Here is a 69,886-nt window from a genome sequence, read left to right as displayed (position 1 = left end):
AGTGTGAGCTGAGGACTCAGACCGCCATGTCCACTCCTGGGAGGACTGTGCCCACATGGAGAAAGCACAAGTCTCTGCCTTGCCTTCGCGAGGCTGCCGCTGGATGTGCTGCCCTGCAGGCGGGAGGTGCGTCCCTCAAAAAAAAAAAAAAAAAAGCATTTTGTTTAGATAATAATTCAGAGAGTCAGGAGGCTGAGGGCAGGGCGGTCTTTGCTCTTTCAAGTCTGTGTCCATCCATTTACTTTACAAAATGATGCTCTCTCTGCCACACCTGCCTGGTATTTCGAATTCGCCCTCAGCCATCTGCAAGAAAGTGATCCTTCAGTCCTGCTGCTCTTGGCACAGGCTGTTTCTGGGAGATGCAGGACTAGTCCTCCCCAGGAACCCTGGCAGAGTCCCAGGACTCCCACCCACAGGGCGCCTTCATCAGACTCAGAAGAGGTGTGACCCTGGGCTGGAGAGTTAGAACACATGCGAAGGAAAAATTCCTTTTTTCATCCAACTTTTCACAGCAGTGTCCCTTGGGATGCAGCTGGCAGTCGGGTGAAGGTCTGTGTCCTAGACACAAATTAAAAGGCAAGAGGAGGCAGCACAGACAGAAAGAACCGAGCCAATAGCCTCTGCACCTTAAGACGCATTGAAACTCTGCTGGATTCCTAGGGGGAGCTCGTTCCTACATCAAAGAATGTAGGTTTATTAAGCCCTCCAGCCCCTACCCTGAGGCTGTATTCAAAGGCATGAGCTTCCTTCATCCTTGCCCAGCACTGGGAAGTAGATGACACCACTGCCCCCATTTTACAGATGGGGAAACTGAGGTCAGGGAAGTGTGACCACTCTTTTTTATCTTGAATTCGTAAGTGGCAGAGCTGGGTTTAAGCTCACCTCTGCTTGGCTTCAAAACCTGACCCCAGGGCAATGCTGAGCCACCTGCCTGTCCAGTAGAACACCTGGCAGCAGAAGCTCTCTTCTGCAGGAACATTCAGAATGCTCATACTCCAGATTTGAATCTTGGCCTCCCCCTTGGGGAAGTCCTTCCACCTCATTGAGCCTCAGTTTCCTTGTCTATAAAGTAGGGACCCTATTAGCCTTTTCCTCCAGGGTTTATGGTAAGAGTTGAAAGTAATTTGTGTAAAGCCGCAGAACAATGCCGACACATGAGAAATTTTCAATAAATGTTAGTAGTCATCGTCATCATTTGCTAACTAGGTGCTAGCTAATGGGAAATCACAACGTTTATTTATTTGTTCCTTCCATAAGTTTTGGAGTATACTCCTCTGGGTGTGAGGTAAGAAGGTTTCTTACCATCTTGGACCATTTTAGAGTGAACTCTTCAGTGGCACTTAGTTCATTCACAATGTTGTGCAGCTACCATCTCTATCCGATCCAAAATAAAACCCCATACCTGTCAGCATTCACTCCCTGTGGCCTCCACTGCAGCAGCCACTGAGCTACTTTCTGTCTCCATGGATTTCCCTCTGCCAGACACCTCACCTAACAGAATCCTATAGTATGTGGTCTTCTGTGTCTGGTTCTTTCAGTTGGCATGATGTCAAGGTTCATCCATTTTGTAATGTGTGTCAGTGTTTTATTCCTCTTTATGGCTGAGTAATATTCCACTGTCTGTATATGCTACAGTGTGTCCATCCATCCGTTGATGAAGGCTTGGTTCTTTGCTTCCTGCTGCCCATGGCTTCCTCCATGATAGTCAACCCTGCCAGTCATCCCTGGCACCCTTTCCACGCTGCTGGTCAGAGTACTTTTCCCTCCCCCTGGAAAAGGTTGAAGGTCACAATTAGCTGCAGTGTAACACTCACTTCTCCTTGACTTCTCCCTTCTGCTTTACTGCAACCAAGATACCCCAGTAACTGGACAGCAGCACCAAGTCCTGGGAAAAAGCCAGACCCTCTAGTTCGCTAATCCTGGGTCTGAATTCCAGCTCAGCCGCTGCTTATCTCTACCCTTGAATATGCCCCTTGGTTCTCTCTGGCTCTATTTCCTCGATTACAAATAACACCTACTCAGGGTGACAATAAGGACTGAAGGACAATAAGGACTGAACGACCCCCGATGAAATCCCACATCTATCATGTGCTGGCTCCGGAGCCACTATGTGTGGCTCACACCCACTATGCTGTTACCCACCCTTGGGACTGAACCCACACCCCTTCCACCTGCTCATTTCCTGTGCTCATCGGCCTTTCTTCCAGCTCCATCGAACCCAAATGGCAACAGCTAGATGACTCAGATGTCTTCTTTCCTTTCCAGTGGCTCTCATCATCCTTCACACCTTCACCCTTTCTGAGCATCTCCACCTTGCTGGGGATGCAGTGGGGCCAAGAAGAGGCACAAACCTGCAAATCCACCTCCTCTCCTTTCTTACCCCAACTTAGATACTGCTCCTGCCCCAAGGGTTTGCTGGGGGTCAGCAGCAGCAAGGGATGTTCCTCCCCGAACTGCACAGTGTAAAGTGCCCCAGGGGCTGCAGACCTGGATGGACCTCAAGGGCGCTGCCTCTCGCTTTTTCTTCCATCCTGCACTGTGGTGTCAGCATCTTGCTAAGGTGAAGGGCTGGTGAGGGAAGTCACAGAGAGATTTATTTTTTTGAAAAGGTGAAGCTATGGGGGACCCTTCGCTGGAACAATGTCTTCACGCAGATGAAGCTCATCTTAGCGGCTGCAATTTCCACCTCCACCTCCCTGCCTTTCATAAGCCTCATCCCAGAGTCAGCTTCCCTGCCCCCCCCATCCCTTTCTTGGATCACAAAGCAGCTCCGAGCAGGACTGCCGAGCTCTCAGTCACTTCTCTGTTCAGTGATATTTGGTAACAGCTCTAGGGAATTTTTCTTAATCTAGTTTTGGGTTTTGGGGTTTTTTCTCCAGCTGAGTCTCCCTATTTGCTTATCAAAAAGAACTGTTCCAAATTTCTTGGATCCCCACCTCATCTAACCATGAAGCTCATGCTTTCCTTCTGCCATTGTTGCTCCCCTCTTTTCATGCCCAGTGCCCTGTCCCCCATCTTCTTAGTTCCACAGTATCCCCCATTTTGGGGGGCAGGTGAGGGAGGACTGCAGCTTAAGGTGAGGGCACGTCAGGAGAGATGTAGAAGGGGCATGGGTGGTGGTGTGGAAGAGGTGGCAGAAGGAGAAGCCAGGAAGGAATGAGTCAGCAGACTGGAGGAAACAACCCAGCCGAGACCTGAAATCAGAGGTACAAATGGAGGAAGTCGCCAGGCGGCGGCTGGAGGCCCAGCCGCTGAAGGGACAGGTGGGGCCAGCACTGGGCTGGAGGAGAGAAGGGCTGCATTCCCCAGAGGGCACTGGCAGGCAATGCTAGGAAAGGCAGAAGGGTACCAGGCAAGCTCCAAGGTCAAGACTTTGGCCCTAATCCCCTCCCTGATGGAACTTCTAGAACCTGCCCGTGTGGCCATCTGCTGGGCAGCCTGGCCAGGTGGACCCCAGAGATAGGACTTCATCCTCTGTCTCCAGAGCCTCTTGTGCAGGTTTGCTCCAGAGCGCTGGGAAAGGGGCGGGGGATACTTGTGAGAACCCATCCGCCACCTCACCCGGACTGATCCTGCCACCTCAGATTCCCATCCTGGTCTTTTTTCAACTAAGATATAATCCACATTATAGTATTCACCCTTTTAAAGGTGCAATCACCAGGACCTGATTCCAGGATGTTTTTGTCACCCCCGACGAAATCCCACATCTACTATCCATTACTCTCCCTTCTCCCCAACCCAGCTACCCCAGGCAACCGTGTGGACTCTACCTCCAAGGACTCCCCTTTTCTGGCCATTTCATATAAATAGAACCATCCCAGAGCTGACCTGCGGTGTCTAGCTTCCTTCACAAAACATGAGGTCTTCAAAATTTCTCTAGGAAGCATGTGTTGATGCTTCATTCCTTTTTTATGGCTGAATAATATTCCATTGTGTAGACAGACCGCATTGTGTTTATTTGTTCATCAGTTGCTGAGTACTTTTTTTAGGTGGTTTCCATGTGTTATGGGTATTGCTGAACAAATTTTTGCATGGATGGATGTTTTTGCTTCCTTCTGGTATATTCCTAGGAGTGGAATTGCTGAGTCATGTAACAAATGTATGCTTAACTTTTTTGAGACACCACAACCTCTTTTCCACAGCAGCAATATTATATTTCCACTAGCAATGTTTGAGGGCTCTACTTTCCCCCATAATTTTTTTTTTTTTTTTGTCTTTGTATTCACAGCCACACTATTCTGCATGGAGAGGCTGTGACTTCCAATGCGGAGTTTTTTAAACTTTTCATGATGGAAAATTTCAGGCATTTACAGTGTAAACAGAATGATAGGATGAACCTCCAAGTATCCACTTTCCACATTGGTCACAATCTGCCATTCATGATCTCTCCCCCCACCCCCTCCTCATCCAATCACTTATTGTTAATATCATTAATTTTATTTTTATTTGACATCTTTATAGGTATATTTACATACCTCAAAAAGCACAAATCTTTGTGGTACAATTTAACCAGTGGCTGTACTTGTGTAACCCATACTCTTTTTAAGAATATTCTCTCCAGGCTAGAAATTTCTCCCATGTCCCTTCACAGTCAATCCTCTTCCCCAGGCAGAGGCAGCTACTGTTCTGCTGATTGTATCCAGTGTAGGTGAATGTTGCCTGTTCTTCAACTTCACGTAAATGAGAGCACATGTTGGGCATGTTTTGCCCCATGGCCCATCTGAAAGGCATCTGTGTCCCACTATCCACTCGGCCCACCTTCTAGGACCAGTCCATACATGTTCTTCTTCACTGCATGTGGGCACCACCAACAGGGCAACCCACTCTCCTTGTTTGCCCAGAACTGAGGGGCCTCTGGTGACCTGGGACTTTCTGTGCTCAAATGCAAAAAGCTCTAGGCAAACCAGAACTAATGGTTCACCTTCCCTACAAAATACAACCAGAAACTCCTCAGCAGGGAAAGAGCAACTTTTTTCTTTCCTTCCTTTCCCCTTTTATCTATTTTTCATCAAAGAATGACTGCCCTGGGGATTATATCCTCAACTCAAGCCCCGTGAATTCCCATCACCCCGCTGCCAGCCGCTATCCCACAAAGGGCGGTGGAGGCTGGGGAAGGATGCAGAGTGGAGCAGCAAGCAGGTGGGTGATGCTGCAAAGCCTGCTGCAGTGCAGAGAGGCGGCCGGTGAGGCGGGCTGTGGAGCAGTACATGCCTGGAATAGTCAAACGCCAGCAAGGAGGCACAGGGAGGACCCAGCTGCCTTCTTCGCCTGTTGAGTCACCTTCCCCAGCTATTGTGTCCCAGCTTTGCAAAGGTTATTTTCAGGCTACAAGAGTCTCCTTAGTCAAGGGGAACTTCCAGAATATTGTGACAAAAGAGGCGTTGTAGGGACAATCTGGTCCAGTGTCTGAAAAACTTCCAGGATCCTCCAAGTCAAGTGGGAGCTTGCAAAATGCAGATTCCTGGAATCCACCTTGAGGTTTGGACTTTGTGTTTGGGGCCCAGGAACCTGCATTCGTAACACTGGTTACCCTCAGCAATTCTTACACTGGAGGTTTCTGATTCAACTTTGAGGAAAAGGGATTCTGTTCCAACCTCTTCAGTGGAAACTGATACAGAGAGAGGAGTGACTGTGGCAAGTCTGGAGCAAGGTTGGCAAATTGGAATCCCAGACTCCTGAGCACTCCAGGATCCTGAAGCAAATCCCTGACAGGCATAGCAAAGACCTCTCAGCATGGGTGAGGTCCCACAGGAAAGTGGGACCTTCCTCAGCTTCCTGAAAAATCTAGTGATAGGAGCAGAGTATTGTGACCCTCATCCGGACCAAGCAGGCCTTGTCTGGGAGCCGTGAGTCAGCTCATAAAGGTGCTGTGAAGAATCTGGCACCCGCAGGAGTGCAGCCCGCTAGCTAGCGCGCACATCATGACCACTCGTGTTAACACGCACGTTACTTTTTATCTCTCCCGTTTATCACAGCTCTCCTAGAGTCGAGAACTGGACGTTAGAGGGGACAAATGCTCTGCCGGGTCAGTGATATTGAACCTGGTCACAATCACTCTGGCCCACACATACTCCATAGCACTCCCGCCACCTCCCACCCTGTGCCAAGCCAGACAGACGTCCAGGGAGGAAGGACCCAGACTTTATAGAGGTTGGGTTGGACCAGTCGACTTCTCCATCAGCAGCAGTCAGCCAGAAAGGACATTTCAGTTTAGTATTTTTGTGAGCCCAGCCACTGGAAATAATTTCTTTTTCCACTTCAGAGCATTTTAATCCAAAGAAAACTGCAGTTGCCAACGTCTTGCTTCTCAGGGAACTGGCTTTGGTCATTCATTGAATAACCCATCATATGTACAATCATCACATAAATATATACACACGCACATTTAGAAGCAGGTTCTCAACTCTGGCTCCATATTAGAATCATCTGTGGGGCTTCTGGAAAGTTCTGCTGTTCAGGCTAAAACCTAGAGCAATTAAATTAGAATCTCTTGTGTCTCAAGCAGGACTTCAAAATTTCCCTGAGCCCCCAGGTGAGTCTAATGTGCAGCCGAGGCTGAGAGGCACTATGCTTCACAAGAGCTGCTCAAACATTTTTGTGTGCATACCAGTGACTTAGAGATCTTGCTAAAATGTAGAGTCTGATTCTTCAGGGATGGGTGAGGCCCAAGATTCTGTGTTTCCTTCCAGGGGAGGCTGATGTTTTGGGTTTAAGGCCCACTTTTGGAGTAGTGAAGGGGCAGGGAGCGTGAAGGACAAAGTAGAGAATTCACAGGACTCCTGTACCCACCTCCTCCACATCGCTGGGCTCTCCTGAGGGAGACAGATCCTTTGTGAATAGTTGTGATCACACGTCACAGGGCTCTCTGGGTGGATGTGGGAGTCTTCTCAGCCCCACCAGTCTGCAAGCCCCCAGAAGTGACATCTGCTTTACCACCTAACCTGGTGCCAGGCACAAAGTATCTTCAATCTATCTTTGTGGGATGAAACAATGAGGGCTGGCGAGCAAAAAAAAAAAAAAAAAAAAAAAAAAGATTACAAAAGAGCACAGTGAAACTGAGAGAACTGGGCAGGGGTCTGGAGTTGGCCATCTACTATGTCTGAGAACTCAGGTACATCATCTCCTCTGGGAACCGCTGCTTCCTAAGCCATGAAATGATGTCGTGCTGCCTGTTCCAGTAACACGGGAATGTGGAAGTGATGGCAGGAAGGCAGTGCATGGAGCACAGAGGAGTTTGCATTAGGTAAGGTGAAAGCAGGCTGCTAAAACAGGCTCCAAGATGGAGTGGCTTTCAACAGAACAGAAGTCGATTTCTCTCATTAAAAGGAATCTCGGTGGAAAGGCAGTCCTCATTCTGAGACCCAGATTTTTTCCACCTTCAAACACACTGGTCTAGTCTATCAGTCCTAAGCTGAGCTGCAGGACTTCGATGTTGTAAGGGCCCACGGGAAGAGGAGGAAGAGTGTACAGGGACTCACGCTAGCACCTAAAATCCTAGAACTGGAGGTGGCACACTTCACTTCTGTGCCTGTTCTGTAGATGGGGACTTAGTCATATGGCTACACCTTATGACTAAGCAAGGGAAGCTGGAAAGGGTGGTCTCTGATGTGGCTGGCTGGTGTATGCTCAGCAGCAACTGAAGACCTATGTAGATAGAGGGTTTGGGTGGACAACTAAGTCTATGGCACAAGCTTAATGGATACAGGTGATAGACAGACAGGCAGACAGACAGATAGCTAGTTAGCTAGATAGATAGATAGCTAGATAGATAGATAGATGGATAGATAGATAGATAGACAGACAGATAGATGTGATAGAGAAAGAAAGAATAAAGGGAGAATACATCGTTTAGCATGTAGACAATATATAGATTCCTCTATGGTCAGGGAGCTCCACATGCAGCACTGTGTCCACTCTCCAGCCTGTGCTGTGTCGCTCTCCTCCCCCAGGGTGAATGCTCTCAGAAGTGCTACTACATTTTCATCGTGGAGACGGTCTGCGTCGCCTGGTTTTCCCTGGAGTTCTGTCTGCGGTTTGTGCAGGCCCAGAACAAGTGCCAGTTCTTCCAAGGACCCCTGAACATCATCGACATCCTGGCCATCTCCCCATACTACGTCTCCCTCGTGGTGTCAGACGAGCCCCAGGAGGACAGCCAACGGCCCGGCGGGGGCTCCTACCTGGAGAAGGTGGGGCTGGCCCTGCGCGTGCTGCGGGCGCTGCGCATCCTCTACGTGATGCGGCTGGCGCGCCACTCGCTGGGGCTGCAGACGCTGGGGCTGACCGTGCGCCGCTGCACGCGCGAGTTCGGCCTGCTCCTCCTCTTCCTCTGCGTGGCGGTCACCCTCTTCTCCCCTCTGGTCTACGTGGCCGAGAATGAGTCCGGGCGAGTCCTGGAGTTCACCAGCATCCCGGCCTCCTACTGGTGGGCCGTCATCTCCATGACGACGGTGGGCTATGGAGACATGGTCCCACGCAGCGTGCCGGGTCAGATGGTGGCCCTCAGCAGCATCCTGAGCGGCATCCTCATCATGGCCTTCCCGGCCACATCCATCTTCCACACCTTCTCGCACTCTTACCTGGAGCTCAAGAAGGAGCAGGAGCAGCTTCAGGCACGCCTCCGCCGCCTGCAAAACGCCAGCTCCCTCAGTGAACATGAACTCCTGGGTGATGTCAACGACGATCTGGAGGGGGCTGCCTCGCCCATCAAATATATGTAACTCAAAACCTTCGCAGAAATGCAGGGGTCCAGCCCACTGGCTGAGACTGAGAAGAAGGGCTCAGAGCACTAGGGCAGAGACTGACTGGTGTGTTATGTCCCTGGGGGAGTGTTCTAGAAGCCAGGAGGATCTGGAGGCCAAAACTATTAGATCCTTGTGATTCTTGATGCTTCTGGCCACTATGTCCCAGTCAACTTGCCTCTTCCTCTCCCTGCTCATTGCCGAGCAAATCCAATTTTGCTGGGTAGGTCAAATTCCCTTATTCTCGTTTCCTTCCGAGGTGTCTTTCACACCTCAAGCCCGGTTCCAGATGCCCTAAGAACCAAGCATCTAGAATTCCATTCCTCCCCTAAGGCCCTCTTTCCTGGACCACCCCCTGCCAGGAGCTGGAAGGCCCAGTCAGTGCAAGCCCTCTGATTAGCCCTCCCCTTCCAGCCTTCTCATGGGAACTAGCTGGGATGGTCCTCTTCTTTCTGCTCTCTACCATTAACGGCATTTTCTGGACAAAACTGCCTCCCCCACCCCAGCTCTGGAAGCTCTTAGCCAAGAAGCCATATAATCTTGATACAGCCCATGTTGGGGTCTGGTGTCCACAAACCTGTCCTAATCCTCCTGACACACTTGGACCTGGGCAGGAGTGGCACCTGCCAGCACTTGGCACATTGGGAGGGCGTTCTCCAACACCTGGCCTTGGTCTTGGCAGAGACAAACTCTTGCAAGGCTCCGCAAAGGACCCCTCCTGCTACCAGCTCCCCAGCAGTGTGGAGACCTTGACATTTCACCCTCAGCTAAGCTGCCACAGGCACAGCATAGCTTTAATGGGGGTTCCCTCCACCAGGCCCCCTGATGCAAGAGACTAAAGTCCCCAACTTACATTTCAATATATTCCTTGATTTAACCACCCATTCACTAACAGAGCTGGCTTATTGCTTCCAGCGTGGGAGGCAGCTGTAGGACCAAGTCATCGGAGAGAAAGCAGTGCGGTCTGAGGAGAAAGAGCAATGGCTCCTGAGCAGTTGTGAGAGGCTCCTAACGGGCATTGCAGAAACGCAGGAGGGGTTGAAGCAGAGGGAGACAGGCAGAAAGGGGGTTGGGCTGATAAGGTGGTGGGCCGTAGGTGCTGTGCGAAGAGCTGGGATATTTTGGTAGATGGAGAGGACATGTAGGAGACGCTAGAGCAAAGAGTGAGGTGAACGGGCCATGGTGTGGGTCACCACAGTCAGGGGTGCGCAGGGAGACCTGCTCGAACAAAGAACAGACGAGCAGTTCAGATGAGATACAAGCGTCTTCCTGTCAGAATGACTAATCATACGTGGTGGCACCAGATCCTGGCAGCAACTTTGTTCCCCAGCAGAACAAACCAGGGAGAGGGAGAGGTCTTGACGGCCCTCCCATGAATGACATGGCTGCACAGGACTGCTTGCCACGGGCTGTGAATCCACTGGAGAAAGTGTCCTGGGTACAGATGGGGAACACTGAGGCTGGCAGGCAGAGACCTGCAGATCCCAGAGTTTATGTGCAAGGGAGTTAGCGTTTTTTATCACAGGGGACTTGCAGTTCCTTCACGCTGCTGCTATTTCGCGGGGTGCGCTGTGTCTGGACAGCCCTCCCCCTGACCTCAGTGCACTCTGGGCTCCAGCCCAGCCAGGACTCCAAACCTGCATCTACCTTAAAATTGCCTTGGCTTCGTGGGGAGCCCTCCTTTCCTTGACTCCTCTGGATGCCCGCCCAGCTGATGGGGCCACGGGTTGCCATCCCCCGGAGATGCTCCAGAGTTCAGGGGAGTGCCCCCAGCCCTTCCCACAAGGACATTGCATGAGGCAAGCTCTTTGCACAGAGGCACAGTAGCCTTAACTCCCTTTCCCTCTGCCAGCTGGGGGTGTGGAGGGCTTGGGCTGATCTCTGAATTTCTGGCTGGGGTTCCAGGAGGCATTCTCAGGGCAGCCATGTGGGTGGAGAGTGCTCTATCCCAAGATGCAACATTTACACCTAACATTTTTTTAAAGAATGTGCAAAAATCTGGAAAGCCTCCCCACTTCCAGTCAGTGCCAGCCCACAGCCCCCGGAATGAAGGGGATGAGCTCACCAGGGAAGCAGAGTCCTGGGACCCACATCACTCCCCCCACCCCTCAACCCCATCCCCCTTCCCAGGGCTGCACAGTGGCATCTCCGTTTCACAAGCCAGGCTGAACAAAGGGGTGCCGGGACTAAAAGATAACTAGGGGAGTCCCTCACTAACTTCGCAGGTTCTGTGGTGTCTCACTACATGCCCAGTGGAAATTCTCTACTAAATGAGAAGTGGAAAATTGGAATTGATGGCTGGCATGTGGGGCTTAATTAAACGTCCTATTTTTTTTCTCCCTGATGAAGCCCCGGGGGGTGGGGTAGTCGAAGTTGTGTTAGTCTGGCCTTGCAGAGCTGCCTTTCCTGCGTGCCATCGGAAGAGGTGGGGATGATAAGCAGTTTGCAAGGCATTTTCTTCATCCCTATTGACTGAGCGCTGGCGTGTGAGTCCCAGGAGGGCTTATTTCTGAGGCTAATGGTGGTGTCTGTCGCCAAAAGGCAGCAAATGGCTCTTTACTTCAATTCATCTTCATGTGGCTTCATAGATGGGGCCCCAGAGGTGACTTTAAAATGGTGGATGAACATCCCTCTAGCCAGAGTTGAGCCCAGAAGTGACTTGGGGATGGCTGGGTTTGTTCTTCTTTTCTGTCCATCTTGTATAACCCCATAATTAGATCGAGGTTCTTGACCAGACTGCACTGGGGCTTGTTTGTGCCCCTCTCATGAAATCATATCTGGGGGTGATGTGCTCTTCATTAATAAGATATGAGCCCTCTATTTGGGAGGTGACCCCAGGAATCACTGAGAGGAGGGTAGAAAATGCAAAAGGGAAGAGAAGGAAAGCTGGAAAGTACTGACAAGGCCCCCAAAGGTATTCAAATACAAAACAGAATTAACCCTGATCCCACGTGCAGGCCAGATGGAACATGCTAGAAGGTGGGGCATGGGGGCATGAACAGGCCACTCAAACCACCTCTTTTTTTTTTTAAGATTTAAATTTAGGCATGCAAGAGCTGGGGTGTAGGACAGAGGTGGGGAGGGTGAGAGGATTCACCAGAGACAAAGTGGGGAACAGAACAGGCAGATCGATGGAAATGCACTGCTGAGGGGAGCAGCGGGCGCGACAGGAGAGGTCTGCTGCACCATGTGGGTAGCTCCCTGGCCAGGGATCGAACTCGAGCTGCAGTGGCTGGTGATAGCTTCCTAGGGCTGAGACTTAGTCCCTTGCGCCACCAGGGAGGCCCCCAAACCACCTTTTTGAGGAGGAGCAGTAATGTCCTTCTAGCAAATGAATTAGTTAGTCCATGAAGCTCAGAGCCAGTCCTCTCTCTCCACCTGTAAGAAGGAGGGGCATGTCCCATCCTTGTCAGCCCTGGTCAGCTCAAGAGGGCCTGCCGCACAGACAAGCACGAAAGGACTTTTACAGTTACTGAGGCCAACTAGCCCGTTTTCAGCTATGGGCTTGAAGGCCCAGGAGTGGACATAATGAGATGAGTCACACGGTCAACCACAGCAAAGCCAGGACAGCCAACTGGTGCCATCCACCCTGCACCCCCATCCTTGCTTGCCAATCCAGCATCGGACACCTAACCAAGAGTCCCTCCAGGAGGAACACTGTGGGAGCTAAAAATGAGATAGAACAAAGGCAACTGTTGTCCCTGTGGCCCTGTGGCACCTTGGTCTGCTCGGGATGATATATGGAGGATGAGCTGTGACCTTCAAAATTCACCTTTGCTATAAAAGGAACAAAGCTGGGGAATGCTGGACTCCACAGGCCATGGCTCAGAAGGAATTCGGGCGCCCTGAGCTAAAATTAGCCAATCTTGCTGATTCCAAAAGCCTCCAGTGTACTCAGCCAGCGACCAGCTTGGAATAGGATCCCTGGGAAGCTCAGCAATTTCCCCTTCCTAAGCTTTCAGGGCTCCCCACTCCCTGCAACTCCAAGAGAAACAATAAATGATAGTGAAAGTGATGTTGTGACTTCTGTGGTATTGGGGAGCTCCAGCCAGCGGGCTGAGGTTGGGGTTGTGTAAGAAGGTGGGAGAGTCCCCCAAGTAACAAAAGTCAGGGGTCACTCACTCCTGGCATCCAAATTAGATGTTGGGAGGTGTACTGGCTGGGTCTGGGAGCAGTATTTCTTAGTACTCACCAAGTACCAGCTGTTCTAGCATGGCAGAGATAGCAGTAAATAAGACAGATGCTGGGCCTCCCTGGTGGCGCAGCGGTTGAGCGCTGGGTTGCGAAGCTGCCCACAGCCTCTGCAGCACCGGTTCGATCCCCGGCTGCTCCCCGGCCACTGGAGGAGGGTCCCACATGGCGCGCAGACCTCTCCTGCCGCCCGCTGCTCCCCTCAGCAGTGTACTTCGGTCCTTCTGCCTGCTCTGCTCCCCGCTCTGGCTCTGGTGAATTCTCTCACCCTCCCGCGCTTCTGACTGTACCCAGTGCTTGTATAAACAAAAAAACAAACAAACAAACAAACAAATAAATAAAACATGCCTCTATTAAAAAAAAAAAAAAAAAGACAGATGCTGGCGTGGACATGGTGAAGGGGGGTGAGGTGAGGTCAGAAGGTAGATCACAGATAAGCCAAGAAGGAAACTAAACAAGACAAGCTCAACTCGTGATACATCCCAGGAAGGAAGAGGGCATCATGATGAGGCGAGTAACCACAAGGGGTCTGGGGTGTCAAATTTGGACAGGATTCTGAGGTCTATCTTGGTTCTCCCAGATCTTTGGCTCCCCCAGAAGCTGTTTATTTGGGAGACAACCCCAGCAAACACTGGTTGGGGAAAGAGAAGTGGAAAAGGGAAGGGAAGCAGTCAATCCGTGGTATAGTATCAAGCCTGTTGCCCCTGTGGGCCACCTGCAGCTTTGATGTGCCTGGGAAAATGCCAAAGGTTTATTGTACAAAAGTAAACTTTACCCTCACACTAGATCCCAGTTCCCACTTTTGAGGACAGACCCATAAATATCAGTTAGAAATGGTTTTAAGTACAAGAAACCCTAAACCATATGACCCAGCAATTCCACTCCTGGGGATCTACCCATAGAACACAAAAACATTGATTCAAAAGGAAACCTGCACCCCTATGTTTATTGCAGCACTATTTACAATAGGTAAAACCTGGAAACAACCAAATGCCCAAAAAATAGATGACTGGATCAAGAAGATATGGTATATTATTATTATTATGGAATATTATTTGGCAGTCAAAAAAGATAAATTCATGCCATTCGCAGCAACGTGGATGGAGCTAGAAGGAATTATGCTCAGGGAAATAAGCCAGACGGAAAAAGAAAAATATCAGATAGTTTCCCTTATAGCAGGAATATAGGGGAACCTAATAAGACATCAGTGCAAAAAATAATAACAGTACAAAACACAACAAAGCAAAAACGGACAATTATAAATCAGAGACATCCTGCAGGGGAGGAGGAGGGAGAGGGATCAGAGGGAGGGAGGGAGGGGAACAGGGGACTGAGGTGATGGTGCACGGGAGCATTGGGGAAGGAAATTCTATGGGGATACACCTGAGGGGGTGGGGGGAAGCAGATGTTGTTTAAAAATGAACAATGTAAAAAAATAAAAAATAATAATAATAAAGGGGAAAAACGAAACTCTAATCAGATTTCATTTAACAAACAGAAGGAGACTTACTGGCTCTTATATGGAAAATCCAGATGGAGTTCAGGTATGGTTTAATCTAGGTGTTCAATAAACATCAAAACAAAAAAATTCAGATTCTCTGCACCTTCCCTCTGCCTCCCCCAAACTCTCATGGCCACAAGATGGCTGCACAAGCTCCAAGTATCACACCCTCATTCCAGCAAGTCCAAAGAGGAGAGAAACCTTTAGGTCCCCAGAACCTCAAGCATGTGTAAAATTGGGTCATCTGGCTCTGAGTGAGTTGTGTGCACACACCAAACAATGTGGCTACACTGATTTACATGAGTTGGGCACACCCTGGAAGAGAAGATAGAATCCATTCCACTCAAGGCACATGGCTAGGAATGGGGAGGGCAGAACTCCAGAACAGGGCACTATTCAATAAGAGATGGAACTAGGTCCCACGCAGCAACACTATCTGTTCAGACAACCACAGCATCTCTCTGGTGTTGGCTACATGCCAGTTCCTGCCCCATCACTTCATCAGCATCCCTGGATCTTCACAGCTACCTTCTGAGGAAGGTACTATTATACCCATCTTACAGATGAAGAAACAGGGAAGTTAGTTGAATAACCCAAGGTCAGCTGGTGTTGGTGATGGAGTCAGGATTCAAACCCAGTTGGTGTGGCTCCAGATTCTATGTTCTTAACCACTACTATTCATTCTTATTTCCAGAAAGCCCTGTATTATATATATGAAATATATATATATGCATATGGCCAATGGGTTATTTGTGGTTCTTTCTTTCCCCTACAGAATGATGCTAAGATCTAATTCACTCTCTAAGAGCTACAATATTTGTTTTTTGGAAAGATGTCAAATATCCATCAATTGATGAATGCATAAACAATGTGGTCTATGCCTGCAATGGAATATTATTAAGCCATAAAAAGGAATGAAGTATTGATAAGGCTGTATGATGAATAAACCTTGAAATAGTAAGCTCACTAAAGCAGCCAGGCCCAAAGTCATATATTATCTGATTCCCTTATAGGAAATGTCCAGAATTGGCAAAATCACAGAGACAGAAATTAGCTTAGTTACTCAGTCTGAGAGGAGGGGGGAAATGGGGAGCAGCTACTAATGGGTGCAGCAGAATGACACATCTGTTGCAGAATTTGTTGGTGGCAATGGCTGTACAATATACTAAAAACAATGGATTGTGCACTTTTAAGAGGTGGATTGCATGGCTGATTCAAAGGGTGATTTCTCAAAAATAGTAAGAGGAGGAGAAAGTGGGGATATCACAGCATCTGCAGTGGGAGCCTGTGGCCCTAGGAAGGGGGAGCAGAGCTGCACAGCCCCCATCAGTTCCACCTGTTCCTCCCATGAGGGTCAGGCCAGGTCACAGTCCCAGGAAGGATGGCCCTGGAAGAGGCTTTTCTGCTTTCTGGATGGAATCCTTTGAAGCACAAAGGTGTTTAATTTTGATGAAGCCCCAAGTTATCTCTTTATTCTTTTGTCCTTGTGCTTTTGGTGCCCTATCTAAGAAGGCTTTGCCTAACTCAAGGTCATGAAGTGTAACTCTTACATTTTCAATAAGCTTTATCATTTTAACACTTACCTTTGGGTCTGTGATTTGTTGTGAATTCATTTTTGGGTGTGGTCTAGAAGAAAGGGGTCCTCATGGTGTGTATTTGGGAGCCTGGGGCACCTGGGAGAGGGTTGCGTTTTCCATCTTCACCCTCTTCTTACTAGGTGAGGTGCTATCAGTCATGTTCCTGCCTCCCACGTTCTCCCCTCCCCATCTTCTGATTTTGGGGGCTTGGTGGGTCATCTGCCTTTGTCAGAAGTTTCCTCACCCCACTAGACCCACTGGTCTGACCAAGACAGGGTTGGGGGGATCTAATGGGGAGTGTGGGAGTGGGGGTGACATAAAAGACCTCAATAGCAATCCCCTTATTCTCCATTTTTCTTTTCCTAGTTCAGGATAGACTGAAGGGTGAATATTTTCCATTCTGTTTTCAGACCTCAGATCATCCCGCAATCTCTCCCCTCACCTTCCCAAGAGCTTGCCCCGTCCTCTTCACCCATGTCCCATAAATGGAGTTGGGGCTCAGAGTGAAGGAGACAGACTCTGATATGGTTGCTGGTGTGGCTGGATGCAGTGGTCTCCAGGGCGTCCCCCCATTATCTCGAAGTTTAGAAACTGCTGCTACTGCATTGCTTTGTCTACAGGGGGCGCTGTGTCTGAGGTCCTGATTCTGTGGTTTCTGCCAAGCCATGGCTTCTCTGTGGGCTCCTGAGTGTATTGGCTGCACCTGAGCTCCGAGACAGCCACTCAGAACCTTTCTGCTAAAGGCAGGGCCCAGGTACCCTGCAGCATGGCTGAGGGAACCCCTTCCCAGAAAGGCTGTCCCAAACTCCACCGCAGGGGCCAGGCTTCGTGCCATCTTTGTCTACAACAGGTAGATCAGCACACACCCCCCACACACACACACTCCACCCCAGTTATGAAATCTTAAAGAAATTCCAGGGGTTTCTCCCTAGTGCCAGTGCCTTCATGACATGGTACTTGGGGTGCAGTGGGTGGGTGAGGTCTGCCACTCTCCAGGCCTTTATGTGTATGTGTGTGTCTGTGTTTGGCGACTGGGGTACAGGGGGTGGGGTGGGCGTTCCTGGAGCTTCTGTTTCATTTTAAAATGTATTCATTCATTCCCCTGACCCACAGATGGTTCATTCTACACTTTTTGTTTCCATCTCTGTTTCCTCAGATTTTTTTGCTCCTGCTCCTGTTGCCTCACCCCCCTGAACTCATCCGCTGCTGTTGCCTCTCTCCTGGTTTCTTTCCTACTGAGGATTCCCCCACCTTTGCGGTTGGGGAGGATTGTGCCTCTCCTCCTCCCTCTCAGTCCCTCCCTTCTTAGATTCCAGTCCCAAATAGGTTTTCTTCATTTCAGGCCCAACATTTCTTTATTTGGGGGGCTTCGGGGGCCAATGGGACTGAGCCTTGGAGCTTGCCTTGGTGCTGTTCAAAATCTGGCCAGCAGGGAGCAGTAAATGACCTTGGCCTTCCCTGGCCCTTGGCAGGGTGGTCTCGCCTGAAAGTTCTTTTGAGATTGGGGGTTTCATTCCATTTCTGACCACTCCTCCCTTGACTCTCGTCTGCTAAGTTTAAGTTTAAGCTTTCTTTTGTTCCAGACTTTCTTCTCTCTGGCGATTTCTCCTCTTTCCCCCAAACTTTATTTCTGGCATCCAAGCGATGACTGCAGTTCTCAACTGGCTTTTCTTTTCTTTTTTCTCCTCTGGAATACACACAGTATGTGTTTAATAACTCACCATCTCTCTGCTTGCTCAAAATGTGGAAAATGCAAAGGCTGTGACCCTGGATGGAAATTAAATTTGGTTTGTGGGGAAAAAAAATGTGCATGTTGATGCCCAAGAAAATGGAATTTCTTAAGCCATGATTTTGAAGCTGTTGTTTCACGCTGGACCATGGAGCATGGTGACGATTTCCCGCGCAGAGATCCCCTTCCCCGCAGCCCATTAAGTTCTGTCCAAGTCCATTGACTGCTTTTCTGGGCCAGAGAGAAATGTCTTCAAAACTGTATTTTAGAACAGAGCTTCAGCCCTGTCCCTCTACTGATTCCTGTTAAGAGGAGCTCCTATGAATCACTTATTTTCGATTCAAGGCATGTTTGTTCGGTACCTTCTATGTGGGAGACTGCAGGATGGAGAGAATGGGGGTAGAGAGGAGAGAACAGTGGGGCCGCCTCAGGCTACTGAGAGCAGACAGGCCAGCGACAGCCCAGAGTGGGAGCCAGGGACAGTGCTGGCCCACTTCCCATCCATCGTCCGTCTCACTGGATCCCGAGGGCCGTGCATTTGTCGCTTGGTGGCTCCTTCTCATTGGCCAGAGTGGGAAACTGAGGCTGGGAAAGGCTAATGGCCCCTTGGCTTCCCAGGTCCACACCCATGGAGGGGCAGCCTGATACAGGGGGTGCCCAGGGTCCCTGGAGCAGAAGCTGCAAGGGAGGATGGAGTGATGGGAAGGCTTCCTGGAGGAAGTGACTGTGAACTGAGTCCGGGTAATGAGGTCACCTCTCCATTTAAATGTGCCGTTGTTGGCAAAACTTCACTAGGAGGGGACTAGGCCAAGAAAACGTTAACAGACTCCATTTCAAAAGCTGAGTTTGTCATCACCCTGCAATAATAAATAAAATGAATCAGAGGAGCTGAGCGAATATTGTATAAGGACTGTCTTGGGAGGAAAGGACAGACAGGTGGATTTATGCAAATGTTACTCTTTGGGGAACACAGCAGAGTTAATGTCATTTTGAATGACTTGTTTACCCAGTGATTATGGAATTCATGAATATCAGAAGACTTATTGCATAAAACTGCAGTTTGGGATGACTGGCACATTTTGGGAAGTCACTGCGGCAGTACAAAAAGTAAATAAACTTAAATGATCTCCTGGGGAAAACAATGCAATAAATGGGCTGATTGATAGACTGAGGTATTTTAGAAATCCTTCCCATCCCTAAAAAATAAATCGCTGGGAGAAGTAATTATTTCAAAGTTGGCCCTAGAAGTTTTCTTTTTTGAAAATATTTAATGGTAAATAACCTGTTTTCCAAATAAAGCAAAGACACACACACACACACACACACAAATCCATGTTGACTTGGTTTTGGGAGCCCCTCCCCTGCACATGCGCATTCCTGCACACAGCTCCCAGCTTCCTACCTCACCCCCTCCCTGCCTCCCACCAGCCACTCCTTCTGTCCCCAGCTCCACAGCCTGCCTCTCCCACTTCCTGTGACTATTAAGACAAAGCAGAGATGAGGGCAAAGCGCAGAGGGGACTTTGAGGTGATACAGTCCAGGTCTCATTCTGTAAAAGAGGTTTGGTGTCTTGTCCAAGCAAGGTTGGTGGGGGGATGCATCCAGCAGGAGCTGGGCGGTGACCAGGACTGAGGGGCAGGTTGTTGAGCTGCCTGCAGGTGAAGCACAGCTCCAGCCTGACTCCACCCTCTCTCCAACTTCACCTTGTGAGTTGCCTTGCCTGAGAGCTGGGAAAAAGGAGCGTCTGTTGTGTAGCTGGCGGGAGACCAAAACACAGCAGTTTGTGTGAAGACCTTTGTGCAGGCCCTACTGGAGTCTGCAGCCCTTCAGCTACTCTCTTCACTGCCAGGGCCCTGGGATTTCCACCTGGGCAGGGGTGTTGCGTGAAAAGGAGACAGCGCCATGGACAAGTAGGGCAAAAGCCTGGGTCTGCAGATGGGCATGCTGGGCAAAGTCATTTGCACAGGTTCTAGGTGGAGGTGAATTGGCAGGACACTTCACCCCATTATACCCACGAGCCCAATGGGAAGAACACCGGGTCTTACCCACTCACTGCAGCAGAGACCCACAGGACCTTCTCCCAACCTGGGACTGCTGATGCCCAAACCTAGTGCTCCCTTCAGCTCTGGGCAGGGTATGGGGTAGACTGAAGACTCTGCCCATTGGGACCCTAAGGCAGTGGCACCTTCTACCACTCCTCCCAGGTCTAGGGAGCCCTGGGGAGGAAGGGATGCTAGGCAGCAACCAGGCCAGCAAGAGCAGAAAGCCTCCCTCTGAGCTAAGGGCCGAAAAGAGAGGTGGGGGAGATTCTGTGAGGAAGTGTAACAGGGTGGCCCAACTATTTTACCTACTCTTTACTTCTCTTTATTGCACACTAATTGTATTAAAGTTCTTTTCCATTAAAGGTCTTACACACTATGGTATGTTTTGTCTTGGTGCAGTGGATGGCAGAACATTTACAGCAGGCAGGTTTGGGGATCCTGAGATACCCCTCACCCTATGCTGTAACAGAAGGATCCTGCACCCCAGGTCTTCTCTCTTCATGAACCAAACGCCTCCAGACTACCCTTCCCCCAAAGTCACTGACAAGCACTAGAGGCACCAGAAACAGCTTCTTTATTCAAACTCAGCCATGGACCAGGGTAGGCCCCTCCTTCCAATCCCCATACACCCTGTGTACCCACAGTGCTCTACACCCCCCACCCCACCCCAGAAAGGACTCATGTCCCGTGGGCCTCAGAAGGTCAGCTTTAGTTTCTGAACTTGCCCACCAATGACTTGGAAGGCCAAGCTCCCAGGCCCTGCTGGTCCAGGAGGAGAGACAGCTGCTGGCGGGCATCCTGGTAGGGCCCAGCCTAGGGAGAGAGTACAGGGTGAGCCAGGTGCTGGCAGCGGTGGAGAGAGGGCTGAGGTGGGGAGGGGCTCACCTTGGCCGCCTCATAGGTGCTCAGGGCCAGGAGGTGGGGCTTCCCAAGAGCCTGGGCAGCCTGGCGGAAGGCCCGAAGAAAGGCTGCTTTGCAGAGGCGGGAGGGTGGCCCAAGGGCCACACTGGAGATGAAGAGGCAAGGACAGCAGATCAGAGATGGGGAGGCAGGCCTGAAAGACAGGCCACTCCCCCACCTCCCTCACGCCACGACCACCCGAGAGGTTACCACACAGAGGCTGATGGGGCCACTGGCCAGACACGGAGCTGCCAGTGGGCTGAGCTGTGGTGAGAATGCAAGCCCAGACCAGGGGCAGGGAGATGGGGACCCATCACCCTCCAACCCCCTCCTCAGCCGGTCCCGGGACCCTCCTCACTCTTCCTTCACACGCCCAGTGACCACGTCCACAACCTCGACATCAGAGTCCCCCAGGCTCCAGTTGAGGCTCAGGCCTTGGCAGGTGCTGGGGATGGGGTCAGAGGGGGCCACGAGGGGCCCCGCAAACAGGTGCAATGTGGTGCGACTGTAGGGAAGTGGCAGGCCTGGCCCTGACACCCTGTCTAGGGTGGGCCGAGTGTGGATGGCCCTTTTCAGAGTGGGGGGATCGTGGCAGGGGTCCGCTGTGGGGCAGAAGGCAAAGGACACAGTCTGAGTTGCTTCCACCCTCTTCTACATCCCACCCGGAGCCCACCTCCCACCGCCCCGGCCCTCAGGCCCTAACCCAGGACCAGGCTGGTGGCGTAGAGGGGAGGCAGGAAGTGGGCCAGCAGGGCACCGCCGAGCCCCAGCACAGCCCAGCGTGCCAGCTTGTCACTGGCCGACAGGCAGCCCACGTGGGTGTGAAGCAGTGCAGGGGCCAGGTAGCACACGGGCTTCAGCTCCCCAAGCACATGGGCCTGCAGGCGCAAGGCAGGGCTTTGCTGGACGCTGTCTTCCACGGACAAGGATTGTGGGAGGCTGCAGGGGAGGAGCAGGGGCATGAGAGTCAGGGCCACTTCTCTGACAACCCCCACCCTGACACTGCCCTTTGCCATCTAGGGAAGCCAACGTCGCCGTGGGGGGCTTGTCACATACCAGATGTCGTGGGCAGCTCCCTTGGGGGTGTTGCTGATGTAGAGGTGCAGGAAGATCCGAGGCTTGAGGGCAAAGGGGGGCCCGGGCCCGGGCTGGGGGGCCAGCACGGACCGCTCCTTGCCCTTAGGGCCACCCTGCGTGGCCAGCAGGAGCTGCCTGAACAAGAACCTGGGAGGGGCGGTGGATGAGCAGTTGGGGGCTGCCACAACCTTAGGGTGCTATGGCAGAGCACCCACCAGCCTACCGCTCACCTCAGCAGGGCCCGCCGGGCCACCACCAGGGCGTGACAGTCATGGAGCTTCCGGCCTGAGAATGCCAGTCGGCCGGGACAGCTGCTGCTGCCTGTGCCCAATGCCACCAGCTCATAGATCTCCTTGGCATGGCCCTTGGCGCCGGGGACCTCTGTGAGGGAAGGGGCAGAGAGGGCCTAGACTGAGGCATAGGGCCCCTGTGGCCTTCCGAGCAGGGTCAGGGCAACCCCTACCTCTCTCCAGGATGACAGCGGCCACGGTCCCCTTACAGGCCCGGTACGGTGAGCTCTCTTCCACCAGGCGGTCAAAGCCGGTGCTGACCACGGCTGCGCAGCGCTGCTCGTGGGTCAGGATGTTCTCTGTTTGTGGGGGAGAGGGCAGCAGTTGGGGCCCCACTGGCTATGCTCTTCCTCTCACCATGGGGTCAGAGAGGGGTTACCTACCTACACTCTGGGAGGTGAGTGGAGGCTTGCTGGGGGTCTTCAGAGGCTCTGGAAGAGAGACAAGGGGTGGACAGGTGACCAGGGGTGCTTGGGGAAGCCAAGTTCCACTGGGAGGGTGAAGAGAACATTTTCATCCCCGAGAAACCCAAAGCCCCTATGCCCAGGTGGTGTCCTTCAAAGCCCACCAGGACAGAGTTCGCCTCACGTCCCCCACCCCAGCCCCCTGCAGGCCAGTCCTGATGTCCAGATGGTCTCTGCCGCACCAGGCTTCAGTTGTGGCTCAGTTGGGGCACCTGACCCCTCTTACCTGGGCTCTCTAGCTGGCTCCTGACATAGCAGAGGGCAGAGAGAGCAGCCTTCTGTTTGGCTTCCGTCTTGCTGTTGGCAGTGCCCGTGGAGCAGACGACCCCATCCAGCTCCGCATACACCGAGAAAGGGAAGGCAGGATCTGGGAAGGAGAGGGCCGGGAAGTAGCTCCCTGCACTTTATCCCCATCTTGTGCCTTTGATACAGTAACAGACAACCTAGAGTGCATTCCCACAGCTGTCAGACACCATGCCAACATTCCCTGTGTCCTAAGTCACCCCGCGGTCACGTACAGCGAGGAACTACCCCTAGAAGCCAGAGCCCACCAAAACCATTCATACTTGCCAATGCTAAACTTACTCAGCACGCCAACCTGCCCTTGCCTAGTCCCTGCCAGGAAAACCTCAATCAAGGTTCTGGCCTCTGCTCTCCCCTCCCTTCTGTCTGCACCCTCCCCGGTCCTTCCCCAGTGGCCCTGGGTGGTAGGCCCTGCCTCCTGTCTCTAGGGATCTGCGGGTATAGACTACTTTCCTTCTTGACAATCACTTCCACATCTGCTGTTTTACCAGACCTGACTGAAACAGATCCTGGGGATATTTTTAATACCTTCTCTCTTTTTGAACCATCCCTTCAGGGTACTCTTAGGTAATTTTACACAGGCTTCCACTTCCACCAGCTTGGGAAATGATTCTCTTGCCGTCTCCATGGAGGCTATGACTGGTCTGGCTTAAGGCTGGGAACTCAAATTTAGATTCTGGTGTATTGCTGGGTGAGTGAGGGGATGCACTGAGAGGACACAGTCAAGACAAAGATCTATGTAATGTAACATCATCAAATTGTTAGGAAACATCTGCGCCAAGGGCTGGCCCTTGCTGGGTTATCTCCAACAGGCATGCCGCCATAATTGCATGTAATTGACCATCAAAAAGAGCAAGCTGATGAAAGTCAGGTTCAGAAAGGTCGGTTGACCTGTTCCAAGGGGCGAAAGCAAAGTTAAAACAAGGTCAGTGTTCCCGACTGCTATACAGAAAGACCTTGCAGATATAAATGGTAATCATTTCCCATGCCCTTTTAGGTACTGTAAAGAAGAGGAATGACACTTTGTAGAGAAGAACACAGGGGCTGCAGAAGGAGGGTATCTAACAAAGGCAGAGAAACAACCAACTTTCTGCAAGTTGCGGGGGTCTCCATCCCTTTGGAGGGACCCATGATCCTGGAGGAAGGAGGGCCCTTTTCTAACAGAGCAGGTCTATTTTGCAATTGCTTGATCTGCAAATGGAAACGTTCCAACTCACACCAAAGGGATTCTGGTTCTAAGGATCCAAGGGGGTGCGGGTGGAGGTTATACTTGAAGGCTGGGTAGCCTGGAGCATGTCTTTTAAGGGCCTCTGGCTTCAGGTGGGGCCGGCTTTCACCTTGCCATGACCTGCTACAGTTGGCTGTTGTAGCTGACGCTCCAGCACCAGCCTGCTCACCACAGGGGTGGTCCTCAAACCCCACAGTCAGGTCCAGACACAGTCCCCTTGCTTGGTCTGGGGTCAGCCCCAGGAGCCCAGGCCGCCTGGCCTCACCTGTCATCTGGTCCTCGCGGAAGATGAGAGAGACGCCCAGACTGGCAGCGTACTGCACCAGCAAGGCTTCTGCCTGGCCTGGGGGCGGGTCTCTGAGTTGCAGGCTCTGCCCTCCGGCTTCCTCCGCCCGCTCGTCCTTCTCCTGGTCCTCCTCCTTACCCCTCTCCTCGGGGAAGTCTCCCAACGGCCCTACAGGTGGGACAGAGACCGTGAGGGGCCTCCCCATCCCTATGCCTGCCTTCCCGTCCCCAGGCCGTTCCCAGGCCGCCCCCAGTGCCGGATGCAGATCCCCACCCCAGGCCCACCATCCCCCGCCGCCAAGGCCTGAGGCTGCCTGTCCCCGCTGTGGTCCTCCGCTCTCGGGGTGGACACCGGCTCCCAGGGGTCTTGGCCCAAGCTGGCCGAGGGCTTCCAGGGAATGGGTCCGGGGCTGATCTGTAGCGAGGCTGCCAGGCGGGGCTTCCTACGGCAGTTATCCTCTGTGCTTGGGGCTGTGCTGACCGGAGAAGCCATGGCCACACGTGAGGACCCCGAGACGGCGGGTCAGATCTCGCGGGACTGGTGCCCTTTTACCGTGGGCTACTCCCGCGTGGGAAGCACGTGGCACGGGCTCTAGTGCGTAGCGAGCTCCACCCCTACCTCGCTCTTGGCCAATCAGAGCCCACAAAGCTGTGACCGACATCACGCCCAGCCAATTGAAAGACTAGAAAGGCAAGTTCCGCCCCTCCCCTCCCTCCATGGACCCCCCCACCCCCCTCACCCCCCCACCCCTCCCCACTTCCCCACTCCTCCCCACCCCCCCACTCCTCCCCACCCCCCCACTCCCAGTCACCCCGCGGCAGCCTGGTGTGGAGTTTTGGGATGAGTGGCTGCAGGGCTAACACTGCATTTCTGGGGCCGAGACTTCGGATCTGGTGTCCGGGTAGGAGGAAATGGAGGTGCTTCTGGGATCCTCTTTACCTTCAAGTGGCCTGGGTCTTGGGGACACGATGACCAGGGAAAGGGGCCTGGGACCCAAATTCATGCCACACACTGGCTCCTGCCCTCGGAAGCCCCCCAAGTTCTCCATCTCACCCACCTACCCACCCTCCCCCTGCCACTTAACTGAGCCTGGGGGTCCTAAGCGCATAAATGGAGGTGTTGTCTGTTGTAGCAGTCCTCCCTAATCTGTTCCCCTCTCCCAGGCCAACCTGAAGGTGCTTTAAAGCCAAAAATGAGCCATTTGGCCCCCTAGCTTTTTTCTTTTTCTAGAAAGAATTTTGAGTTGGTTTAAAATCGGGGCTGCTCCATAACAGTACCACAACACAGAAATTCTTTAAGATGAAAGGCTAGTGGTGAAAAAGAAATAAAATTAAGACAAAGTGAGGGCCTCCCTAGTGGCACAAGGGGTTAAGTCTCAGCCCTGTCAAGCTATCAGCAGCCACAGAAGCATAAGTTCAATCCCCAGCCAGGGAGCTAACCCACATGGCGCAGCAGACCTCAACTGTCTCCCCAGCTTTTCCCCTCAGCAGTGTATTTCAGTAGATTCACCTGTTCTGCTCCCCACTCTGTCTCTGGTGGATCCTCTCACCCCTGCACGTCTGGCATACACCCCAGTTCTTGTATGCATAAATAAATGAAAATAAATCATAAAAAAAAGACAAAGTTGGAGATGAGGACAAGTTACCTAGGGCCAGCTGTGATGCAACGCGTAACTCCTTGAAGTGGCCTGCAAATTAAGGCTCAATTAACTCAATCTCACAGGAGCCGAGAGCTGGAAAACATGCCATTTCTCTCCACTGTGCTTGTAGACGCAGCTGCTGCTGCTGCCCATATTTGGGTCTGACTGTGCCAGCCAGGAGGGTAGCAGTGTGGACACTGGGGCATGGGAGGAGCAGCAGCAGATTCAGCCTCCCTCCCCAAGGTTTCAAATATTGGCATCAAGAAAAGTGATTCTGGTGTTTTCGTGTGTAGCCCAGCAGCAAATGAGACTCCTGGGATAGAAAGGACAGCATGGGTGTCCACAAATGGAATGAGGGCTGCACATATCCACAGGCTTGGACGAGTCGCCCAACACAGAAACACTCCCTCATCAGGAAACTGCGTAAATGAATGGTGACATGTTCATGCGATGACCTCTAACTCAGTCATTAAAAACAGAAGCAAACTGCTGTTTCACACCAACACAGCCACATCTCATGACTGAATACTGGCATCCCAGGTGATGCTGACACTGGGTAGAATTTAAGAACCACTGCCTAAAACTACAGGTGCCTGACCACTGGGAGAACTGCATGCACTAGTAGGGGTACTTGCACCCCTATTTATAAAACATGGGCATAGGACATAAAGACAATCAGTAACGCAACAGTGCTGTGAGATAGGAAGTTACTTAAGCAGACTTGAGGTTCGCATCTTGTTAAACTGGCACTCACTCTTGGAACTTGATGGGCTTTGCTTCTAGGAATACTAATGACGGCTTTTCTTCCACCGCTATTCCCCCTCCTCCCGGGAGGTGGCGCTGTAGAACACCCGTACGGCCAAGCGGGGAGGCGGAACTTCCGGTCTGCGTGAGCGCGCTTCCGGCCCTGCCCGGAAGACGGTTAATAGCTGCGTCCACGCGCGGAGCTCAGGTGGAACTTTCAGGCTCCTTCGTGGCGCGAGGGTCAGGCGAGCGTCACGCCGAGGTCAGTTGCCCAGAGGAACACGTCGAGGCCCGCGTCACGTAAGTGAGGACGGAAAAGAGAAGGGGCTCCCTGCGCGTGGGCCCGCTGTGTGGCTGTGACTGGCGTCCTGTTATAGGGCAGCCCCGATACAAAACGGGGTGCCTGACTGTGGTCCTAGCTCAGAACATCCTTTCCCCCTAACAGTCCCGCCGCTGAGAAGGCGGCCTTGAGCAGCCCCTCCTACGGTGTGGTGAGGCGCCCGCAGATGCAAGGCACCGTGTGCCACACCGTGCTGGATGGGAGACCTGCGGGGGACGGCGTGAAAGTTGGTGGGGAGGACGTGGCCCGGTGGCCGGATGGAGGGGGGACTCTTCCATCCCTTCTCCCATCCTCTGCGACGCGCTCGCTTTTGCTGTTCCCGGCCTGGCCTGGCTGCAGACCCCGCGGATTTGTTCATCCTTGGAGCCTAAGGGGCCTGGAGAGCCTACAGCGAGGACGCTTATTCCACCACCACCCTCCCCCCGGCCCCCCGGCCCCCCGGCTGCTTTTTAAGACCATTTCTCAGGTCTTGGGTTCCTCCAGTGCCCCCAGCCTGCGGGGTTGGTTTGGAGCTGTATGGTTCCTTTCTCCTCTCATTCATTTGCTCAGTCCTAGATTTGTTGTTTCACTTTACGTGTATGTATTGTTAGGGTGGATAACCACCAAGGCTCTGGGGATAATGAAGGGCCTATTCTTATGAGGACTGTTGATTAGAGAAGTTCTTAGTCAAACAGCTTAAATTTAAAATTTAAAATGTCATTAGTTGTATTGCATGCTTTGAAAGATGCAGATATTGTGGGAGGGTACAGTCAGGGGAACTGGGAGAGGCTTCCCTGGCTGGGAACCTGAAGGATGAGCTGGATTTTTCTTGTGTTTGGGGAGCAATTGGCCCTCATCCTAAGCAGAGAGATGTGCAAAGCCCCTGTGGTGAAAGAAGCATGATGAGAAAGAACCCAAGGGAAATGAGTGTGATCGGAGCCTAGACACAGAGGTGAGCTGTGTGCGTGAGCGGGAACAGGCACCTCTGGGAAGTTGGGGTGCTGCTAACTGATTGAGTACCATCAGTTCTGTGGAAGAGCATTTTTCACAAGGATTTGCTGAGCACCCTGATCCCTGCCTCTGTTCTCCCCTGTTATGGAAAAGAGAATAACCACAGCAGCCAGACACTGGAAACATGGGAATGGATTCTCAGTCCCTTGGAGAGTGCAGTCTAGTGGAAGAGGTGGAACTAAGAAACCATAGATGGAATGAGGTTGACTTGCCCTGAGATACACATAACCATTCGTTTGACAAGTATTGACTGGAATTTACCAGGTGGTGGGCCATTTGTATAGAGCTGAGGTTACAAGGATGTCCAGAGTTGAGGGATGGGGAGGCAGAGAATTAGCTGATAAAGTGCAGTGGGGTTCCAAGGGAAAAGGCACTGCTTATTCTGTGAATGCTTATTCTATGAAAGCAAATTCTGGTATTTGGGACACACACGAGATTAGTGGCTCAGAAATCAGATTTTGGATGGCATGGGAGATTACACTCTTGTCCATGAACAAGTCATTCTTTACTGACCTCTGTTTCCTGAACTCCAAAAGAGGGGAGAATAAAGCCTGTAGTTCTTGGTTTGCAGATGCTGGCTCTAAGTCAACATTGTTGCTGTGGCTAGTTGAAAAACAGAGGTGATGTGTGTACCTTTGGTATACATTTATTCATTTGGGGGATGGTACTGTACTTGACAGTGGGAAGCGAGGTGAGTAAGACTCAGCCCCATTTTAGGGGAACTTAAGTTTAATCTTAGGTGTGAAGCCCAGGGTATGAGGAGTATAGTGTAGATGTGACTATAATAAATGTAAAATCTGTGACAAAAGTTGACCCTTTACCACCTGTCAGATTTCACTCCCTACCCCCTTCTCCTCCTTGTTCATTCTGTGGTCTCCCAGTTGTTTCTCAAACACTTACTGCCCTAGGACTTGCTGTTCATTCTGCCTGGAGCCCTCCTCCCGGTTGTCTGCATAGTGCTCCCTCACTGGCTTCAAGCTGTGCCAAGTACCACCCTCTCAGCGAGGCTACCACCGGCCACCAATACTAGAACCACATCCTCAGTGCATCTCCATGGCCTCTGTCTTGGCTTGAATATAGCATTTATTAACTGGTATTGGGCTACACGTTTGTTTCTTAGTATCTACATCCCCAAAAGAAGTGTACCACTTAGGGTACTTTTCATTCTCCCCAGGAGCCCTGGATGCCACTGGCAGATTCAAGTCTTACTGGCAGAATGTGTGATGTGTGATTCTTGCTCTACACGATGGACTTCCCGAGTTGCCTCCACCCCACGTTGTTTGTGTCCGGCCCTCTTGGTCTGAGCAATGTTCCTGATTTGTCCTTTATGTGCAGCTGGAGAGACCAGCTCTCCCTGCCAGAGTCCCCGTCCCAGATCTCCGAGGTGAGAGTGAGAATGGGGAGAGTCCTGCCTGCTCCAGGGTGGCCCCTTATACTTGGCACCCCCCCTCCTTTTGTAGCATTCAAACTAACCAGTATTGGGGGGGGGGTGTTAACAGAAATCTATTAAAACACAGGCTGAGTGAAAATGTCTCCTTCTTGTAGTGGGGTTGGGAATTTGCCACAGCCCAACCCCAAACCCGCTCATTGTTCTGTTGTTGTCTTGGCTGTTTCTTCAGAGCAGAGCGCCACACTTGCCCAGGAACCTGCTGTGGGAGCCAGAGATGCCTGGGCCCCTTCCCTTGCTGCCACCTGGTCCTGGTAAGGGTTTTATTCCTTGCAAACTGCTCCCCCTGCTTTTCTCCCCACCTGAAGCCTCCCTTCTCCCTACTGATGCCCTGTCCCCCAGCGCCCAGTGTCCTTGGATAACTCATGTCAGCTGGAGCACCTGGTCCTACCTCTGGCCTCTCCTGGTCCCTGGGACAAACTCCATTCCTTCTCTTACTCTTCCCTCAGATCCCTGGGATCCAGGCATATCTGCCCGGGACCTGCTTTTCCGGGGAGGCCATCAGTACCGGCGGGAGCCCCGGGCTGTGCTGGATGTTACTGAGCAGGTAAGTGGCCCTCCAGCCATAGTGTCGTGGGGAGGGGCTGTGCTTAGTGACCCAGCCTCCTCTCCTTCCCAGCTCAGCAGCTTCCTGTGGGACCATGGGGACATAGCCTTTGCACCCCTGGGGAAGCTGATGCTGGAGAATTTCAAGTTGGAGGGAGCACGGGTGAGTGACCCCTGCCAGCCACGGGAGGGAACTTCCTACTTTGCATTGGGGGTGAGCCCTAGGTGAGCTTGACAAGGTCTTTCCATGCAGAGCCGCTCTAAGAAGAAGACAGTGGTCAGTGTGAAGAGGCTACTCCAGGACCTCGGTGGATACCAGCCATGGGGGCAAGTGCTAGTGAGAGAGGATGGGCAGGGCAGGCCTAACTGGTGGGGCACGAGGAAGGAACCAGACGTGGATCCCCACTTTGCATTCGCAAACCCTGCTTCCCTATACAAAATGACAAACTGCACTAGCCTAAGAGAGGAGGGACTTGCAGGGGCTCCAGGTATGACCGCATCCAAATATTCAAATAACCTTAGTATTATTTTTTCTTACCTGCCTCTATCTGGCATGATTCCTTGATAGAAATCTTGTTTCCAAGTCTGTTTTCCAAACCAGCAAGATGGCTTATGACTCCTGGGAAAGAGCCCAGCCCAGGTTCTTCCTGGGGTGCAGGAGAAGTCCCAGGAGGTGGTGGGCGTGCATGTCGTGGCTGTTACGCCCTCCTGTGGACTAGTCATTGTGGGGATTGATGGAACAAGGGGTTGCTCCCGGCCAGGGGTGGGTACCGCAGCTTCCCAAAGGAAGACATTCTAGGTAGATGATCACATTTGCTTTGCCTGCCTCCCATGGGATGGTGCTTGGACCGCCTTCCCACCACTGCCACTGCCTCACCTGCCTGCTGTTCCCTTGTCGTCAGGTGTCCCTGGGCTTTCCTGAGCCATCGACAGCGTAGGTTCTCAATCCTTGCGGGCCAGATCCTGGGCAGGTCAGTGACCACTCTCCTGGGAGAGCTGCTGCATGAGGAACTGGCCACGCGGTGGAAGCAGCTGCTGCTGGATGATGCTTTCACAGGGGGTGCGCTCGCCTGGCTACCTGGAAGGACACCCCATGTTGGGCAGCTGGTCTATCCTTCAGGTGGCGCCCTAGACAGATTGTGTATCCTTGGCCTGGGCTGCTCCCCGACTGGCTCCCTCTGGTGGAGGAGGGTGATTTTGTTTCAGGAACTTCCAGTGACCAGAGCTGACATGCTTATCCTTAACTAGATGCCAGCTTTCCAAGAGGTCCATCTGACCCAAGGAGGTGATACCCAGGTCCTTGGTGACCCTGGCCACATCCAGCTCCGAGGACCTGTGCGGCAGGTAGTGACCCGCACCGTGCAGGGAGAATGTAAGGCCTGTGGCACCTCCTTCCTCCCATGACAGACCTGCTGCCTGACCTTGACCCTAACACTCTACATCTCCTCTTCAGCTCTGCTAGCGGTTCGCTCTGACTACCACTGTGCCCTCTGGAAGGTCAGTAAGCAGGGGCAGCCGGCTCCTCTCCAGGTGCTGCAGGTCAAGAAGGGGGCCACGGGGATCAATCTGAGGTAAAGGAGGCTGAGTGGGCTCATCTGCAGGGAGATGGGTCGGGGAGAAGGACGCATGCCCAGTATAGACACACTTGTGCCCTGTAGCCCTCACCTGCCCGGGGAGCTGGCCGTCTGCAGCCGTTCGGGAGCCATCTGTCTGTGGACCCCCCAGGATGGGTAATGTCCCTTCTTCACCAAAAAACCCTCCACCAAACCAACATCCACCCCCACTGAACTACAGCCCCTGCTCCTGAAACATGTCCTGCACCCTAGACCAGGCTTCCCCATCTCTTGTTCCCCTCAACCTGTCTCCCCAAGGCTCCAGCAAGTCTACAAAGACCCTGAGACCCTTGTGTTCCGGGACCCGTCTCCCTGGCGTTGGGCAGACTTCACCGCCCACCCTCGGGTGCTGACTGTAGGCGACCGCACAGGAGTGAAAATCATTGACAGTCAGGTGAGGGGCAGGACTGTCATGGGCACGGCAGCAGGAAGGAGCAGGTCCTGGGGTAGGTGAGGTCGGAGCCCCGAGGGCCCCAAAAGCAGCCAAGCCAGTGAATCCTGGGCCTATAGGCAGACTTGAGCTTCAGGAGGGCTGACCCTGCTTCTTACCCAGGGCCCACCGGGCTGTGGCCTGCTGCTCTTCCGGGGCGGGGCAGAGGCATCGTGCCAGAAAGGGGAACGAGTGCTACTAAGCCAGTACCTGGGGGAGCCCAGCCCCGAGTCTCTGCACCCTACACTCCATCTCATCTGTACCCAGGTGAGTGATGCCTCATCCCCAGCCATCCCGTGCTGTCTTAGATGTTGCTAGAGACCGTCCCCAGGACAAAACTTTTGAGCCTGTGGCTGACTAGTCACCAAACTCCACCGTCCAGGCGCACTGGCGGGTGGGAATGACCTCGTGAGGATGTGACATCTGCATGGGGTGGACTCAGGGAGCGAGGAAAGGCTAAGCTGGGATCGCCGGTGCAAAGGTAGCCACTGTGTTTAGGAGAGGGGAGGAGGCCTGAGGACCTCCTCCTAGGACCCTGGGACATAAGGGGGTCTGTCTCACCTTGGTTCTGGGGCCAGGTGAGCGTGGGGATGGCTGGTGAGAGCCAGGTGGCTACTATGTGCGAGACCCCTCTTCGGCTTTCCCTGTGTGGCCATCAGGGCAGCTGAGGTGACCCATTGGACACGCCTCCTGTGCAGGGTTGCCCGGTGACGCTGGGAGAGGCAGTCACCACTTGGACTTTGACCTCTTTCTGAGAGCCAGCTGGGGCTCTGGAAGGGGCCATCCTCTGAGGCTTGTCCCATCAGTTACTGCCTAGCCAGTGCATCAGACCCCTTTCTCTTGCTTCTTCCTCGGCCCCAGTTCTCGCTCTACCTGGTGGACGAGCGCATGCCCTTGGTGCCGATGCTGAAGTGGAACCACAGCCTTCCCTCTGCTCCCCTGCTGGCCCAGATCCTGCCTGCACCCTGGCCCGGCTGCCCACGGCCGCTGCTCCTAGGCGGCCAGGGTGGGCAGCTGCAGCTGCTGCACATCACAGGTGAGTCTGGCTAGCTGGGCATGCAAGAAGATAGAGCGCCTGGCCTGGACAGGGCCTCAGCTAGCCGTTTTTCCCCCAGGAAACTGGGCCTCCACACCCCATCTGGCCGGGCCCCCCCAGTGTCTGCCTTCCCAGAGCGATTCCCTCTCCGCCTTTCCCCTGCTGGAAACCAAGAGTCATCGGCGACTGCAGGAGCGGCTGATGGCACCAACTATAGGTACGTGGAGCGGGAGAGCAGGTCTGGGTCATGGTATTCCTTCAGACCTGGGGGTCACTGTCGTTATCTTTTCCAGGTCTCACTGCCATCATCCCACCCTCTACATCCACTCCAGTCTTGTCACTGTTCCAACTCTCTGAGGCTGGAGATCTCTTCCACCAGCGCTTCCGCTTCCGGAATGACCCTGTCTCTCAGGGAGATCCGGAGCCCAGTGCCTCTGTGCCCCCGGTTTCCTGGAGCCCACAGGCTCTGGCCTCCTGCAGCCGGTGGTTGAAGGAGTTGCTGGAAGTACCCATGGCTCCCCCTGTGTGGGCTGCACCCACCTTTTCACACCGCCACCTGCTGAGCTGCAGGGAGCATCAGGAAGTTGAGGGGAAAGTGCCTGAGGGTCTCCGGGCCGCCATGACTACAGGTCGGATCCTGCAGCAGAGTGACCTGGGCTCTCTCCCTACCTCAGAGCCACCTCCTGCTCCTGACTCAGGTCCTGAGGATGAGCTCAGTGAGCGTCTGGAGGCAGCCTGGGAAGGCCGGGTGGCTGCCTGGTGGCAGAGGCAGCAGGGTGGGAGCTTGGGGCCTGGAAGACAGACCAAGCGGGCCAAGCGCCGGACCCAGCTGTCCAGCACCTTCTCCTCACTCAGTGGCCGTTTGGACCTTTCTGACGCTGTCAGCCCTCCTCACAGCCCAGACCAGACGCCCCTTGAAACCAGGCCTCAGCCCCCACTGACCCCACCCTCTCAGGAATTCACCCAGGAGCTGTGGGCCCGGGGTGTGCCATCAGAGCGGCAGCAGACCCTCCGGGACTATATGGCCAAGCTGCCCCTCCAAGGGGACATCCGGGGTGATGCCTGTACACCCTCCTCCCAAACCTCCAGTGTCCGGGGCCCTGCTAGGCATCAGACCCTCCAGGACTACACACCTCAACTGTCACTCCAAAGAAACACCCTGGAACGTGCTTCTGTGCCCTTCTCCCAGACCTCCAGTATCGGGGCCACCCGCTCTGGGCAGCAGACACCAGTCCCACCTGGCTCTCAGACACGCCGGAAGAAGGCCCGAATGGGCTTCTGAGAACCTGGGCCACCTCTGAGACGTGCTGTGCACTAGCCATGCCTGCTGCAGGCCTTTCTCCTCTGAAGGTCTCTCTGACTGTGGAAACATCTAAAACGCCAGGGTGAGGACTAGCTCAGGACAATAGGATGGTCATTTCTCCCTTAGTTTATCTTTTTACCTAAAGATGCTTCTGAGAGGCATGTTGGCAGGGCCCTAGCAGTCCTGAAGGTCAGTGTCAGGCTGTGCCTGAAAGTGGGGGCTTGAGTCAGGCTACGGGGTCACCACAGAGCCTTTGGGGTGTCATGGTGCCAGGGGCTTGCCAGCAGTAGCTGCTGCTGCTTAACTTGTGTTTAAGGAATTTCTACCAGGGTCTAATGTTTTGTATAGATGCTTTGAACTCACATTTAGGGATTAAATAAACTTGTCAGGTGCACATGGTTTTGGATCACCAAGTTCCAACTAGGGTGCCCTTAGCTAGCTAAAGCATGGCCTTCTCCAGGGTTCTGCAACTGCTCTCCGGGGAGGTGGGGTGTGATGCCCACTTGAAGGTGTCTGGGACCCCAAGATCTACTAGGTTTCTGAGGGTTGGTGTTTCTGAGGGTTGGTGACACGAGGTGGTCTTCTCGGGTAGCTGGTGGAAGGAAACCCCACGATGGTACGGATATTAAAGAGTCCCATAACATATTACTTACAAGGACTTGGGGTGTTTATAAAGCTCAGGGAGGCAGCCACCATCCTGCTTCCTACCACGGGGAAGGCGGTGGCTATGCTTGGAGCCCAAGCTTGGTGCTGCTGTCACTGCCTCTGGAGGTGCCTGGGCGTAGAGCTGTCGAGGGGGCCTGCGCCCAATGCTAGTTCCCCGTCTGTGTGAGTCCGAGGCTGGAGGCCCACCTTGGGGTTCAATCCAAGCCAAATTCAATGTCCTCCTGGTGCTCTCCTGCCTCCGGCTCTGTGAGCTCTTTGGGCTCCATCACGGGGCACACTCTGTCCCTCTCGCTGCTGTTTCCTGAAAGAGAGGGAAGGCAGTGTTTTGGGGGGTCACTCCCTTTCTCCCTGGATATGGGTCTTGAGTCAACCACCTGAGGTGACATTCAGAAAACCCTGGTGCCACCAGTGCTGGGCAGGAACAGGAGGGTTTGGGCCCCACAGTCCCCGCTTTGGGTGTGCGCAGGTGGCTGCTGGACAGATCCCAGCCAGCTCCTTCTCAGCACCAGGCAACTTGGCCCACATGGGCCTGTTAATGCCGGGTGGGGCCAGTGTGCCAGTTTGTCCACATTTCTCCACCCCCCCCAGGCGCTTTGCCCACCTGGTGACCCCCTTCCCTGCCAGCAGTGTCTCCATGTGCTTCTGACCTGCACCTCCACCTGGAGGGCCCTCCTCTTTGGGCTGCTGTTGGCTTTTGCCTTGTCTCATTTCTAGGCACAGTGTTGCTGGTGCCCTTTTCCTCTGGTGCCTTGGCCCAGAAAGGCCACTGTTTGGGATAGTGAGAATGGGGTGACCATGCAGCTTCCTTTGTCCAGCATTCCTGAGCCAAGAAGGCCCAGAGGTGCAGGGCCAGAAGTAGGCCAGGGTACCGGCTTGAAGCTTCCAGCACATGCCCACACACAACAGGAGAGGCACAAGCTAGGCACAGGCATTACCTGGCGACTGTGGTAAATGCCCCCTCCAAGCACATAGGTTTCTCAAGGCAGAGACCCTGTTGCTATCCCTCTGGTTTAGGGAGTTAGTTTACTTCCCCACTCTCCAAGCTCCCAGCCCTGTGACCTTAAACATAGAGCCACCTTACCTGAAAGGGAGGCTGAAAGTGGGTGACTGTCCCTGTCTTTGCAGGAAGTGGGGGTTGTAGCCTCCCCATGGCATGGTTGGGGCACTGGCGGGCCTGAAGTCTCGTCAAGCACCTGAATCAGTGGGCGTGGGTGCTTTGGGGCTGAACTTGGGGGTTCCAAGTCTCTCTTTGCGGCTTCTTGAAATATATTTGTGAAGGGCGTCCCCACCTTCCTGGAGGTGTCCTTGGTGACTGCGAATATGTTTGAAAGGCTGTCTGTAGGCCCGGGCTCCAGCACTGGGAGGGAGGTATAGTCCAGTTCAGGGTCACTGTCGTCGCTCAGGCTCAAGATGGCTGTGATCTTTGGGGAGCACATCTGCTAGAAAAAGGAGGTAGGTGTGTTGGAACCTCTGTTTTCACAGTGGTCATTGAAAATTTATGTGCTAATGCTCCTTTTTAAATCTGTCACAGTGTCTCATGTTGTCACACATAGGAAAGGCCAAGAGTACCCAGCACCCAAAAGTCAGGCCTCGGGATGACACCAGGCAGCCATTCTGAGCCCCCAAAGTTGCAGTGAGCTCTGTGGCCAATGTTTGCACTCCTTTGCAACCTCTTTGGGTCCTTGCTTGTACCCACCACCCCTACCATCACCACCACCGTCCTTAGCCCTCTGCTGGTGTCAGCTCGCCAGGCCAGCAAGCACGGTTTTGTTCAAAAACTGCAACTGGGCCCCTTGGAGGTCAGATCCCCTGGGAGCTGTGGTCCGTGCATCTCCATCCCACCATGATGCATGCCTCTCCCTCCCTTTGGCACACTTGGCCTCCTTGAGGCCTAAGGGAGGGGCAGGTCATCTGGGGAGAACTCCCTGTGGAGAGCCTCCTAGACTGCTCCTTTTCTCCCTGCTGTGGTTCCCTTCCCCCGTCTGCATGCCGCTCTGGTGCAGGCAATCCAGGAGGTGAGCAGAAATACATCCCGGGGCAGAAAAAGGGCAAGTGGTTGTGCTCAGTGCAGGTCATAGAAACCACTGCTAATGTGCTAAATCACCAGGCGTGAGCAGCAGCTCACAGACCCAGTGACACCTCGAGACCATGAAATGCAGTGGCGGTAGCGGTCGTGCGCTCATCACATGGAGCACTTCACGTCCAGGTCAGGCAAAGTCCAGGGTAATAGGTGCTGTCAGTGACAAGACCGAATGTGAAAGTGGGACGATGGGGGACGTATGGGGGAAGGATTGAGGACCTGGGCCTGGTCCTCCAGTGATGCGCTGGTGTCCACCTCTTCCAAATCAGGCAGGTCCTGAAAGAGCAAAGGAGCAGTGTCACCATTAGGGAGGGGCCCACCACACCCACCCTCCTGTGGCAGAGCATTTATTCCTGGAGTACAGTGTGGAGAAGCCAGGAAGGACCGGGCAGCTCATGCACACAAGCACTGCAGGTGCGTGGATCCCATCAGGCCCAATGTGACACGGGGCAGCATGCTGGGACAGTTTCCATGTCTTTCTCCTCTGTCATAAGTGACCCAGTCAGCTCATCGAGGGGCATGGTGTACCTCTTCCTGTACACATAAGTCATGGGATCCATGTGGTATAGACCAAGTGTGTTCTAGACCTCTCCCACACTGTGGGGCTCTTAATATTTTGTGGGTTTTGGTACCTTTATAGCCACCTGCCCAGAATTAAGTCCAGCAGCACTAGCAAGGGGAGATGGCAGGACAGTCCGTCCTGTCCTGACTGTGTAGCTCTGAGCAAGCTGTACAACCTCTGGTCCTCAGTTTCCTCGTCTACAAAGTGGGGTGAGTTTTTAGAAAGGCTAAGCAATACAAGATATGTTTAAAACAGGCAGGCAAATAACAATGAGTGTCAGCTGTTGGTGGTGGCATCTTACTTGCAGGTTCTAAAATGTTAGAGATTAATCTCCCAGTCCAGTGTTCACAGGCCTGGAAAGTGAGAGACCTGCTATGACCATTGACCATGCTGCCGAATTCTTCCTGAGTCACAGGAAATGGTGCAGTTAGAAATGAGACTTCTTTTAGAAGTTCAGCAACGCCAAATGTGCATGTGGGTTCAAACTCAGGGAGCCCTGTGGACAGGGATGCAGGGCGCCTCCAGCCTAACAGTGAGCACCAGGTTGGTGGGAAGCCAGGGGTGAGAAAGAGCTTTCCACCTGGAACTGTGCAGCTCCCGGGGGTCAGGACACCAATGGGGAGGGGTCCCATAGAGCTCACACCTATGCCTAGAGCACTGGACACTTATCTCAGTGGGGAAAGCTTTGGAGGAGAAGCCTTTGAGAGGCCAGCATCAGACACAGGGTGAAGCAGCCCCTCTTGAGTCAGTTGCATCTGGAAGCCTGAGGAGTGACAGGCCAAGAAGGTGGCACGAGCCTTTGCTTGGCCAAGGATGAGAGGCTCTGGTGATAAAATGGAACATTTCTCGATTGTTCTGTTTAAGACTAGCTGACAGTGGCTTTGCAGCATAGCCTCTGTGGGGAAAGAGTTTTGTAGACAGCTCAACAGGAACCACTGAGGCCTGCGAGTCTCTACCCTGAATACACATACATGCCAACCGGGTGGAAGGGGAGCTTAATAAAGTGCAGTGCCTGCTCGGGAGATCTGGGTGGGGCCTGAAAGTCTGCATTCCCGTGATGCCAAGCCTGCCATCCAAGGCCCACACTGGGTATGGAGGGTTTCAAGGTTTTTATCTGTCCACCTGTGTTTTGCCAAATGGAAAGAGATACTTGTCTGCAAGTACGGCTGGTTCCGTACATCGATGAAGAGTTTCTCTGTCTCCAGCTTCACGGCCCCCATATCCACGGCTCCCTCCAGTTCTGCCCCTGAGGCACCCTCACTGGCCACAGTCTGGGGAGCTGATTCTGAAGAACAATTAAGAAGTGATCCATCTCGGGGTTTACCTCACACATGCTCAAATGACAAGCCCCAGGTGAAGGTGTTTCAAAGATCAAAGGGACAAAGGCCTCCTCGGGTCTGAAGGGCTGGCTGTTCCTTGTGCCAAAAGCTACGAGAATCCCCAGCGGGATGGGTGACATCTACACAGAGATGGCAAGCCCGGGGACAGAGCCGGCCCTACTGCAGCCCGGACGTGCCGCCGATGGATGACTGCACAGCAGGATGGACACAAAATAATCAGGACCAGTGGAAAAGGCATGATTGATAGGAGCACTTTGGCAGGTTGCCACCTGCTTGGAAGGGCGGCCCCCTCACTGCCTGTACTGCTGTACTTCAGGCAGGCCCCCCACACACACACACCACTCCCCCACTACCACAGGCCTCAGGGACCCCATTAACCAATCTCAAGGTGGTCTGGGGAATGTGGACTTGAGAAGGAGCTCCTTCCGCCTTGAGGTCCCTCAGGCTGCACCCCAGGGCCATGTTCCGCTCTTTTCATTCTGGCCTCAGCAAGGGTGAGGGGGTGGCCCTTATTCACACAGGCCCTGAGCAGCATCTGGCTGCTCACTGTTCCGTTACCTTCCCAAGCAGCTCCGGGGGTGGCTGGGGCCAGGGCCTCAGTGGGCAGTGTTCCCCCTGGTTCCTGGCCTTCCATCTCTCCATTGACCTCCGCAGACAGCTCACCTCCTCCACCCTGCTTTTCTGGGAACAGCTCATCCTTGGCCTCAAAGCTTTCTTTGACAAACAGCTCTATTTTCTGCTGTGTTTCCCCACCTTCATGGGGCTCTTCCTTCCCCTCTACTTGGGCATCTCTGTTTTCGTCTTCTTCCGGCGGTGCCGCCTGCCCTGAGCAAGAGAAATAAATGGTAAAATAAAGAAATTATAGATATGGATATAATATAAGTAACATGGATATACATGAAGGTGTGTATTGGTCCCAGAGACGAAGAAAGCCTGCCTTCACCGCCCAGCTTTACTAGACCGCCCAGCTTTGCGAGGCTGCACGGAACTCAGCATCCGCCGCCCCTCCGTAGCGTGTACCTTCCTTTCGACTTTCTTTCTGTCGTTTCCTCTCTTCGGCCTGCTGCTTGAGCCTCGCTAAGGCCTCAATGCTGTCTGTGATCTTCTTCCGCTCTCTGCTCTCCCACAGTTCTCTCTCCTCCTTCTCCGCTGCGTACCCGCCCCTGGCCCAGGCCTCTGCACAAGCTCTGTTTGGAAGGAGACAGTTGAGGAGGACTGAATTTTTTACAGGATACTATTCAAAACATGCGCTGTCTTACCAAACAAAAGGGCCCTTAAGACCAATGGGAAATAGAAAAGTTACACCTGTACATTTTAATCTTTATTTGCAAGGCCTTCTAGCTATCAAGCTATTGCCGGCCACTGCAGCCTGAGTTCCATCCCCAGCCAGGGAGCTGACCCACAAGGTGCAGCAGACCCCTCCTGTCTTGTCCCCTCCACTGCTCCCCTCAGCAGTGTATTTCAGTAGATCTGCATGTTCTGCTCCCCATCCTGTCTCTGGTGAATCCTCTCACTCCCCACCCCCGCCTCCACCCCAGTTCTTGTATGCAGAAATAAATACCGAAAAAAAAAAAAAGAAGGGGAGGAGATATTTGCATATCATATACCTGGTAAGAGACTTGTCGCTAGAATATATGAAACACTTTTATAACTCATGAATACAAAGAACACAATTTTTTAAAGGACAACTGTTAAGAGCAGGCAAGCAGTACACTGGGAGAAAATACTCGCAAGAAAGCTAACTGATCAATGACTTGAATTCAAAGCATACAAAGAGCTATCAAAACACAAAAATTAAAAAAACAAAAAGCACATGAAAAGATGCTCCACATTCTGACACTGGGGAAATGCGGACACAGCAACATTTCTAAAGTGCAAAACACCATTAACCAGACTTGAGGAGGTGGAGCGACGGGAAGTTGCTCTTGTTGCTGGTGGGAATTCAAAGTGGTGCTGCCACTTGGAAAGAGAGCTTAGCAAACACGAAACCAGCCTCACCATTACAGCCCAGCGATCATGCTCCTAAATAGTTTCCCACATGAGCTGAAAACATTCACACAACCCCTGCCTGTGAATATTCATAGCACTATTCAGAATAGTAAAAAAAAAAAAAAAAAAAAAGCAGGAACCACCCAAAGTGTCCATCAACTCATGAATAAATAAAATGTGGCCCGTTCAACTGGAGAGTCACTGTGCAGTATTGTCATGAAGTATTGGCCTGTGCTGCTGTGGCAGGGACCTTGACAAACATGCTGAGTGAAAGAGGCCCCTCAGGAAAAACTGCCCATTGTGTGATTCTGTTCCTCTGAGACATCCAGAACAGGCAAATCCATAGAGATAGAAGGTAGGTTCCAAGTAATAAAATGGCTACAAATTTTCTAGAAGGTGTAAGTGCCTTTAAAAAGACTCAACCCAGGGGGCCCCCCCGGTGGCGCAGCGGTTGAGCGCTGGGTTGCAAAGCTGCCCACAGCCTCTGTGGCGCCGGTTCGATCCCCGGCTGCTCCCCAGCCACCGGTGAGGGTCCCACATGGCGTGCAGACCTCTCCTGACGCCCGCTGCTCCCCTCAGCAGTGTACTTCGGTCCTTCTGCCTGCTCTGCTCCCCGCTCTGGCTCTGGTGAATTCTCTCACCCTCCCGCGCTTCTGACTGTACCCAGTGCATGTATAAACAAAAAAAAAAAAAAACAAAAAAAAACCAGCAAACAAATAAATAAAGCATGCCTCTAAAAAAAAAGACTCAACCCACAGTCCTTAATCCAGTAATACAGCTCCTAGATTTTTCCATCCCAAGGAAGTAATCATTGATGACGTCAAAGACTTTCCAACAATATTTATCAAAGGATTTTGAAAAATAAGTGCTCTCTAAATAAGTGTTCAAACACAAGGAATTTCCTGTTAGAGAAAATTAGCCATTACATTTCAACCCAGAGAATATTTAATGATGTGTGAAAGTGCTTAAAAATCACACTATGCATTTAATGTTACCAAAGACTTTTCCTTACCTGTCCTTGGGAAAGACTGGTCTGTCATCCAGGTATGTTAAGTGTTTTAGTCGAACAGTAACTGTCCGCCGATAACTGGGGATGTGCTTGATGACCGGGTTTCCCATCAGATTCAGTACCCGCTGGAAGCAAACAGGCAGAACCACATTCACACCAAGAACCTGACTCGACCAGATCACTTCACATGTGCTGTGCTCCAAGAATAAGTTGGCAAAAACAGCCAGCACCAGGTCCTGATGACCACAGCAGAGAAGCCAGCAGGCTCCCTGTATTTGTGCCACCACAACTGTCCCGATTGAGCAGCTGCCCTTGTCCTTGAACTTCAGGTCCTACGTCCCATTGTCCTTCCGACCAACATTGGGAAACATTTCTGAGACCTTGTTCCAAGTGTGATTACATTAGTTGTGCTTGACCAATCTCTCTTACTGAAATTAATCTCATCTAATGGATAGTTTTCTTGCCTTCCTGGCCAGGATGCAGTGACAGGGCACATAACATTGATGAAGAGAGAAGGCGTGTGCCCTTATCTATAGCCAAGGCCTTTCTCACCAGGCTTCCAGGTCTCTTGGATGCCAGGGTAGGGCCAGAGTTGAGAGAGGGCTATAGTGGTGCCCGAGTGCCAGATCCCCTGTGAATCCTGCCACCTCCTCAAAGTGCAAAACTCAAGGAAAATGGTCAGGTGACTTGTGGGGGAGCCATTTAAAATCAGTCCAACTAATGAAATACTTTTCATACCTAAAGTGGTGGTGGGAGAAAAGAAACACATTGTGACCTGGTTAGCTTAGTGTTTCCCAGACTTCATTCTCACCCCACCTTCACCATCCTTGTCATCTTCTCAAGTGACGGATCCCATGGAGGTTGGGGTGGTGGGAGCAACAGGCCACAGGGACAGACACTAGAGGGGTGCGTAGGGCATGAAGGATTGGCTGTGCTTGTGAAGGCTAAAATGTGTGCCCTAAATGGCCTGCCTTGACACCCTAACCCCAGCACCTCAGACTGACTGTATCTGGATACGAGCACTTTAAAGAGGTGACACTGACAGGCACAGAGAGATGGTCATTTGCACGCCAATTTGCCCAGGGAGAGGGCTCAAGGAACCAGCCCTGCTCACACCTGGATTCCAACTTCCTCTTCAATGATCAAATTAACTCCTGTTGTCAAAGTCCCTCCCCCCTGCCCCCCCCCAACTCTGTGGTGGTTTGTTATGGCAGCCCTAGCCAAGAAAAAGGAGAGAAATATGTTTTATCATGTATTAAATATGTATTAACACCTGCTGGTCCTTCCTGACAGTTCATGTACTCTGTAGATGGCTGCTTTTACTTTAAATTGGCTGGCTTTGTCTCTTACAATGCCCTAAGCAGTGAACAGTGAGCTCAAGAATTTTGTGTGCTACCATTAATATTTTTTCTCTGTACAAATGACAACACAGACACACTGAACAAGCCAGGACATCAGCAAAGATTCAAGAGTTAATGGAAAAGGCGCAGGAGCAGCCAGGAGCAGTTGCCACCAGCCAGCAATGGGCCCACTGGAACATCCCAGATGAAGATGACAGCAAGGGGTAAATCACATCTAATTAGGGGTTGCTACGGTCTTAACTCGTTTATCTGAAACCCGACACATGAAAAAAAAGAGCCAGACATTTCTCCTGGCCTTTTCTGTATAGATTGTCTATTAGGGCATCCCCAGCCAATGAAGGAAAGTTCTCTGGAAAAGCATGCCAGCTAATACATGCAGAAAGAAGAAAAGAACTGGAAAGTGGCCGTTGTCCAAGTCCTAATGAGAGAACAAAGCTAAGCCCCTGGCCATGGCTGCTGGTGGATGGGGAGTTCTGTAGTGCCTGGATTAGACTGACCTCACCCTCTATTTTACTGCAGCGGAGAGACAGACAGCTGGACTTTCCAGGCCCAGTGATGTGCTGCACCAGCCCACCTTGGAACCTGGATCTATGGAGTTCTGCCTCCATCTGTCACTGCTAGAAGTCCTGTATACAGCAGGACATGTTAAATGACACCACAAGGGGGCCTCCCTGGTGGCACAGCGGTTGAGCGCTGGGTTGCGAAGCTGCCCGCGGCCTCTGTGGCGCCGGTTCCATCCCCGGCTGCTCCCCAGCCACCGGAGGAGGGTCCCACATGGCGCGCAGACCTCTCCTGCTGCCCGCTGCTCCCCTCAGCAATGTACTTCGGTCCTTCTGCCTGCTCTGCTCCTGCTCTGGCTCTGGTGAATTCTCTCACCCTCCCGCGCTTCTGACTGTACCCAGTGCATGTATAAACAAAAACAAACAAATAAAATAAATAAATAAATAAAACATGCCTCTATAAAAAAAAAAAAAAATGACACCACAGGGTGGCAGCCAACCAGGTCCAGGATGTGACTGACTATCCAAGAAAAGATCCCATTTCATTGACAGATTACTGGGGTGGGGGAACCACAACGAAGGGGAAGGGCTTCAGATCAAAAGAGGTTTATGCAACAAATAATCCACATACCAAGTGTGGGCCTGGGGTAGATGTGAACAACCCAACTGTCTTCATATTTGAGACAGACTAAACTTGGGCTGGATGTGAAATAGTTATAATATTTTAGGTACAATAATAGCATGGTGACTTTTTTTTAAAGTCATCTTGGAGACACAGACTGAAATATTTGTGGGTCAAATGATATGGCATTTGGCATTAAAGATAGTCCGCCTAAAAGTGCAGAAAGGGAAAAGTGTGAAAGAGGGTGAAAAGAAAGGAGGGAGGGAAGTGGGGAGAGAAAAGATCTGATATTTAGCACCAAATAATAGAAGTTATGTGCATTACCAAATCGGGCATGCTCTCGAGAACGCTCAGGATCTCTGGATCACTCAGCTTATTGTGGGACAGGTCAAGGACGCAAAGTTTCAGACACTCCTTTAGATGCTGAATGTCTTCCACAGTCTCTAGATGGTTGTGGGCCATCTGAAGTGTGTTTAGGACCGGCAGACAGGCTGGCAGGGTGCGGGAGCGGGGAGGGGGAGAGGTCAGCAGAAGTAAACAACAAAGGTAACATGTCTGTCTGCCCCATAATATAAGTTCTTCCAGCCTCCCCCAGGGGAGAGCACTAGAAGCATCTACAAAGACCCCTGGTGCCTTACTCTTACCTAGGTTTTCAATGGTCTTAATGTAGTTATTGCTGAGGTTAAGAGCATCCAGTTTCTGCAGAGGTTCTAGGTTCTCAATTTTATGAAGTAAGTTCACTTGCAAGAAGAGGCAGCGCAGTTCGGTTTGGGCCTCCAGGTTCTCGATTTTCTGTATTCCATTGCACTCCAGCCACAGACAGCGAAGCCCCGTGTACTCCTCCAAGTTTTCAATGCGATCAAAGCCTGACTCAAAGGGAGGGGGTGTTATTAAGCTACCCCCCGACAAACTCATACATGGGGTAGGGGGCAGGACTCACCCTTCTTTTTGTCTGCCCACCTAAAGTCCCTACTCCTTCCTCCAGAAATGCCACTGCCACTTTTGTTGGAGGACCATCCCCTTCCTGCTACTGCACCATGGTGCTCTGGGTGGCCACTCAGTCATACTCCAGCCACAGCTAGCCAGGTGGGGCCAATAGCGATGGATCTTGAGGGGCTTTGCTGACTCCACTGGGAAAAGTGGTTTTTCTGCTAGAATTGTCAGCCTGCTCAGGAGGTACCTTGCAGGTTTGCTGTTGGAATCAGGATACAGAAAAAAGTCCATGCATTGCTATTAGTTGAAGTCTGTTAGTCACTTTTAGCCTATAGTCTTTGTCTCTTTCTTTTATTTTTTAAAAGATTTATTTATTCATGCATACAAGAACTGGGGTAGAGGCCAGATATCTGGGCGTGTGAGAGGATTTACCAGAGACAGAGCGGGGAACAGAACAGGCAGACTGACTCAAACACACTGCTGAGGGGAGCAGCAGGCGAGACAGGAGAGGTCTGCTGTGCCATGTGGATATCTCACTAGTCAGCCAGGCTCGAACCCATGCTGCAGAGGCTGCAGATAGCTTCACAGCACTGTGTTCAACCACCTGCACCACCAGGGGAGGCCCTGTCTCTCTCTTTTACTCACTGCAATTTTTTGTTGAAGTAACTGGGTTGTTTCTCTCTTGACTTTGTCTTGGCCTTGTCCTCTCTCTAGCTGTCTTCCTGCTTCACCGTGGAAGGCCTTTTCCTCATTGTCTTCTCAGATTCATTCCTTTCTTGGGTCTACTATTACTGCAGCCACCAGCGAAGGTGTCAGTGACATCCAATTTACAGTCCTCTGTGCACTGAATACAGATACTAGGTGCTCGACCTACTGGGTCCTGCCCTCCTTCTTCAGTTTCCTCTTGGGGCTCCCTGGATCACTTAGCTTATTGTAGTGATCATTGTCTCCCGGTATTCATGCCCTTGAGTTAATGATTCAGTAAAACCAGCCTTAATCTTGACACCAACAGAATATGGTAGAAGTGATGATAGTTACTTCTGAGACTTTGGCTTCCGTCTTGGCCTGTCTCTCTTTCTTAGGTAACTTGCTTGGAGGGGGGAAGCCAGTTGCCCTGAGAAGCTCGTGTGTGAGGAATTGAGGTGTCCAGCCAACAACCAGTGAGGATTTGAGGCTGTGAACCTGGAAGTGGATCCTCTCACCCTGTGGACTCCAGACAACTGAGGCCCAGTCAACAGCTTGGCTGTCATGACTAACTCCAAGTCAGGACCTCCCAGCAAAGTCATTTCCAGATTCCTGGCCCTCAGGAACAGTGGGAGATCATGAAATTGTTGCTAAGTTTTGCAACAGTCTGTTCCGCAGCAGTGGACAGTAGAGGCACTTCTGTCTCCCGGGTCTTCTACCTCTTTGACTCTTTCTGCTTAGTCTAACCCGCCGGGTTCTCTTCTTCCACTCACCTCCTGAATATTGGTCTCCTGGGGTGTGCTCACCAATGTCATTTTATTCAACACTACATCTAAATGTTGGATGGAGAGGACAGAGAGGACAAAGCGGAAGCGAGGAAGCCAGTTAGGAGGGGTTCCAATGCTTTAAGGTCAGTGCTGTGGGAGCCGTCCTGTACCTTCCCTGCCTGGCCCAGCCTCTGGCCTGGGTGGTTCGTCATAACCATCTCTGTGTTTCCAGGACTGAGTACAGTGCCAGGCTCAGGAACCATTTCTTGGATAAATGAATAACAGAGGCCTGAGGAAGCTGGTTGGCTGACCCACAGTCAGCACACGCTGGGAACTATCACTCTTCTCTGTCACTGCTAGGAATAGTCTATGACTTGGAACTTAAATTTCTGTGCACCCGCAGGGATGCCAGTGTTCACACCTCTCTGCCCTGAAAGGCACCCGGTATCCCTCACCTGCTGTTTTCTATGCCCATCTTTGATCCACTATTGTTCCAAAGCCCAAAGTATTTCCAAGGCAGCTTTCTGGTGGCAAACATGGCTTGGAAAGTGGGAATATAATATGCCAATGTATACATATAATCCCTTTTTATAAACTCATCAGGTGAGACTTTCTTCAACGAAATACTGCTTTTCCATCAATCTCCAGGAAACTGAAATTTCTACTTAAATTTGAGAACTCTAGATAATTCCCATGAATAGTTTTTTAATACCACCGTCTTTCTGCCTGACACAATCCTTACCTAAAAAGCTTATCCTTACCTTTAAAGTGTAAATACAGTGTATCATTCAGTGATGGGGTAATATAAAGTTTATGTTGCTTGCAGAGTTTTTGCAGGAAACGTTTAGTCATTCTGTTAAATAAAAATACATGAACAAGAAATTTCAGTTTCTGTATATCCCAAAATTCCATACCACATGCATTCTTCCCCAAATTTCACAACATCCTAAATGCCTGATAACTATTTTAAGTTGTTGTTGTTGTTGTTTTTGGTATAGCTTCCAGAGCCTCATCCAATATTATTGCTTTCAGCATTCTTAAAAGTTGCAATGTATGTTCTAATAAAAATACTTTTAATAGTGTCATCAAGAACTACTGATGTTTCTTTCTCTAGGACTGCCATTAAAGTTTAATGGACTGTGGGATGGTGGAGGAGGGTTTAAAAAAAAAAAGTTTAATGGACTGTGGCTAGTGGTGCCATACATGCAATGCAGTCCTGACTCCATGACTAACTCTCAAACATGGGGCCAACTATTTACACTCCATGAGCCTCAATTTTCTTATCTGAACACAGGGGTGACTGCAAGGCTACCTTACTCAGTCAGTGTACACTGATTAGCAGTAGCATGCCCACAGACCTGGGGCCACCGTCTTCCTTGTCATCTCTCTGGTGTGCTAAGCAGCCAGCTGGCCTGCTGTCACCACTCTGCTTCTGCTCACTTTGACAGGATATGTCAGGAGGACTTGCTGAGACTGCCTCAGGATCGTTTACTTCTGTAAAAGAAGAGATTTGTTCTATAGAGGTGAAGAAATGTATACAAAATTCCTCCAGTTTCAACTTATTATCTGCTTTTAGTACGGGATACCAGTATTCTTTAAGCGTATGAAATTTTTTCAAGCTTTGCTAAAGACTATGGAAATTTCGGGGTCTCCCTGGTGGCTCAGTGGATTGAGTGCAGTGCTGTGAAGCTGTCTGCAGCCTCTGCAGCGCTGGTTCAATTCTCGGCCAGTCAGGGAGATACCCACATGGCACAGCAGACCTCTCCTGTCTTGCCCGCTGCTCCCCTCAGCAGTGTTTTCAGTCCATCTGTGAGTTCTGCTCCCCACTCTGTTTCTGGTGAAACCTCTCACTCTCCCGCACCTCTGGCCTATACCCCAGTTCTTGTATAAATAAATCTTAAAAAAAAAGAAAGACTATGGAAATTTCACTTCTGGGCCATTCCTTTCTAAAAACTCTTGTGAGGCACACACAAAGATACGTGCTAGGATATTCAAGACTGCCAAAAACTGTTATCAACACAAATGTCCATCCATAGGGACTGGTTGAATAAAACAATGGAGAACTTTTCTGCCTTGGGAAAGAAGGTACTGGAGCTCCACCAATCAATATCCTAATTCTCAGAAACATCCATGGAGTAAAAAGCAAGTTTCATACTAAGTGCAGGACACCATTTATAGAAATTAAAAACACGACCCCAAGCTAGGCATATGTAAGGACACAGTCTACAGGGAGAGAGAACTAATTGGAAGATTCCATATAAAATTCTGAAAGGGTGACAAAAAGAACATTCACTTTATCTGAAATGGCTTCTGTGTTTTTTATAATCTCTGTTCTTTTTTTAATCTCTGTTCTTAAAATGTTTTCAAAAGAAAAATTACAGGAGAAACAGGCAGGGTGAGGGTGGAAATATCTTTGGTAAAAAGAAAATGAGACATTCAAATGCACTTGTTTTTAAGGGTTTTTAAACTGGTGTTCTCTGCCGAGTTTTGGGGGGGGGATCTACTGAGGCATATTCCATGTGTTGAATTGGCCTATGTGTCCCTATTTCTCACCAATACAGTGCCATCACAAGAAGTACCAGATAAGCATTTGTGGAATAAAGAATAGGTGCTCAATATACACAGTCACTGATTATATCAATAACAAGAACTTCCATTTATTAATGGCCTACTGTATATAGGAAGCTCTAATTGTATTATTTCTGTATAATTATTGCTGATTGTGGACAAGGAGCCCATGGCTTAGAGAGTTAAACAGACTTAAGGCTGGAGAACTGCAGGGCTGCACTCTGACCCAGTGGGAGGGACTCAAGCCCTTGTCTTCCCCCTGAGCAGCACTGCTTCCCTACAGCTCCTCATGCAGGCTTGTTTGGAGAGTCCATGATCAATATATATTTGTTGACTAGGTTGGAAAAATGAAACACACATTAAGTAATTTGTTGACCTAGTCATGAAAAGGTTTCCCTTAGGGGCTGACACCAAGTGGAAATAAGAGACTGGAAAACAAAATTCTGGGAAACTTTGATGAAGAGTCACCCACTGACCCCAGAACCATCAGTTCTTCAGTCTCTCCGTAGATCACTGCAAACGCAAAGGGAATGAATGCCCTACCCTGACATAGCAGGTAGTGGAGGTGGAAAGCTCTTCCCTGATGATAGCAATAAAGGGATAAATTCAGAACATTAAAAAGTTGGGAGAATGTTGTGTTGGGTAAGGGCCTGGGCCTGTCAAGGCTGGGGAAGTGTGAAAGGAGAGAAATGCCTACCACACAGAGCGGCTCAAATGCCATTAACACTTGCCACGCACGGTGTAGTGAGTGCGGGCCTCAATTGTTATTATCACTGGCTGTGAAGATCAGGTGTGGGATCAGGCTGTAGCGCCCAGCCAGCTCGGCCCGTCGCCCCCCTCGCCTCCCTGGGGCGGCGGTCGGCACCTTCCTTGAGGCCCCCTGGGCCTGCGTTCCCGCGGTCACCCGCAGACTCCTCCAGGTCCAGTTCCCGCACGCAGCCCTGCTCCACTCCCCCGTCGACCGCGGGGTCCTTGGGATGCATTATTCTTGAAACACCGAACACCTCGTAGCAGTGAGGAGTCGGGTTCCGCGGGGTCGTTAAGGCCCCCAACCCCGCCAGCGACGCCCAGCTTTTCTTCCCTGCCAGCCACTCGCGCCCCGCGTCTTTTCCAGCCTAACGCTTCCCAGGTCTCCACGACAACCGCCGCGCACGCGCACTGGGCCGCCCCGTGCGTCCCGACGCCGGGGGCAGGCCCTGGCGCATGCGCGGGTCACGTGGGGGCGCGGCCCAGCGGCGGCAGCAGCGGCGGCCGCGCGGGTCTGGCGGGAGTCGCTCCGGAGACTGCGCTGCCTCTGCAGGTACCGCGCCCCCGCGCCCCCAGTTGGCCCCTCGGCGGTCGCCTTGGCCTCTAACCGGCCCCTCCTGCGCCCTGCCACGCCCCCTCGGGCCGGCGCCCTCCGCGGCCCTGTAGCCCCTCGTCCCTCCCTTCCTTGGACCCCGCCCCCGTCCCCCTCCTCAGGTTGCGCCCCCTAAGCCCCGCAGCGCCCCAACCCCAGCCCCACCGCCCCCAGCCTTGCATCCCCAGAGGTTCCCCTCTCCTGTGCCGCCGGCCTCTTCCAGACTCCGGCGACCCCACCCACCCAGAGCGCGGGCCCCCGGCCCCCTAGTCCTAACCCCGGGCTCCCCAGCGGCTCTGACAGTCACCCCCTTTTCTGCTGTCTCCAGACACCCCTCTCTGATAGATCTAATTGGTGTGGGGTTTACTGACGTTGTCTTTGTTCTGAATTAGAAGTAGTTCGGCGTGGAGCTCCGGGGGAAGGGGCACCGCTGGTTCCGAGGCCGGGGCACCGCTGGTTCCGAGGCGGTGGCCTTTTGCTGGGCCCGCCAGGCGCCGGAGGGGAGGGGAGCAGAGGTCTGGTGCTGCTGGCTCTGTTCCACACCAAGCCTGCGGCCCTCCAGCCGAGGCCGCCACCTTGGGGACCCGCTCGGAGCCTCCCAGTGGAGCCTCCCAGTCCACACTTGCTTGGACCTTGATGAGTATTCCCTCCAGCCGCTTCACAGCTGTGGGGTCTTGGGTCTGTCACGTTACCACTGTAAACTGGGGGTGATTATAATGATTATAACTGTGCCTCATAAGTTGATGAGAAGAGCAGTGAGGCGATGGGAGTAAGCACTTAGTGTTTTGTGTAAGGCCGGCTTCAGTTTTAAGCCTGACCTCTACCCTAGCCACTTGCCAGCATTGGACACAGAGTGTCAGTGGCTAATAGCTGGAGCTCTTCTGTTCCAGGCCGGGTTCTAAGCACTTTATGTGCATCACCTCATTGAATTCTCATCTTAATTTTACACAGGCACTTTTATCCCCATATTTACGGATGATATAAGGAAAGCTCAGAGGTGAAGTAATTTCACCTGCACGCAAGATGAACAGCTCTTAAATGGAGACTGCTCTCCTACCCAGGACATCTCCATGGTGGTTTAATCACTGTAGTTATATTCCAGGGGCATAGAGTTTCAACAACTTGGTATTTTTTTAGATAAGATTCATATAACATCAAACTCACCATTTTAGCCTTTTAAAAGTGTACTGTTTATAACAGCATCCATAATATACAACCATCTGTCTACTTCTAGAACATTCCCATTATCTTCCAAAGAACTCGCACTCCTGTTAGCAGTCACTCCCCTTTTCCCATTTCCCCAATGAACTGGCAACCCTAATGGACTGTCTCTATGGATTTGCCTTCTGGATATTTCATTAAATGGGATCATATCATAGGTGGCCTTTTGTGTTTGGTTTCTTTTATGTTTTCAAGGTTTGTTCATGTAGTAGCATGTCCCTCTGCTTCATTCTTTGGGTTGAATAGTGTCTCTTTGTATGGCTAGGCCACATTTCATTTATCCATTCATATGCTGATGGACATTCGGGTGTTTTCTGCTTCACGGGGTTACAGTGTCTTTAGCACCAGAAGTCAGGGTGAGAAGATGCTAGGCTGCTGCACACGAAGATGGAGAGAGCGGTCTAAGTCAGGGAATACTGGTGCTTCCGGAAGCTCCCCTGAAGCCTCCAGAAGTGAGTGTAGGTTTTCAGTTGCCTTGACTGTATACCTGAGGATGGGCTGCTGTTAAAGTTTTAATTCCTGCTGCACACGTGAGGAACTGACGCTGCAGAGTGCTGGACCCTGGGTGAGCGCTCCCATCTTCTGCTCTTTGTAAACTGCTCCAACATTAATTCAGATTAGTGGCATACCAAGAATTTGCAAGGTAGGTAAGGAAATTCCATAGACAGCAATAATAACTTAGTCACAGTGCTGATGTAAAATTTGAAAAGCTTTTGAATTTTTTTCCTCCTCAAGAGTGAAATTTGAGCTTTGAATGCCAAACAATATTTCATTCTGTTTATTAAGTTGTGTGTACACAGCACCACGTCAGGTGCTGAGGAGGAATGTTGAAGATGGAGGGAGTGAAGCTTCACACCATCTGGAAACTGCAGGAAATTTGAGGACTTAAATGTGAAAAGCAAAATTAAAGACTTTTAGAAAATAGGGAAGTATCTTTTGGACCTGGGGTTAAGATTGGATTTCTAAAGCAAAATAGAACAAGCACACCACAAAGGGAAAAGGATGATAAATTTGGCAACATTGAAATTAAGATGTTCAGTTCTTTGAAAGCATGTAAAGAGACAAAACATACAGAATTAGTTAGAGTTCGGTTTCTTTCATGTTTCCTATATGTAAACATATATGTTACTGTAGTAAACATAGATTCGTATCTAGAATATAGAAAGAATTCTTACAATTCTGAAAGTAAAAGAAGACAGCACAATAGACGAAAGGGCAAAAGCTAGGAACAGGCTTGTCCCGGAAGAAAAAACCCACCCTGGAAACATCACAAGTTGTTAGTCAACATCATTACTAGTCAGGAAATTGAAATTCAAAGTTATATTGAGGTCCCATTGGACAGACAGACAGGATAACCAGTTGTGTGCAGAGGGTGAACTGGGAACATGGCCGACCTCAGAGGAGGCAGAGCGAGCTCGCCCTTGGGGAAAGGTCTGGCTGCGTGGATGTGCTGTGGCCTGGCAAATCAATGCACAGGCACATCCCTCCCGGAAACGCCTACATGTGTGCCCTGGGGACGTGCATGAGTACTCGTTGGACACTGTTCATGATTGTAAGAGAAAAACAATCCTGCGCCCATCATTGGTAGAATGAATATGTCAGTGTTGGTGTGTTCTGACCCTGAGAGGAGATGGCCGCGGCGTGTGCGTCCGCAGGCTTGCCAGCCGCAGGGAGGGTGTGAACACGGCTGCCCAGCTCTAGGAAACACTGCTGGGTGAAAGGAATATGTTGCAGTTTGGTCCAGATCAAGCAAAACTAGATATTGCTATTTTGGAATCCATGCTGGTTCCAGCACAACTATTTTTTAAAAAATGTGATTCCATCGAAATTTAGGGGAGCGGTTACTCTTAGGCTGGATGAAGCACAGGGAGCTTCTGACACTAGTTTTATTTTTGTGAAGATAGGTGGCTGCCAGGGTTTTTTGTTTCCATATTCTTTGAACAGAGCAAAACAGATTTCATAGACTTATTTGTGTATTTTTCAGTTTCCTTTTAATTACAGAAAAATTAGTGTAAAATACATTTCCTGCCCTCAAGAGGCCTGTGCTGTTTGGGGAGCCCAGATAGAGACAATGTTAAACCCTTAGAATGCAGAGCAGGAGGGGTAAGAGAACAGCTTAGAGGCAGGTGGGTGTGATGACCCAGGAGTAAGAGGAGGATCTGTGTATCCCCAGGGTCTGCCCTGTCATACGTAAGTGCTGGGATTGATTTAGGAGGACTGGCGGAGCTGACCTCTGAGAACAGGGGATTTGGCCCTCAGAGCCAGTGAGACTGCTGCTGAAAAGATGGACAGCTCTGTGTTGGCGAGGATGGCAGGCCCTCCTCAGGTCTGCTCTGGTCAATCCAAGATCATGGAAATCCCTGAGACTACTTTCTGGTTCCTGAGTGTACTTGGCTTGAGAGAGATTGTAAGATTTGCAACTTGCCTCTTCACTATGCTAAACGCTAGACTGACTATCCCTCTGGCCAGCGGGCTAGAGTTTGTCTGGCAGCTGTAACCAATTACCACCAACTTAGTAGTTTCAAACTGCTCGTATTCTCCTACGTTCTGGAGTTGGAAGTCTGCAGCCCCTCTCATTGACATGGCTGAAGTCAGGGTGTCGGGGTGGTGTCACATCTGGAGGCAGCAGGGGAGATTCAGGAGGCACTGGCATTCCCTGCCCTGGATAACCTCGGTCTTCACGTCCAGCAGCCTAGGTCTTCTCCCCCGCCTCTGCTGCCTGCTCATGTCTGCTCTGCCTCTGCCCTCGCTCCTCCCTTGAATAAGGATCTGTGTGATCTGTTGGACCCACCTGGAGAATCCAGGATCATCTCCCATCTCAAGGTCCTTATTTTAGTCATGTCTGCAGTCCCCTGGCTGGTTCAGGTGACACGATCACAGGGTTTGTGGATGAGGATGTGGGCCTATAGGTCACTCCTCTACCACCCGCATCGCCTGGTGTCGCGTGTACTTTCAACATCTTCCCCATTCCGCTTGTGTTATTTTCTTTGAAGGTGCGTGCGGCCCACCCCTCTGAGGTCCTGGACTCTCCGCTCCCACTGTCACTCACTTGGATAGCTTGGCCATGTTTGTATGTCAGTGAAGACTTTTCTCCTAGAACCTTGATTCACAAAGGTTTTCCTGTTTGACTCAACTGTCGTTTTCACAGCTAGGTGCAGTCAGCGAAACTTCAGTCAGGATGATGTTACAGCCGCAGCTTGTGCTTGGACGAGGAGACTGCTTCTTACAGGGCTGACCATAGTGTCCCCTCCTGGCTTTTATAGTGGTAGTGTTACTTTTAAGGGGTTTTTTTTTAAAAGACTTACTTTTTTAGAGTAGTTTGAGACAGTACAATGAAGGGGAAGGTACACACATTTCCTGTATACAACCTGCTCCCGCTCCCCCACAAAGAGCCTCCCCATTATCAGCATCCCTCATCCGGGGGGTTGATTTGTTACAATTGCTTTACCATGTGGACACATCTGAGGTCCATAGGTGACCTCAGAGACCTGTAAGTGTCTGAACACTCTACCCTTGTTGCGTCGGGCAGCACCACACTGACAAAGACATGGGAGTTGTGGAGCAGGCTGCCCAAGGCAGGATGCTGCTGAGAGCAAGATCCCGGTTTTTATTTTTATTTTCTTATTTAAAGATTTTACTTATTTATGCATACAAGAGCTGGGGTACAGGCCAGAGATGTGGGGGGTGAGAGGATTCATCAGAGACAAAGTGGGGAACAGAACAGGCAGATTGACCAAAGTACACTGCTGAGGGGAGCAGCGGGCGAGTCAGGAGAGGTCTGCTGCGCCATGTGGGTTGCTCCCTGGCTGGCTGGGGATCGAACTCATGCTGCAGAGGCCACGGATTGCTTCATAATGCGGTGCTTAACCCCTTGCACCACCAGGGAGGCCCAGATCCTGGCCGTTTTTATTGATAGAATAATCATAGAGCATCAGCTACATGCGTTAGGAGGACAAGGAGAAAAGGATTGGTGAAACTCAGGAATGTTATCTAGGGCTTGGGGGACACAAGTCTGCTAACCCTGTTATCAGCCTGATGACCAAGTGTTGTAATCGAAACTAGACCCCAGACCCACAGCCATGGTCCTAATCCTATCAACAAGGCACTCCACTGATTAGCTTCTGTTCCTTGTCATACAACAGTCCTTGCCCCCCCACCGCGTTCCCGATCATACCTCTTGATGCATACCCTTCCCAGAGTGATTAATATTTCTCCTCTTGATTGATATAAAAGGTACCTTGTAAGGTTTGGCTCATAGGACTGTGACTGGACAGTTCTGACCTTTGTATAGAAATGCAGAACTGCAGGTGACTGAACAAGCTGCTTAAGTCTAGCAGACCCGCATACCCTCACCTTATTACCTAACAGACAGGAGGAAATTACTCTCTTCTTCCTATTTTGGGGCCAGGTCTCATTGTTTCCCTCCACTTGTTTCTCTCATTCACTGACTTCTGTTTTCTACAGACTCAAGAAGACAAAGCATTGTAACATTTTTTCAGGTTGGTTGTTCAGAGATTGGAAGTGAAAGACAGCTTGAAATCTGTTCCTATCTTGGCAGGTTTCTAGGCTTAAATGGGTAATAAATTGCTTAAAGCTGTGTTTCTATGAGATTTCTTAGAACTTAATGGCTTGAGGGAAATCCTGATCTTTCCTTTCATTAGAAAGACTGTTTTATATCATATACTTAGGGGTGGGGAAGAGAAAGAAGAGGATAGAAGGAATTTGTGCTTTCCTATTAATTTGTCCAGGTTTGGACAAATTTGTAAAATGTCTGGTTTTGTCTGAGGAGCAGCAAGGGGTCATGAACCATGTGCTCTCATTCCAGCTGTGGTTAGTCATCTGGCTGTACCAGGGTACACTAGGGTTTGAGACTGACCATCTACTTGCACTTCTGCTGCTCCAGCCTGCCCCCGACTGCCCTCCCCACAGGCCAGACCAGCACCTGCTAAGGCATCATGGCTGTAACCCTGAGGATGTCCTAACACTCATCTGCCACAAGGGTACTTCTGATGGCCCTTCCAAGCCCCCTGTTGACCCCAAACAAAAAGCTGTCACTCCACCCACAAAATGGGTTTCTTGGGAAACCACAACAAACAGGCCTTGGATATGTGCTGTCTCGTGTGAGACTGGCCTGCAGTCTCTCATCCAAGGCCAGCACTTTTATTGCCTTTGGAGGGGCTGCTGGATGAAGATGCTGCTTCCTTCTTACTTTGGGGCAGAGAAGTAATGTCACATCCTGTTGGAGATGCAGGCCAGGCTGGGAGCTGAAGTTTGCTGACCAAGCATAGGTGTGTGTCATGGCCTCCCCACCTCATTTAAGTAGGATTTCTGTGTATTAAATGTCATGCCTTTCCTACCTCTCCAGTCCCTGTAGTAAACTTGTTCCAGTGTCCTGGCAGGCTGGGCTCTTGCTCCTCCCTGCCCTGAAGGGTCTGACTCACTGTGGTGGGGGATGGGGGGAAGGGGCTGAATGCTTGTTTAGCTCTCTGAGCAGCTTGTGTACACGAGCCACAGAGACTCCTGGCTCTTGGTGATCAGTCCTTGGTGTCTGACACTGATGTTTTCTTCATGGGTGTTGAAGTAGCTTGGTTTTCTATGTAGACTGTCCTGGAAAGTTCGGGCATCTGGGCTCTCTTATTTATTATTCATACAGGAATTGGTGTTTGAATTGATCAGTTTCCTGTGAGTTTGGGGAGTGTGAGTCAGACCTCTTCGTCTGGAGCTGCCCGGAAGAATGATGGGGTTGCATTTATGGGACTCAAGGCTGACGACCTGATTCTCTGATTTAATGAACTGCAGCGATGATAATGATGCACCGTTAAGGGGTGTGTCAAGGGCAGAACTGTCCACTGATGGAGGTTTTCCCTTGACAAGGGTCCTCTGATGGGGAACATTGAGAAACTTGGCCAAACTGGTTTGGGGACCCCTGATGCTCTGGACACTGCTGTGCTCAACTTAACACCCAGTTGGGACTTCTTTTCTGGACCTGAGCTGGGTTCTCTGGTGGGTTTTTCTCATGAGGTTGAGGTTTTTCTTCTTGTTAAAGCTCACTGGAACTTTTCTGGTGAGGGAACAAGATGGATTGTGGCTACAGAGCTGGACCGGAGGAAGGAGACCAGTGTGGGGGGCTCAGCCTGTGCTGGGCTGCTGCCCATGCCCAGGGGCAGACGGTGCTAGAGGAACTGAGAGCCGCAAGCGTGGGCCTAGGTCCTCAAGCAACAGCCTCCAGGGTGCTTCAGAAACTGAACTGTCCCGGCATGTGGCTAGGGTGCAAGGAGAGGGAAACAGACTCAGGCTGTTCCTCCCTGCACCGCAGTGACACGGGTGCTCACACCTGAGTGCAGGTGGGCCCAGGAATAGAAGCCAGGTGGCTGCAGTCAGGTGATACTCAAAAGGACCGGCAGGTGGGTGAAGGTAGTGGTTTGCAGAGAGATAGACCAGATAACAGTGGGCTGACACAGGGAGAAGGGAGAGGATGCCCTGCTTGTCACCTCCCACCCTACATCCCGGCGCCTGGTGTCCATGCAGAGCACCATCTTTCTCAGAACTATTTGAATGGGTTTTGTCCCTTTTATGTTCCTTAAGAAACAAAGGTCACGAATCAGGGTCATACCACAGCTTGGCCTTTTTACCAGATGGATGCTGTGCTTCGCTGCCTGGACAAGGATTCATGACATAAGAATTTTAGCGTTTTCTTAATTTTTATGAACTTCGTTCTTCTTTTATGTGACATTGTCCCAGTGAAGCTCTGAGGATAAAAGAAAGGACTTTGTTTCTTGTTGGTTTTGTTCACAGATTGACCTGAAGAGAAGAGAAGGCAGTGTATCCCTGGAGGCCCGTTTTGGGCAGACAGAGGTAAGAGAAAAGCTGGCCATCCATGAGCATCCTGGAACTTAGTCATCACGCACCCTCCCTCACTCCAGTGTCTGGAAACTCTGAGAGGTGTTCGTGTTCACCTAGAACCCCCAAACCAAACACAAGCAGCAAACATTGAGACAGGCAATCCTGGCTGAATGCATTTAAAAAATGTGCCAGTAACAAGGAGTGCTGTCACATGTGGATCCACCAGGAAAAGAAAGGCCTCCTCAGCCCAGACCCGGGTGATCTGGAAGCTCCATATTGTAGATGGCAGCCAGCGTGGCCCACGGAGGAAAACATCCCCAAAGGAGTATTTACTTGTTTTTCTTTAGGATCTGGTTTGTGTACTTAGTAACATTTGCAATGTTTTCTTTATTTACTTGTTTTTCTTTAGGATCTGGTTTGGGTACTTAGTAACATTTGCAATGTTTTCTTTTCATGATCAGTTTTGGCTTCAGCTTTCTTATTGTAGGAGCTGAGCTTCTGTGAACGGAACCCTGAATAGACAACATAAGGCAGCTCAACTTCAGTCATTTTCTCTATTGCTGTTGGAGAAAAACATTCCTTTAACTTACTTAATGCTCACTGATAGCTTAGTTAGCAATGTGGCAGCAATTGCAAAATGCTGGTTAGAGAGAAGAGGTCCTTATTGTGGACCTTCTGGGGGTCCTGCTGCCCATCCATGTCTTCAGTTTGCTGCCATCATAGTCTTTGTTGCTTTTTGATTTGGACAAGGTCTTCCTGTAGATCACACTTGTGTATTTGACACATACTATCAGTACATTCAGGTGTGGTGTCACCCTTCCAGGTGCCATCTCTGTGGTTCATTTGTTCTCTCCTGCGACTTGGTGTTTCACACTGCAAAACCTGGTTGAGCTCAAATTACATTTCCCTGGAGTGGGAGGGAATTCTCTCATTCTTCCTTAAGCATCTGACAGTTTTTGTGGCTTTGGTGGGCGTTTTCATAGTTTCAAGATTTTAATGGGAGTTTTTTAAGAGGGTCCCCTTGAGAAATTCATTATTTGGCTTAAAATCAATTTTCTTTTATGTAATAAATGCCCTGTGTGTGCTGTGCGTGCACTCTAGCCTGTCCTGGTCTTACTGATTTTTGTACCTTGCAGGGAGCACACAGGTGGGTCAGGCAGCAGTCAGCGGCTCCCCAGGTCTAGTCTAGTATGACGTTCATAAACCTTGGTCGAGTCTGGCTTTTGTCCACCTCTGGGGTTTATCTCTGATTGCAGGCACGTATATCAGTTCATGTTGTATTTAAAAATATTGCTTTAAATGTCCGTCTCTTCTCCTGGGCACAGTTATTTAGTTCATCTTGGAATCCTTTGTATCAGTCACAGTACACGCGGCCTGCTAGGCTGGAATGCTGGCTGTGTGGATATGTATCATTGTCAGGGTCAGGCAGTGCTAATGGTGAGCAGATTCACTTAGTAAGAGAGAAGACTGTTCACTCCATTGTCATCTGAGAAAATCGTTTCTTTAAGTTTGGGGATGTATCTCTTTTTTAATGTACACTTATGTATGTTATTCATGCATAATAGAATTTATGCTAAAGTTTAGTTTATGTTAAAGTTTATTAAAGCTTGATTTTGTCTCAAGTGGTTTGTTAGCTCTGTGAGGTCAAGGCCATGTCTTAATATTATCTGTTTCTTCTACTTGGTCTCTGAGGGGTGGTAGGCTCTTTGCACTGATGATTATGAATAAAGAAACGTCCTTCTTAACTATTGCATGAACTCAAAAGCCTGTGCCTGTCATTACAGGAGTCTTTTCAGGGCACAGAGCAGATTGTGTCTATCTCTGTGGCTGCAACATGCAGCCTAGTGTTTGGGTTTTATCAGGAGTTTGGTATCCATTGGTAATTATGTTGACTAGTCTCAGTGGAAGGAAAGAACTTGATAAGCTGCAGATGTTGTAGCATGAGACCATTTGACTGGGCCTGTGACCTGCATACACTCAGGCTGGGACTGATATCTGAACACAAACTTGTCAGGCTTTGATATCCTTAGTTTTCTTTCCTCAGTCAGACTTGTTCCTGTCACTAAGCGAAGAACACCTGTCTCTCTCCCTTTTCCTGCAGGCTGCCATGGCTGCCGTTGACAGCTTCTACCTCTTGTACAGGGAGATTGCCAGGTCTTGCAATTGCTACATGGAAGCGCTGGCCCTGGTTGGAGCTTGGTATACAGCCAGGAAAAGCATCACCGTTGTCTGTGACTTTTACAGCCTGATCAGGCTGCATTTTATCCCTCGTCTGGTCAGCCGGGCGGACCTGATTAAGCAATATGGAAGATGGGCCGTCGTGAGTGGTAAGAAATGAGACTTCAGTACTTACCTAGTTTAAAATCCAAATGATCTTCCCTCTGTCAGTTGTATTATTAAAGGCGTTATAGAATTTAATGTACATTTCATGATAACATGCTGATTTTAAAAATGTTAACTATTATATGATGACGTTCACAATTACTGTCCTCTTCTTACGAAGAATTTTCCTGTGATTTGTGTTCTTCTAATGCTGCCCTCTCCTAGTCCAGGCCTCCTCCAACCCACCTTGATTTTCCTTGCTTTTCCTTTTTGCTCTGTTTTGAAATTGTCTTTAGAAATTGTCACCACTTTCAGAAATGTTTCCCTTATTTTAAATGTCATATTAATTTATTATCATTTCCTAGCAGAGTACCTCTGGGCCTTCCCTTTAGCCAGATAGACGACAACTTCCCCTGTTTCTCATGGTCAGCGGTCTGCATGGTGAAGCAACTCCTCCTCAGGGTGTCTGAGGGAGCATGGGGCCTGGGGGCAATAGTGATTCAACAGTACCTTCCACCTATCATTGTTCAATCTCAGCTTATTTCTAGTGCAACTCTTGCTCTGACTCAACCTTGCATGGGTGTTGAATGTCCACTGGCAAGGTTGCTCCATGACACAGTTCTGCCCCCTCTCCCTGCCTTGTACTGTAGGTGCTACTGATGGGATTGGGAAAGCCTACGCAGAAGAGTTAGCCAGCCGGGGCCTCAATATCGTCCTTATCAGCCGGAACCTGGAGAAGCTGCAGCTGGTAGCGCAGGACATAGCCGACACCTACAAAGTGGAAACTGATATCATCGTTGCAGACTTCAGCACTGGCCGTGAGATCTACCAACCAATTCGAGAAGCCTTGAAAGACAAAGACATTGGCATCTTGGTAAACAACGTGGGGGTGTTTTACCCCTACCCCCAGTATTTTACCCAGGTCTCTGAGGACAAACTCTGGGACATCATAAATGTGAACATTGCGGCAGCTAGTCTAATGGTCCACATAGTGTTACCTGGCATGGTGGAGAGGAAGAAAGGCGCGGTGGTCACCATCTCTTCCGGCTCCTGCTGCAAACCGACCCCCCAGCTGGCTGCATTTTCTGCTTCTAAGGTAATGTATCCCTTCCTGGGGAATGAAGTCATAATGCAACAGGACATTTATTACTGTGTGTTAGTCCATTTTGTTGAGCTCTTGGTCAGCAGCTCCAACTTGCTGATGCTCTGTGTTTTCCTGAATGGATAATACCAAATTTTTTTTTCTCCTGATTTTCTTCCTGATTCCCCAAAATGAAAACCTTTTCCCCCTGCTCTCTTTTAACAGGCTTACTTAGACCACTTCAGCAGAGCACTGCAGTATGAATATGCTTCTAAAGGGATCTTTGTACAGAGCCTGATCCCATTCTATGTGGCTACCAGCATGTCCGCTCCGAGCAGCTTTCTGCACAGGCTCCCCTGGTTGGTGCCGTCCCCAAAAGTGTACGCTCATCATGCAGTTTCCACCCTTGGCATTTCAAAGAGGACCACTGGGTACTGGTCCCACTCGATTCAGGTAACGGTGGACACAAAACCTACATGAATAGGTCCGCACACCCCACCCTCTTCTGAATCGTCCCTGGGAATTTGATTGAAGCCTAATGGTGAAAGATGAGAATTGTAAATGCTGATTCTTTAGCCTGACTCTCTTGATGATTCAGGTTAAGTCGTAAATACTTTTGTGGAATTATTGTGTTAAGAACATTGAAAAGTTCAGTGTTTGTGACGCCCAAGTAGATTGTATAGTATAAAAATTCTAAGTATTTACGTAGGAATTTCAGAGTAACAACGTTTGTAGTACTGCTTTGAGGGGGTTCCTTTAAGTCCATGGTGTAATTCAGAATCATAAAACTTCAAAACAGGTGTGTATTTCATGTAACCCTTATGGCAGGTGCCTCAGCATATTCTTGGACTCATTTGTTCAAGAAGTTGGAATTTTTTTTTAATGTTTATTCATGCATGACAATGATTTGAGTCTTCAGTATTTTAAAGAGTAACTTTGTTAAACAATTCAAATTTTGATTCTAAGTATTGGATAGCGAACTTGTAGTGATTCTTCATAATAGATTTGTATTTCTTCATCATAATAGATTTGTATTTATATTTCTTTACCCCATGTACTGCATGGGAAGTAGATGTGCACTAGTTTAGAATTGTTTTTTTCTTTAATATGTGGAGTTTTATAATTATCAAATCAATGGTTTTTCAACTTTTTGCATTAAAATGATCCAATTTACCATTGCCAAATAAACAGATAAGTAGATTTACTGTTTATTTTTCCTTTTATCAGAAGAAGTCTTTTTTTTTTTTTAAAGATTTATTTATTTATTTATACAAGCACTGGGTACAGTCAGAAGTGCGGGAGGGTGAGAGAATTCACCAGAGCCAGAGCGGGGAGCAGAGCAGGCAGAATGAAGTACACTGCTGAGGGGAGCAGCGGGCAGCAGGAGAGGTCTGCGCACCATGTGGGACCTTCCTCCAGTGGCCAGGGAGCAGCCGGGAATCGAACTGGCGCTGCAGAGGCTGCGGGCAGCTTTGCAACCCAGCGCTCAACCGCTGCGCCACCGGGAGGCCCTTTCTTTTTAAAAAAAAAGATTTATTTATGGGCCTCCCCGGTGGCGCAGCGGTTGAGCGCTGGGTTGCGAAGCTGCCCGCGGCCTCTGCGGCGCCGGTTCGATCCCCGGCTGCTCCCCGGCCACCGGAGGAGGGTCCCACATGGCGCGCAGACTTCTCCTGCCGCCCGCTGCTCCCCTCAGCAGTGTACTTCAGTCCTTCTGCCTGCTCTGCTCCCTACTCTGGCTCTGGTGAATTCTTTCACCCTCCCGCGCTTCTGACTGTACCCAGTGCATGTATAAACAAAACAAACAAACAAATAAATAAATAAATAAACATGCCTCTATTTAAAAAAAAAAAAAAGATTTATTTATTTATGTATACAAGAGCTGGGGCACAGGCCAGAGATGCAGGGGGTGAGAGGATCCACCAAAGACAGAGTGGGGAACAGAATAGGCAGATTGACTGAAATACACTGCTGAGGGGAGCAGCAGGCAACACAGGAGGGGTCTGCCTCACCATGTGGGTTTCTCCCTGTCCGGCTGGGGATCGAACTCGTGCTGCAGAGGCTGTGGATTGCTTCATAGTGCAGTGCTTAACCCCTTTTGCCACCAGGGAGGCCCAGAGTTGTCTTTTCAGTAAGAAACCATTTTATTTAAGTGACTATTTCTAGGTACTTGATTACTAGAGAAAAGTGAAGAAACCTCAAAAGTATTTTTAGAAACCACTGACTGTGATGTTCCCTTAGAAATGAGAATATAATGAGGATGAGCTATAGGGGCAGATGATATTTTCACTGCATTTATAAATGTTAATGTTTCAATTATAATTAAGTTTTGTTCATATCGAGGAACTTTTCTTAAGAATGTACATTTTTCTGCCAAGAAATTCTATGAGGCTAATTGAATTCTTCAAGTAATTTTCTATACAAAACTGTTAAAACTTTATTTTGTCTCCTATTTTCATTTTTATTTTACTACTCAAATTATTTTGAACATTATCAAATTGTTCTGTTTTACACAAGATTTGATTCATTGGTGGCTATGTTGTTCATAGCAGATTTTTCTGGTAGCTTTTGCCCTGGTTTCTTATTTTTTGTGATCATCATTTCTTATGAATGTAGTTTTCTCAGGTGGCAAAGATCCAAATTCTGTACCAATTTCAATCTTCTCAGTCTTCAGTCTATGAGAAATTTACCATGTGAAGTTTGAGGCACCAAACATACTATATATAGTTTTCCAGTTATTCTTATGTGTTGTGAATTAAATAAGCATGAGGGGCCATATTTATGCCTTGTCATCCTACCCTCAAACACCGATTTTCTCCTGCAGCACTAGCCACATGGGTCTGTTTTAGCTGCCTTTATTCCTGGGATGACTTTGTAATTCTTAACCAGATGAATAGTCCATTCATATCCCGCTAGAAAGGGTAAAGCCTCTTGGTTTCATGTGGGCACGTGCAGCCCTTGCAGAGAAGGGGTGCTTGGGGGCTGTACTTGTGTTCCCCAGGGAGACAAGCCCACCTGAAGCAAACATACGTGCTCAGGACAGTAGCACCAGGTTGTATTTAACGTGATTGGCGATACTTGTTAGATTAAGTCACTTGATGCCTGGGCTTCTTTGTTGATGACTGCGCGATCTAACCTTGTCACTTTTTTCCCTTTTGTTTTTAGTTTCTTTTTGCACAGTACATGCCTGAATGGCTCTGGGTGTGGGGAGCGAACATTCTCAATCGATCTTTGCGTAAGGAGGCCTTATCCTACGACGCATGAAAGCTGGTGATGGTTCTGGAAGTTTTGCCAGCTCCTGGGAACCTACAGTATTCTGACCTTGGAGATGCATATTTCATTTCTCTGCTGTCTTGTCTTTTGTTCCTGATTACTTAGCGTACAGTGGACTCACCATTTGCAAAGCAAACATAAGTGTTTTACTGAAGGCTGTGGAAAACTTCAAGGGCCATGGAAATGGCAGAGGCACAAGGACCGATTGAAGAAACTTAAATGTTGATGCTTCCCCCCCCACCCCAAACTGTTAAAAATTGTGTGATTTATGTTATTCTAGGAAGTACAGTGATCTGATGCTGAAATATACTGATAATGTGAGTTGTCAGCTCTTTCATTTCGGATACTGTTTTTTTATGGACACTGACCTAATTCAGTAGGTGAACTTCTAGTATTGGTTTTCAAATGTTCATCAGGAAAGACTATGTAAAGGTGTTACTTTGTGAGTAAGATTGCTGTGTGTGCTGGGAGTATTAGCAGTAGATCTGTGTATGTTATATTGTGTAGCTCTATTCGTCTGACCCTGTGTGGAAATGCTGCTCTTCCACTGACACTTCCATAGAGAACAGCACGTGCGCGATTGTGGTGTGCATTAACGACTTTATTTATGGGTAAGTTACTTTTAAGATTTCCTGTCAAGATGGCTTAACATGGAAACTTATGGGGTATTAAAGTTCTAGATTATTCCTTTTCATCTTAAACAAGCCTCCCCAATTTTGTGCTATAGGTTTGCTCTGTATGATATTACTTACTACATTCTGCTATTCTTTTTAAGGTATGGTGGAAATCATTCCTAGATTTGAACATGTCATCTCTTGATTTATAATTATCGTGGATAAGTAGTGATTTCAAACCTGTGATCCATTTTATATCTAAAATGTAGCCCTTTAGAGCTCATTGTAGCTGGTGTTCATACACTTTTCTATGTAATATTCCATTCTAGTAGTGTTATTGGTGTTAACATCAAATGTTTATGGATAGTAGTTAAAAAACGGACAAATTATGTGTACTGTGATCTATTGTATCTGTTGACATAAGTTAAAAGATCATTCTTGGTTTGTGTCATGAGATTCTGCCTTGGTATGGACTCTTAACTGCTGTGCAGATAATTGTGTACAACAACCATGACATGGTTAGCATTGAAACCAGCTGCACATGTTTTGGGTTTGGGTCCTATAAAACCAAGCAGTTTTGAGGACCACATGCCTAGTGCTTTGAAAGTTATAAATCACTATAGGAATATGACAATATGTGCAAAGTAAAATTTCAGTTTAATACTGTGGCACTGATGCAGAAGCAAGTAAATGGATTGAAATCAGGACTTTTGTGGAATTGTTTTCTCCTGGAGTGATAACCCCTGGTGAGTAGGCTCGAACATGCCTTTATGTTACATACAATTTTGCCAGTGATATCGCCTGTGCCTTTCCAGGTATGACTTGGATTCAGAAGGGCATGGTTACATTCAGAAGCTCTTCCACTTCCAGCTCAGGCCTTACCTTGTGAAAGTGCACAGCACTACAGAGCACGGACATGTTAATGGGGTTAGCTTGGAAGCCTTTAATTTGTCTGATTTGTCATTTTCTGTCACCCAACAATTAATTATAGTCATTAAGACTAGGAAAAATGTGACTTTGTGCCACTGAACTCAAATTGATGTATAATAAGAAGCAGCAACTTTATGTAAAAATACTGTCAGATGATTATTTCTGAGATGTTGTGGAATGGTTTGTGTTCCTAGATTAGGTATTGAATTGTTATATGATGAGAAAAGGAAGCCACGCCAGTCATGTAGACTTCTCTCTTGGCAGGATGCATACTGATGTGCTCATTGTGCCAAGTTAGTGAAAGATCACAACCAAGACTCTTCCCTTGCTCTCCTCTTTCACAAGACACTTTTTGTGAGAGCTCATTTGAGAGTCCTCACTGGGCCACTGTACATGCAGCGTGAAAGCAATCTGTGAATGAAAATTTAACAATCAAAGCTGGTGCTTCTGCATCCTTTAGAAGGGGTGTTGCTCAAGATGTTTTTGGCTGTTGTTTATAATAAGAGACACATTTTTCCCTCATAGAAAGTTAAAAAAATTGCAAAAAATAAATCTTGTGAACAACTGAGGTAGTAACTCTTTAAACACTGATGATTCAGCTTGTACAATACAGGTGACCATAGAGTCCTTGAAAGTACTAAGTTGATCTCTTGGTCTCATTCTCTTGATAGGGTGAGTGAGATGAAGGTTGATTTTGATCATTGATTTTGGCAATGTGCAGATCACTGGTAGTTTTGCCACCAACTATTTCGTCAGTGGTGGGGATGAAAAGTAGATTGTAGTGAGTTCAAGAAGGGGAGAAAGAAAGGGGAAACAGCAAATAGAGACAGACTTTTGAGGAGTCTATTGTTATTTTTAAACCTCAGTTACTTAAAATTTTGTCACATTTGGGAACTGGAGGACTCAGTGGTGTCCTTAGTCTTGATATTGTGTGTGCCCTCTGAAACCAAGTCCAGTATACTCGTGTCTCTGTCTCAGTATTGGCTCCGCTGTTACCATTTAAAATAGTATTTACTTTGAATAAAGATTTACCTTCCCATGGACTTGTGAATGCTTTATTATGCACATGAACCATGAGTTGAGGAAGTGATTTTAGAACCCTGAGTCGTGGAAAACCGGTAAACCAGGATCCTGTGGTTCTTGGCTTTTCTTGGTAAAATGCCAGGCCACCTCTGTGCCATGCCCCAGGCCTGTGCTGTTTGTAGGGCCCCCAGAAGCTGGCAGTAGTCTCTGTTCACGTGGTACTTACAGTTCAGCAGGCTACGTGGGCTATGTATTCAGTGGCATAGGGACTTAAGGGGCTGTTAACTCTGGTCTACACCAATTTACCCCACATTAGACCAACATGGCTAAGATGAAAATCAACTGCATTAAGGGGTGACAGGAGGAAGTGCTTATTTAACTGAGACTTTACAAATGCAAGAGAGTCAAGAATTCTCTAAAGCATGCCAACATTGGATGCCATCTCAGACTGGGGGAAGAAATTAATCAGGTGTGGGTTAGATGGCACCACCATAGTTTACTCAAGAACTACCTGTGTATATTTCACTTAACCCTCATCCAGGAGGTAGGCACTGGTATTTCTATTTTTCAGGTGAGGAAGCTGAGCTACATCTTGCCCAAGATCACCCGGCTAGTTGGATCATTTTATCTTTGCAATACCTGGTATCACGTTTCAAATGATCTCAGTTCCCCCCATTCGGGATCAATGTCACCTGTATGCCAGTTGGCTGTCGTGTCTAAATCGCCCACTTTTTTGGGGAGGCAAACTTTCAAAAAGTGTGACACACAAATCCTTGTTTCTTAAACAGACTAGCCATGTGGGGTCAGACTTGCAGGGAGGCCCAAGGAAGCAGGAAGACTGCATTAGGGGCAGAGCTGGAAGGCTGCGCCAGCCGGCCCCGCCCCTCGCCTCCCGCCTCCCGCCACGCCCCCGGGCCGCAGACCTCGCGATACCTCCTTCCACTCTCCGGGCCGCGGCCCGACGGGCTGGGGCGTCCAGCGCGCGCACGCAGGGCACGCACGGCCGGCGGGGCGGGCGCTCCCAGCTGTCCGTCTCCCGCCTCGCGGGATTTCGCGAGAGTTGGGAGTAAACAGCCCCGAATGGAGTCCCGAGGCGTGTTCGCCGCGGAGACGCCGTTATCCCGGGGCCGCCGAGCCTGAGGCAGCCGCAGGTACGTCAGGCGGCTGGCTCTCCGGAGCCGCGCGCCCCGGACCTGCGCGGCCGCTCGCGCGTTCGGCCGCGCCCGCCGCATCCCAGGCCCCGAGGGCGGGGGTCCGCGCGGGCCGCGGCCGGGTCCTCTGAGGGACCCTGGACCCGCCGGGCGGCAGGGGCGGGGCGCGAGGCGCGGGGCCGGGGGCCCGGATGTGGGGGCGGGGCTGGGGCCGGGGCCGGGCGGCGCGGGGCGCTGGGGGCTCCTGTGGAGGACACCGCGCGTCCCCCGCCGCCCGGCCGGGTCTTTCTCCGAATTCACACGCTTTGGTCGCTTGCTCCAGCCCATCACTTTCTCCTTGTGAAATAAGCGTCTTTGGACCGGGCGGAAGACCCGGTTCTGGTCCTCGGCCGCCGAAGGGACCCGTCCTCCCGGGGCTGCGCCCGAGGGGTGCTGCGAGCAGGTCTTAGGTGACCTCAGTTCTTTGCCGTAGCGCGGTCTGTGTGCGGCTCCCCTGATTTCCAAACTGCAGATGAAGGAGATCGATGGCGCCTGGGCCCGTGAGACTGTCAGGACCGGGATATCTCACACCTGTGGGATCTTAAGACCTTGCTTTGC

The 69,886-nt window shown here is 50.4% G+C and overlaps 5 protein-coding genes across 6 annotated transcripts in view; 3 read left to right on the top strand and 2 right to left on the bottom strand.

Annotated features, from left to right (window-relative positions):
* KCNG4 (potassium voltage-gated channel modifier subfamily G member 4) overlaps positions 1-8,717 on the top strand; it is a gene marked incomplete at both ends in the record, with an annotated part of 11,027 nt that extends 2,310 nt beyond the window's left edge. Inside the window, one exon of the mRNA XM_084256841.1 lies at positions 7,950-8,717. Coding sequence (XP_084112967.1) covers positions 7,950-8,717 — 768 coding nt within the window. The remainder of the gene's footprint in view (positions 1-7,949) is intronic.
* An 11,769-nt stretch (positions 8,718-20,486) lies between these two features.
* ADAD2 (adenosine deaminase domain containing 2) lies at positions 20,487-24,599 on the bottom strand (the record flags this gene model as incomplete). Its single annotated transcript, XM_084257251.1, has 10 exons — positions 24,306-24,599; positions 22,736-22,876; positions 22,429-22,476; positions 22,219-22,344; positions 21,986-22,136; positions 21,735-21,902; positions 21,382-21,617; positions 21,037-21,280; positions 20,664-20,784; positions 20,487-20,591 (listed from the first exon to the last, which is right to left on the bottom strand). Exons 1-10 carry the CDS (start codon positions 24,529-24,531, stop codon positions 20,487-20,489), a joined length of 1,566 nt encoding a protein of 521 aa, XP_084113377.1. The 5' UTR covers positions 24,532-24,599.
* A 4,686-nt stretch (positions 24,600-29,285) lies between these two features.
* On the top strand, positions 29,286-34,393 carry TAF1C (TATA-box binding protein associated factor, RNA polymerase I subunit C; the record flags this gene model as incomplete). The annotated part of the gene is made up of 14 exons (XM_084257217.1): positions 29,286-29,423; positions 29,659-29,740; positions 29,936-30,033; positions 30,106-30,195; positions 30,286-30,359; positions 30,935-31,173; positions 31,288-31,404; positions 31,486-31,603; positions 31,691-31,762; positions 31,904-32,039; positions 32,199-32,342; positions 32,937-33,111; positions 33,191-33,328; positions 33,405-34,393. 14 exons carry the CDS (start codon positions 29,286-29,288, stop codon positions 34,391-34,393), a joined length of 2,610 nt encoding a protein of 869 aa, XP_084113343.1.
* Positions 34,394-35,274: 881 nt separating this feature from the next.
* On the bottom strand, positions 35,275-50,478 carry DNAAF1 (dynein axonemal assembly factor 1; the record flags this gene model as incomplete). The annotated part of the gene is made up of 12 exons (XM_084256840.1): positions 35,275-35,381; positions 36,162-36,519; positions 37,380-37,436; positions 38,901-39,007; positions 39,621-39,887; positions 40,083-40,249; positions 42,064-42,185; positions 44,868-45,034; positions 45,188-45,409; positions 47,689-47,780; positions 48,286-48,421; positions 50,361-50,478. The coding sequence occupies 12 exons, from the start codon at positions 50,476-50,478 to the stop codon at positions 35,275-35,277; spliced, it is 1,920 nt and encodes a 639-aa protein (XP_084112966.1).
* Positions 50,479-50,749: 271 nt separating this feature from the next.
* Positions 50,750-65,562, top strand: HSDL1 (hydroxysteroid dehydrogenase like 1; the record flags this gene model as incomplete). Of its 2 annotated transcripts, none has more annotated exons than XM_084257456.1 (5): positions 50,750-50,795; positions 61,000-61,225; positions 61,871-62,316; positions 62,527-62,754; positions 65,464-65,562. In XM_084257456.1, the coding sequence occupies 4 exons, from the start codon at positions 61,006-61,008 to the stop codon at positions 65,560-65,562; spliced, it is 993 nt and encodes a 330-aa protein (XP_084113582.1). The 2 variants fall into 2 exon arrangements, with proteins under 2 accessions (XP_084113582.1, XP_084113581.1); XM_084257455.1 differs by lacking the exon at positions 50,750-50,795 and having other exon boundaries at positions 61,006-61,225; positions 61,871-61,965; positions 62,131-62,316.
* Between the last annotated feature and the right edge of the window lie 4,324 nt (positions 65,563-69,886).

This window comes from Talpa europaea (assembly GCF_964194135.1).
Source record: "Talpa europaea genome assembly, chromosome: 16".
NCBI classification, from domain to species: Eukaryota; Metazoa; Chordata; class Mammalia; order Eulipotyphla; family Talpidae; genus Talpa; species Talpa europaea.
This window is presented reverse-complemented; position numbering and strand designations above follow the sequence as displayed.